The sequence below is a fragment of the Microchirus variegatus genome, assembly GCF_963457635.1.
Source record: "Microchirus variegatus genome assembly, chromosome: 2".
Taxonomy (NCBI): Eukaryota; Metazoa; Chordata; class Actinopteri; order Pleuronectiformes; family Soleidae; genus Microchirus; species Microchirus variegatus.
This window is the reverse complement of record NC_139803.1, coordinates 8463497-8533431: the sequence shown is the minus strand read 5'-3', so window position 1 is coordinate 8533431 and position 69935 is coordinate 8463497. Positions and strand designations below refer to the sequence as shown.

Genomic DNA, 69935 nt, shown 5'->3' with positions numbered 1-69935 from the left:
GGCGGAGCATCTCGTGAAGTTACATTTTGAAAATACTTCTCACATCAGCAGGACTTTGAAGAGACTGAAAGAAACCGAGTTTGGAAGAATCACACAGACAAAGAGGAAATCATCTCTTTTGTGGACTGAGGAGGAAATGGCTCCTAGTGGTCGATCTACATCTGTTGCTATTTAATAATAATACATTAGATGATGATAAATGATAAAGATTATGACTTTATTCTCAAAAGATTAAAAAAAATTTCCTCTTCAGTTGGGCCCTAACACTCCGTACCACTGGTCTGCTTCCCCTGATGAAATTCATGGTGGCAGGAGAGACCCGCCACATGTTCATCTGTCACTTTTGCTTCCTCACACTGACAGAAGTTGTCCATTTCCACTGTGGGGGCGTAGAGAGAGCTTCACACAGTTCCCTCGCAAGGCAACATCCATTCATCTTAGTTTACACTGCATCTCAATTTTTGTCAGCAATAGCAGATCGAAGGAAGCTCTGGAAAAGTCGAGCATGGTAAATAATGTTGATACAAACACTACATTATTAGGATGATAAAACATTAGAATTATTATTCAGCTGCAAAAATGCTTTGAAACACGCACTGCATACTGCTGATGGTATAGGCTGAAGAGGTAGAAAGGAAAATCCCTTTAGAGAATATTTTACAGTTCAAAGGACTTTGGGAAATTTGTTTCCATCAAGAGATTTGTCACAGACTGGAGGACCTGTGGAAACCACACTTTAATCCCAAGAGCTGGGGAGTAATGCCTGGAAAATACTGAGGGAGGGGAGGGCAAAAGAAGGACAGAGAAAGAGGGTGACACACACTGCAGGAGAGCTGACTATGGCAGTAAACGAGAGCACAGCTATCTGCCCCTCCACGGTTTTTTCCCACATGGGCTTTACGTTTGGCAGAGGGAGAATGGGTGCTAAGCAACACCTCATCTGCATGGTTTCGCCAACTCAGCAGGGTCAAGATCCCTTTAGGCTCAGAGAACTTCAGCGTGTCACTGTGCCGCGGTGGCCTGAGAGACGGAGAGCGAGAGCTGCACAGATATGGTCCCACTATCTTCCCTGCTTTAGTTAAGTCGCCCAGCCTGCAGGATTTACTCTGCTTAAAATGTGAAGTGGTTGCTATTGTGGAGCGATCAAAATGACTAGAAGCAGATTTTTTGTTCTGCAGCTTTTGTAGTTTGAGGCTGAAAAATGAGGAAATCCGAATGGTGTGTAAAACACACGTTCATTTTGAGATATATATATTTCCAAGTATCCAAAACGAGCTTTAATAGTGTACTCTGTGACGGCTCTGACTGAACGTTTACTTTATACATTTAATCACAGCTCATCTGTGTACACTTACACACTGTTTGTCTCTCTCGATGGATGCTTTCTTTGAACAAATGAACAGAGTTTTCTTCTTTTTTTTCCATTTGCCACAGAGCCGTCAGATCCTCCACCCCCTCTCCTCCTTTCACTACACCCACAAGTTGATCCCATCCAACTGTTTTTCTGAGTCAGCTGAATGAAACACCACCTACTGTATGATATTCACGAGGTCTACTGCATGGCTTCATCTACCATTCCTCTATCAAAGCACTGGTGTTTTTTTTATTCATAATAAAGAGGAAAAGGGAAAAATTAGGATCAATTGCTGTGAGACCCTACATCATTTTTCATGATTAGTCATACATCATGAACGCAATTAATGTTTTTTAATCTATTCATTACTTCATCTAATAATTATTGAGCGAACTATGCTTCTGATTAAATACATGTCTGTGGTTTATTGTGAATGCAGTGAACCAGGCTTTCATTACAGACAGGACATTTATTTTGAAACCCCACAAAAAAATAAATGGTAAAGGATCACTACTACTATCCTTTTCTGACATTAATCGTGTTAAAAGTTGAAATCTTGATCATTTGCAGTGTAAATGCTATGTGCAAAACACAGCGTTTTTTGCACATGTGCCTTTTTTGTTTCTCGTGTCTGTGTGGGTTGAATAAGCTCGGTCTTGGCCCTTGTGTGTCTTTCATCAAACCAGCAGGTGCTTGGTAGTGTTTTGAGGAAAGAACTGGCAACCTTGAATGAGAGGCACCACGCTGCTCCTCCAGGAAAAGGCTCCTCTTGTACGTTTCCTTCTGGTTGCAGCAGTTGTTTCGCACTGGCTGACATATCTAGGTTGTTGAAAAGCACTACCAGAGGACATTGTGCTGAGGCTATGTGCCAATAACCTGGAACAGCCAATCAATTGCATAAGACGTTTTAAGGTCTTAAATTAGTGTGTCGTCTAGTTGAGGGAAGGAAAAAAAAAAACACGTCTATATCAACAAGCTTCATGTGTCCCTGTGCTCTGTGGTTCTCACGGCATCATCGCATCGCTGGTGCTCATTAGAGGGACATTTTAATTTCTCTTAGGACAGTGCAGCACAAATACACGTCTCAATGAAGGGACACCTTGTGGCAAATGTAAAGGTTGGTTGAATCTGACTGTCTCTGCCCTGGTTAGGTTTTCCATAGAATTAAAGATATTCTTGTATGCGATGTTGTGGCCTTGGGGACCAGCTGTCATTGCCCGGAGGCAAATGCTCAGCATGGGGCTTTTCCTGGTGCTCTGTATCAGCACGTTTGCCAGGTGTGCACACATGCACCTGCATGCTCCAGGTATCTTTGAGTGCAACGTTCCATTTCTGCCGATTTCCCAAACGCAGACTTGAAGTGCTACTAAATTCTACTGCGGAAAGAAAGGAAGACTCAACTAAACCTGTCAGACGCAGCATCACTCAAGCGGGAGCAGCGGCTTAATGTACTGGTCGCTATTATTATTATTACACTTGGCTAATAAGTGATATTTCAACACCAGAGCCAAAGGTCAGAGCCTCAATGCGTAATCATTAACTCTGTAAATGTCACATCACAATCCTTCTGCCACGGGCATTACAGTCATTTAACACAATTGCATTCTTGTTCGCAAACAAAGTCACTTACGATAAATTATATAAGTGTATATACAAATCTTTTCTTTAATGTAACCACTTATATGCCACTGCCAACAAAAAATTGTTCCCAAATGGGACCGACTTGACTGTTGCCTAGCAACACAAACAATGAGTACATCCTGAATGCACGCTATACACAGGTCCACTATTTTTGACTCATGCAACTACATGCATTTCCTGATTATTTGTGCTAGCAGAGGGGAAAAAGTGTGCATTGAGAGTTGCTTTGGTTGTTTGTATGAAGACTGTAATTATTCATAATTATAGACACCTGTGAAGCGGAGCGATGCTACAGTTCTCCTGGCAGCCTCTCGTCCAATCAGATTGCTTCTTCACAACTAATACATGCCAATAACCCTCTCCTTTAGTAGTTGTACATAAGTAACCTGAATATACCCCAACCTTTTGATCTAAAGCATGCACTGAAAGGATGCAGTGTTAAGAAAATTGATCGTTGAATGAATTAGCATTTGCTTTTTTGGGTCTTTAGTGGGCTGCACTATAGCCATAAAAGTGTGCTAAGTTATGGAACGCTTTAAAACCATGCTCGTAATTTGGGGAGCAAAATGCACTGCAGTTCTAATAAAGTTTATATAAAAGTTGGAATGTAGGGTTGTAATTTTTGTTTTGTGGACTGCAGTTTGGGTGAATATTAAAAAGAAGAAAGAAAGAAGATCTACGCATACACCTCCATTTTTCAATAGAATTATTCTCAGACAAAATAAATCATTGGTAAATCTCAAATGCAGGACTGTGGGAAATAATAAAGATATGGAAATGTGTGATCATTGTTCTCCAGATCCACGTAGTAGAGCCTAATTCATCCATGTCATAGTTCTGGTGAAACGTTTTCAATAAATCTACAGTTGTTAGTGATTCAACGACATTTCTCAAATTAAAAAGAACATATAAACACGAGGAACAACTGCTGCTTTTCGTTGGCTGCTTCTAAAATAGCTCTGGATCCATATTTCCCTGTTCCAAATGTTTCTTGGCACTCAGGATCCCTGCCTTTGTCTCGATGCTTTCACCAGTTCCCTCTGCAGCTCACACACACACAGAGAAGAGACACCTGCAGAGTTAATGTTAGTGAGTGGGATGACAGCTCTGCTGCTGTACTTCCACTAAGAAGGCGAGCTGTGACTTTCAACTCCCCGGTTCACTCTGGTGTCCTGCATGGAGTCTTCCACTTATCCTGGCTCCAGGAGTCACTTGTCTGTCCCTCAATGCCCCGGCTCTGCTCCAGCTGCCAGAGCCCTTGTCTGTTAAATAGCCTTGGCTCAAGGGAGAGAGCAGTGAAACTAGTTTAGCAGAGAAAGCTGCGTCAGCTCGTGCAGAAAAGTAGATGAGGATATGACTGAGGAGCAAAAAAATGACACAAACCATGAAGGAACTAATTCTTCCGCCTGCTGAAATGGGCAGAAATGCTGTGATTTTATTGCTCCGTCGCCAAAAAGAATATCACACTTTTTAGCGTTCACAGGAAATGTGACCCGTGGTTCATCAGCCTGCTGGAATTTAGTCTGTGTTTTGAGGCACGGCGGAAATTATTTTCCTCTGGAAACTAGTACTAAATCAAAATATTGATGGCACCATTTGAGATGTGATGATTGCAGTGTAACAACTACTGCTTCCTCAACGCAGCTGACTGTTGCTGTGGCTCAGAGGCTGTTTTTCGACTGAAATCGCTTTGATACATACAGTAATCTGGGGGCACTGGGACTCGATGATTCCCACAAGAACTTGTCAGATTATATGTCCAAAGATCAATATCGCAGATGGAAATGTTTAATCACGATGAGCTGACTGGCAGAATCCTATCATAAGCCCTAAGCCCTTTTGAGCAAGTCTTTGAAGGCTCAGTGTTTTTGAGACTCATGAGTCACTGCATTAATAGAGGTTTTAGAGTGGACCTGCTCATTAGTGCAGTACAGTAAGAGCTGAGCAAAGATCACGTCATCAATCATAACGTCAATATTCTTTCTTTAACTGACACAATTCTCCATCCTGTGATTCAGAGGGACTGTATTCATATTCATTCAACTATTGTCAGCTAATATTTGGAATATGGTACTTTATTTACTGCATGTTAAAATAGTGTTTTAACAATTTAAAAGGAAGAAAATGCATGTTAAATTTGAAATGCGAGCAGTATAAAACATATTTAGAATAACATTTGTTTGAGTCCTTGTCTAAATGTCCAAAAACAGGCCAAAAAATGGAAACTACAGCCGTTTATCCAACTCTTTCCCCTCTGGTGACAAAGACGCTGATTCTCTGCGAGTGAAATCACAGCGATAACCACACGTTGGCTTTGACGTGCAAGTTCTCAACTTTCAGAACCCATTGAAATTTTTCTGATAGCACAAACCGTTTGCGTAATTACGGTAACGCAAATAGTGTCGTCTGGGATACGCTCGGTGTTAAAGGGTTAAAGTTACAAAAAAAAGGGAGTGAATTTACAGCAATGGTTGATTTCAGCTATAGGTGTAGACATGAAATGCTCGACTTTAACTTAGACAGACAGACAGGGAGAGAGAGAAAGTCCCTCCCATCTCTCTCTCCTTGAGAAGCTTTTATGCAAACCACGTATGCAGCCACACACACACACACACACACACACACACACTGAGCTTGTTGCCTTCAGACTGTCTAATCACACAGTGACTCACATACTTGATGGGTTCTTATTAGTGTCAATGATGAGTTTAAAATAAGTAGAGAGTCTGCCATCAGCAAGGTCTTTTTCGTGACATCTATGATCACCTTCCCCAGATACCTTATTAGACCTGAAGAAAAACTCATTCTGTATTCTGCTTTCGTCTCCTCAACTTTGACGATAGTACGATTTGTTTTCGCCCAAAAAAAGAGACTTTTACAAATAGTGGACCCATTTTGAAGCAAAAACAAATAGTATAAGTATGAAAAATGGCTCAAAGAAACGTGTTTACTCATCTTCCTTGCTGACTTTATGACGCTCTGAATATCTGCCTGCTGTTCTTGCAGATTTTTCCATCGCGGCCTGGCATTATTCACCGTGGCTGTAATGAGAGATGGAGGCGGAAGTAGTGTGGTGGTTTATTCCAACCATCTGTGAGCAGCCTGAAAAATTCACTTTAATCGTCTTTGTTCCTGCACATCACAGAAAGAGAATGAGTATGAGTTGATCTATGAATAGGAAGTGGTCGTGATTCTCGTCTGACTGAAATCAAGTCAGAAATGACGGGAAAAACTGAATGAATATTGGTGCTCTGCTTGTCCGTTTTTTTTAAAAATATGGTATGTTTGCCATTTTAGCTCAGAGGTCATATTCTCTTAATACCACAATTACAAATCTGTGGAATTTGTGGAAGCATAGGTCAAACAGGTCTAACTGGTCAATAATCTGTTCTTTAAAAAGCAGCATATAGTGAGAAAGTGTTGTAGCGCCTGCATGTATTTATGATGAAGCTACAGCAGTGGCCTACTTCTGGATGACTACTCGTGTCCCGTGAGCATGTTACACCACCTAACTCTCTCTGTATCTCCTGCAGTATTAGATATGTCTGATTGGACGTACAGGACACAGGATTGGCTAAAGGTTGGATGTGAGGGGAACTGTAGCCACATTATCGAGGGATAGGGAATATATTGGACACATTTGGTTGAAGATGGAACTGGTGAGCAAAAGGAAAAGAAGAAGAAGACCATGGAGAAGGTTCATGGATGTTGTGAAGAACAACATGGGGACAGTTGGTGGAACAGAAGAGGACACAAGGGATAGTGCAAGATGGACGCAGATGATCTGTGGCAATTCCTAAAGGGAGAAGCTGAAAGAGGAAGACGATATATATCACATTATATAAAGAACATATACTCTCTGTTGGTTCCGAATAAGGCTGTTAGTTTGAAATAATTAAAAGCTCTGAAAAGCTTACAAATACAAACAGGGATGTTTTTTTCTCATCCTAAAGACTTAAATTAGTTTTTTACATGTCCATAAAAAGAGAATGGATATAAAAGTGGCTTTATTTTTTAAAGTTATAATACAAGCAGGACATTGCTTGGGGGTATCTCAGGCGTCTTTGAGCAAGACCAAACCAGAGAATGTGTCATCTTCTAATGGTGTTGTCATCAAGACCATAAAAGAATAGATGAAAGAGTGTTCCAGGTGTTCTGCCACCTCCTCTTTTCTCTGCAGCCAAAGTCTGCATACATGTAAATTTGCAATAGCAGTGACATCATCATCATCTCCAAAAAAAAACGCTGAAAATGCTGTTTCGCTTGAGGCAAAGTCCTTTATGTGGACACATAAAAGAAAATTAAAAATTAAAACAGCATACAAGCAGAAGGCTGGAAACAAAAATGACACTGCCTTTAGTAGGAAACAGACTTTTCTGAGATCTAGACTTTTGGGGATTTGGCCGTGCAGCTGGTGTGTGTGTGTGTGTGTTTGTTTTTTTATTAGACTGCAGTTTACGTCACATAATCGTCAGTATCAAGCTTTTGTCTTGTGAATTAAGTGACTGTTTTATACTTTCTGTGTTCTTGTGTGGATGTAAAACACTGTCAAGAGTTTTTCATGTGGAAAATCACGTAATTTTCACCGTGAATACATTGGCAATTACATAACTTGTGTAAATAAGCGCCTGTGTGAGGTGCTGAGAGAAGAACTCTGGGGCCATGTCGCAATGCAAACAGAGGGAGGCGCTGTTGGTCATTTTAAATGCAGGACACAAATCTCATATGTTACAACTCAATGGCCATTACAATCACTTATCTGTTTCATGCAAAACAAGTGTTTCAAACAATGCAACATAGTTAAATAAACACGGGAATCACACACATACAGTTACAAACCTAGAATCTAGGTCCTGTATGTGTGCACTACAAATAAATGCTAATTAATTCAGGCTCTGTGAGTGTGAGTGTTAAGCTTATTATAATAATCACTGCAACTATAAGGCAACGCTGTGCTGTGACAGCAAACAACTTCTTTTTTATTATTATACTGAACCTTCCACAGCACCACAAACAGACATGTGGTGGGAAGAGATAAGAAGGTATTATGTAACATGATGCAACCAAATCTCGATGTCATATCCTTTTTAAAATATTTTATTTTAGAAAACAAGATGTTTTAATAATTAATAATAAAATAGGAAAGAAGTGATCAGATTTATTTTTTCCCCTCACTATTCTCCAGTGGATATAATCTGGAATCACCCTGTGTGTGTGTGTGTGTGTGTGTGTGTGTGTGTGTGTGTGTGTGTGTGTGTGTGTGTGTGTGTGTGTGTGTGTGTGTGTGTGTGTGTAAGCGGAGGGGGTGGGGGCAGCCGTTAAGGCACCACCCAGCTCTGGGGTGAGATGCTCGTTTCAGCACCGCGGACAGCTCCCGGTGAAAGCAGCCAGCAGCAGCGGGTCGCTCCTCTCCTCTTTTCTCCTCTGCGCCTCAGAAGAAGATGGTTTTAGGGGTAACAACACCATCCGAGGACAGAGGACTTCAGGGTTTAATCCAATCCCGACATTTGTAGTCCCAGATTACAGACAAACCCGCGTACAATCTCTGTGCGAAGTTTCTCGCCCAGCCACTGAGAGACAGACAGAAGGAAACGCTTCCTCCTCCTCCTCCTGCTGATCTGCACAGCCCGGAGAGTCTGCTGGCGTCCACGGGAAGTTGTGGAGAAGACGCATCAACATCATTCTGTCTGGACTCTGCCATTGAATAAGTTGTTTTTACTTGTTTTCTGCGTTTACTTCCACTGCGTAAATTCCTCTTTTTGTGCGTGTTTCCAAAAGGATTTGTTGGATGATACTCCCAGAAGCAAAAGGAAGACAAGTTCCATTTCTCCTGCAAAAGGCTCTACCATTTTGTTTCTCTCTTCTTTTTTTCCCTCTCCTCCTGTAGCGATGGGAATACAGCCACGGATGCGAGGCTTTGATGTGTCCGGATTCATCTCACCTCTCATACAGCTCTGATTCTGATTCCTCCACCAAGTCTCTCATCTCAGTCTGTTTCATTTAACATTCACAGCGGGACGCCCCGGGGCTGCCATCTCCCCCCACCACCCCCAAACCCCCCTTTTCGACAACTGCTTAATAGTGGAAGGTGATAATGGCCATGAATCGATGAACATTGCCTATTCAGAGCATCGTGGACGAGGCTTAGGCAACTTTTCCCCCCTAATAATCCATAATCCATCGTTTTTGAAACTTGCTGTAAGTAGCCTATCAGCAGCGGTTCATGACGGAAAGCATGGCGCTGAGTGGAAACTGTAGGACTAACCCAACCAAAGAGCAGGCATTAGTGCAGAACAGTTTCCCAGATGTGGTTGAATTAAACGTGGGGGGTCAGGTTTACTACACGCGTCACTCAACTCTGGTGAACAACCCGAATTCATTCCTGGGGAAACTCTTCTCCTCCAAAAAGGAGGCGTCAAATGATTTGGCCAGAGACCCCAAAGGACGATACTTCATCGACAGGGACGGATTTCTATTCCGGTATGTTTTGGACTTTCTGCGGGACAAACAGGTCGTCCTGCCGGATCATTTCCCAGAGAAAGGGAGGCTCAGGAAAGAGGCGGAGTACTTCCAGCTCCCCGACTTGGTGAAGCTGCTGACCCCGGAGGACATCAAGCAGAGTCCGGACGACTACTTTCACAGCGACTACGAGGATGGCTCCCAGGGCAGCGACCACCGCCAATGCCCGCCACCCTCCCTGGTCCCGGCGGACAGAAAGAGCGGCTTCATCACGGTGGGGTACCGGGGGTCGTGCACCATGGGCCGGGAGAGCCAGACTGACGCCAAGTTCAGGAGAGTACCGCGGATACTTATATGCGGGCGCGTGGCTCTGGCAAAGGAAGTTTTTGGGGAGACATTGAACGAGAGCCGGGACCCGGACCGTACCCCGGACCGGTACACCTCCCGATTTTACTTGAAGTTCAAACACCTGGAGAGGGCTTTTGACATGCTGTCGGAGTGTGGTTTCCAAATGGTGGCCTGTAACTCATCAGTCACTGCGTCCTTTATAAACCAGCACACTGAGGACAAGGTCTGGTCCAGCTACACAGAATACGTCTTCTACCGTAAGTGGCACCACCTTATAGTTTGACTTTTACGCACACGTGTACAGCTCCCATGCAGCCGCTTGAAAACGCACTTGGGTGCCACACTGGCGCCGGCTTTGCAGGAAAGATGTGGCGCCGGGGACGGAAGGGCGTTTCTGGCACAGGGGAAGCATTAACACTGAACGCCGCCATGTGGTGACGATTAGTCACATTTCCAAGTGTTCCTACTGTACAGTTGAAGTGTTTTTCCATATTTAATATTCATATGAGGATGCAGCATAGCTGGGTAGATCAAAGGCAGAGGTTTTAAAGATGGTTTTCATCACGTTATATGATGATAAACCCTCAAACACTTGACCAGCTAAGGGCTGTGAACTATATATTTATTAATTTTTTTATATTTTACTTATTTTGTGGCCCAAAGCATGAATTCCCAATTATAACAATGTGTAATTATGGTCAAAAGTTGTTATTTCTGCTCGACTTTCATACTTTTTTACACGATCATTTTGTAGATACGCTTACTAATCATGGTTATTGAAATAAACAAATATGTACATAAGTATGAGGTGTGCTAGTGTAACATTATTTTTGTTTTTGTGCCCCCTTTTTCTCACTGAAGCTCCTGACCCCTGAAATGTCTATGCGCGGCAGTGCCGAGCCACAGTTATCTTCATGTAGCAATGATTTGTCAGTGCTTGCCATTTCTCATTATGTTGACGTTCTGTCCTCCCTGCTTTCATCGACCCCCCGTCCTTCATCATACACTTATACGTCCACCTTTGTTGCTCAATAGCTGGCAAGAATGTGGGCAGCGAGATATGTGGCACGGTGAGGAAGAGATCATTGTAACGTTTATGTTGGCTGTTGTAAAATTTTTATGACGCAACAAAGTAATCCATATTGTTGGAGGTGCTCGGTGTAAGAGAGCTGCCACACATCAAAAAGAGAGGGGATCGTGTGAATGCCTGAGGCTTTATATCACATGTCACTTACTGGATGTTATAATAACACAGAGATTTCAATTAAGACGAGGGGGAAAAGAGAAACAGCATGGGGAATAAAGCCACTGTCTTTAAAGTATAGAAGTCTGATATGGAGTCTGGTGTCTAAAATATGGTTATTTGTTATTAAAACTACAATTTCAACATTAGTTACTGATGTTCAGGGGTTTTTAGCGACATCCTGGGCTCTTGTTTTCAGCTGCTAGTTTCTGAATTTCTTCCCCATCCTCGTCTGCAAGTGGCGTGAGCTCATGGAGCAGACATGCCTGGTACTTTTGTCAGTCGTAATGAAACAGGAGACACTGTTTCATATTCATAGGGAACTGGATTCCGAGTTGAAGAAGACAGATTCTGAACCAAGTTGTCTTGGCATTTCATTAGATAGGATAGAATAGTTCCTTATTGTCCACCGAGGTGGAAAATTGTCTTTGGCTCACCAAATTACAGATGACAAAACAACACTGATTACACTAAAAACAAGGCCTTACCACCACAACAAAAACACATTAAAAAAGTGAATGTTTGCCAAGTAAGGACATTGATGTGGCCAAATGCACAAATTCATAAAATCCCAAATGTAAGCCTGGTATGCGACTCAAATAAAGCTCAAATTGTATTTACAATCCCCATCCCAGATGTGTATATGTATACTTCCTGATCAGATCCAGGACTGCAGGTTAGAAATCACAGAGCCAAGCCTTAGGGAAATTCACTGCAGGTCCCCGTCTGTGCTCCCCGATCACATAAGTTAAACGATCTCTGGTCACAGAGCAAACAGGAACACACACAAGAAGGATTGCGCCGGGTCCCAGGCTAAATGTGCTACACAATAATGGTCTGCAGACTCAGCTACAACTACTGGATGGCCCTTGGCTCTCATAAACCCCCAGCAGTAGCACAATAGGACAAAGTGGTGATGGTGGTGACGCACATGCACTGTGTCTGCAGACCTCCTTAGTGACCGACAACAATTGCTCCCATGCTCTGTTGACAAAATGCTCAGATTGTCAAAGGTGAGCACAAACAGTGACAGATGTGCGTCGGGCCTCAACACACACACACACACACGGTTACACAAGAAGCCACACGGTGCAAAACTAAAACACCATGTATACAGACACAGTCACTGAAGTTAAGCGTGCACATGAGGACACCCATGTGTTCCAAACATCAGGAGTTTGTTGTGAGGTGCAGCCATCTGCTGGATTAGACGCAGCCACTGACGACAGGCTCGCTGCACGTGGGGACGAGATGAGCTCCAGCAGTGCTGCTGACACTCTTTCTTTCTATGCCTGGCAAATTTTTCCATATGCCACTCGTCTCATTTCCTCTTCTCTTTTTGTGTCCTCTCATTACTCTTAATTCAACCTCAACCTGACTTTTCACATTTTGTCTCAGTGGTTCCCCACCTTCTGTTTGCTCTGTGCAGTGCAGAGTGTAAAGCAGCAGCTCGGTGCACCACCGATTTCTCTTTATATTCCTTGGTGCAGCATCACGCCTTCTGCCTCGCTCCTCATTCACATCTCTATCTCTGTGCCTGTCCATCTCCATGATTGCTTACTTACCTTCATATTCGACAGTGTCACGGTGCATTTTGAGATTTGCTACTTTCCATTCATGCCGTTCCTCGCAAAACATCAGCAGTGTGTTTGTCGGCCCGCTGTCTGCCTAAGGTCTTGGGCATGAATGGCATGCAGTGTGGAGCTCAGTAAGTGGTCAGTTAGATGTGGAAAGCACCACATGAGCACAATACATTAACAATTTACGTCTTAAGGAAATGAGCGAGGCCTTATCTCAACTTTAGTGGTGAACCACAGTTAGGTTTCTGTGGCTCAGATGTAGATGTGAGCTGTTGACCGCACATTTAACCACTGATTTCTTGAAAAGGCCAGATTATCAATGACTGGAAAAGAGCATCACAGATTTACCACAGCACAGGTCTTTCAGTGTCTATCTTCACATAATTATGCCTCAATTAATGGTTACAAAGTGTCCCAGTCATTCACTCTTTTTTCCTAATACGAGTGTAGCAACTTTGCCAGCATCCACTTAAACATTTCACATTCGTTTCATCAGAATCCCTGAACCTGGTTGATGCCCCGCAGTCTTCAACTTTGCTTGTTCTGTTTCCCTCCTCTGAGTTTAGCTGCTGCAATTTGTTGTTTTTCTGTTTGTGGTTACATTCTAGATGTCCTGCAGGGAAAATGCACTCACCAATTTGTTGCATGGGCGGAGTGACTGATAATTAATCATCTTCACTGGAAGTTGTTTTAGCGGTTTTCACCACAGGGCCTGACATGACACATCCACCATCAAGCAAAAAAGAAAAACAAGTTCTGAACTCAAATTAGTTTTGTTCTGGCTCTGAGTGTTTTTGCGATACATTCTTTTTTTTAAATTCAGCTGCAAGGCAAGGTGGAAAAAAGGGTGTTTTTGTCTTCTGGCATAAATCCTGACCTTGTCAGAACTACGATCGCTGTCCAAATAAATGGAAGTCGATGCAGTGTCCTAAGAAGAATAGCCACACATATACGTGTGTTTATAAGTGACCCATGTTGCATGACCCAGGGCATGTTTACACGCCCAATGAGCCCCCAGGCGAACACATGTGCGATCCAACAAATCACACACACCCAGACACAAGTCCACTCACAACATCGCGCTCCTCCTGTGAGCTTCTCTCAGCCTAGCCCGGTGAAGAGATTAGCAGCGGTGGTCCCATGCTGTAGGCCTGTGGGAAGTGATTAGCCGTGGAGCAGACACGCCGTGACAGCTCTGAGCAGAGTCTCGATAGGGACAGCTGCTGCCCTGGCCTTGGCTCCACGGGGGCGGCCGCCGCCACACACCTAAACTCTACATTATTCAGAGAGAGAGAGAGACGACTAAAACAGAAGAAAGATGTGGAGCTGGTGGACAACATTTTACAAATTTATGAAGAAGAAATACTACAATTTTCTTTCCAGTACCTCTGTTACTACTACTGTCAGTCTCTCCCTACTCTTTACAATATGGAAAAATACTAATAAAATAATAATGTTGCATAGATGGAAGTAGGCTTAACATTAATAAGTTCATAAATAAATAAACAGACAAAGTCAATCTTTGCAACAATGGAAAAGACGCGAAATGAAGTGAAATGAGTAAGTAATGGAAGTAGTGAGTGAGAAGTGAGCGATAGCCAAAGTCTAAACCTCAGATGCAGTTGAGGCTAAACTTAAACTGAACTCAATTTTCTCTTTTCAAATCACTTTTTACACCTTTTCAGGATAATAGAAAGAAAGCTGCAATGCGTGTATGAATAAGTAATATAAGTAGTTTCAAGGAAATCAGTGTAGATTGGCCGTATCAAGAAACAATGCACTTATTTGCATTTATATTGCAGGCATTTGATTGATTTTTGGGTAAAAATTCACACCGGGAGCTACAGGGGAGGTTATATCAAAGCAAAAGGAGAAAAGACAGAATAAAGAAATAAATGAGGGGCAAGTGGGTCATATGAAAAAGAAGATAGCCTTTCTTGTTTGTCTAGCCTCCCCTTGATCTTCACCCCTCGAAGCTCAGTGTAGCTACGTAACAGATATTCCCATAATCCCCAGTCTCTGGAGAATATGGGGAACTACAGAGCTCTGGCAGAGAGAGACACCAGAGCATCAACAAGCCCCTGAAAGCCCTTGGCATCTCCCTCTCCTCACTGTCTATCAGCACATTTTCTCCCCCTCTGTGACTCTTGACACTCCATTCTCTCTGTGGTAGTGGGCACAGTTGATATAATTCTGATGCTTTCCCCCTGTTGTTTTGGAATAAGTGCTCTGTGGTGCGACGAGGTGTGGAGCGCAGCCATAATGACAAAAACTGCAGCTGGAGAGCCTCTTCACTCGCTCAATCCACCGGCTGGCTGCTGCAATGCATCAACGCGTTAATATCCTGGCTATGTGCGAGTCCAGATTGGCTGGAAACACAGAATAAAGAATGCACAGAATCACCGTTATATCAGGTACTTGCATCACCTAATCATGGCGACGGCTGGTCCACGGTGTGGATATGTGTCACGCTTCTGATTAATGCCTGCTGCCATTTGTTACTCAGAGGATCTGAGTAGTTGAAAAATGACAAAGGACTTTAAGTACTTTATTTACGTTTGTAGCCCAGCAACAGTAGACCAAGCAACGTGTTTCCTATTTGTGGCATTGTAGCTCCTCCACATACTGTATACATAATAGTCTCCAGATCCAGAAAGTGAAGCCAATACGAAAGTAATGCGAGAAGAAGTGAAAATGTGAGAACTTAAAGTGAGAATTTTCACATTCCACTTGATTTATCGATCCAAAAAAAAAAAAGGCACAGACTTGTTGAAGCTGTGTTCACTGAGAGAGGATGTGGTCCACAGTCAGGTGCCAGTCTTCTAGCTTCATCCCTTGTTCCACTCTCTAATCAAAATATGGTCTCAAACCAATCATGGTTGGTAACCACTTGGTCCATCTTTGCACCCCAGCTGAGATGGGAGAGTTTGTAAAAATCTACTTCAAGAAAACAAAAGAAAAGTGTTTTTTAGGGAGTGAATTTGTGAGTAATTATCTCCTCATTTAGCCCAGGCTCTTGTTTAGTTCCAACTGCCTCGACCTCCTCATTCTTCTCCTTCTCCAGTTCAGAGTTGAAACAGCCGCTCATTATTCAGACTCACAGGGACTTAAAAACTCCATCATGAAACTCCACAGTGCGATCGTTCCGTATTCCTCTGTGCCTCATTAGCATCACGCGTTGTCACTCACGCAGCGGTGGGTCCAACAATTTGAGTGAGCATATTGGTCACCATGGTGTAATTTCATTCCACAGTGTTTTATTGCTTCCCAGGGCAGAATGTCAGTGGCGCTTCATTTGTAAGTTGAAATGAATTGTCTTCATGTCCATTAAGAAGGCGAGATGCTCTAAAGTGGCAACTCCGCGGGAAATTAAAGGAGAAATAGAAAATTACGAAAACCACCTGTGGTATTCTGGGATAAAAGCCTAATTAGTTTAAATATCCAATTTCTCAAAGAGGTTATCATTTTCTCGAGTTCTCTTTCATGATTGTCACAGGGCAGGTCATGCAAAGTCAGGGATATGAGACAGGATTTGATTTGATACAAAATTAATATTATTATATTAACTTCAGTGTTGTACTTGAGCTGCTGCACTTCCAATCTGATATGACCTCGAGTCGAGTCACCATAACCTGAGTCTGAGTTTATATATTTAGTCTTCAACACTGCAGGTGGCCTGTAATGTTTGAGTATTAACATAGTGATGTTATTATGTCAGAATACCAAATAACATCATGGTCAAATGAATATAAGATAATATCATGAAAGTCAAACTCAAGAAACACAAAGATGAAAGATGCTACATCAATTTGTGGGGAATTTAAAACAGATATGAGAAATAATTAATCTGCAGCTGTTGCATTGACATTGCATGAATCTTAACTGAAACATGAAATTGGATAATTATTAAACCTTAGAGCAAATTTGGCTGCTTTTTTTTTTTTACATTACTAGATTAAAACGTATATACGGAGGCTATAAGAATGTGCAATATAAAGTGAATTATATCCTTATTTTCAGCACAACCTATAGATAATCTAATTTTCACCAACTGTATAAAGTCACCTGAGCAAAAAGTACTAAAAATTTCATTTGGCTCGTTTTTAATGAAGAAAAATATTCTATACTCGTCTATTTCTACAATTGTCACTTAAATAATATTGTTAAGTGATAATTAGATTTTTTTACGCAATAATATTGCGTTAAAAAATCCTGTGAAGCACATCCCCCCAGGATGTCCATATAAGGAGTTGTGTATTGTTCCAATGGCAATTTACCAGATCTAAGCCACCTGAGCACTAAGGGTTAATATTCTCAAGTAACAATTATTGATAGTCGTTGAGATAACATTATAGCACATTTCTATGTTGGTGAAAAACATCGTCATACTGTGTGGTGAAATAGTTTCAGTCTCTAACATGGCATCAGAAAGCACTTGAATCAGTGCCACAGCAGAATGTGATTCCAAACTTCATCCCTGCGTCTCATTAGTAATCCATCTGTGTCAGTGTTCTGCCGTTTTGCGAGACCATACTGTCATCACCATTTTATCCCTAAGTGGCTGCAGGGCCCCCAAGTCCATTAACACAAACACAAACACACACAGAGCACAGCATAAGCATACATAATAAACATAAACGCCCTGACCCAGTTACGCTCACTTGGAGGTTAACCTATACAAACAGCTCACGGATGAAAAATGACTAATTTGAAAGAAGATTACAGATTAGGCATAAACACACTTGCTCTGTGTGCAGATCATATCCACATTATCTCCCACTGTGCCGTTGAATCCTCTTAATGTAAATCAAGAAGAGGAGGAGGGGGCCCAGAAAGATGTAACCACTTTACCTTGATGGATGAGTTGGATTTTGTTTTAATTCCTTCTGGATTTAGGGCAAATGAGTTTGTGTTCTACATTGGCCGTAAATACACGTAAATATAAGATGCAGAAAAACCTAGTTTGGATTAAATTAATACATTTTAAGAGTGAATTCCTACAGCAGAGAGGAGGAGGGCAAACATGGAAGGACAAGCGCCTTCATGGTATCTTCCACTGTGGCTGATAATTGGAAAAACATACCAATGGCTTCATGGCTGCACAGGAACAAGCCCTAAGCACTAGATCGATAGAGGCTGTCACACCAGGCAGAACCCAAGGTGTAGAATGTGTGAAGATGCCCCTGAGACACAGCATGGTAAAAGATGCAACATGGGACACCACAACCAAGTGGCTGGAATAATGCACAGGAACATCTGCACTATGTATGCAGATGAATGCATCAAGTATGGACTGGAGGTCCCAGGTTCAAGGTGGTTGAGAACGACAGGTCGCTAAGATCCTGTGGGACTTCCAGATCCAGAAAGACAAACTGGCGGCGGCGGTGGCTATATAATCAAGAGGACATAGTGGTTGTCGATAAGCAGCAGAGACATAGGACAGCAGGAGTGATAGATGTGGCAAATACCAAGTGACAGCAACATCAAGAAGAAGGAACGAGAGAAGCCTGAGAAATACCAAGGGCTGAAAGAGGAGCTGGTGATAGGAACACTAAGAGCTGTGACCCCCAAAGTGGGAGAGTGGCTCCAACAGATTCTAGGGAGAACATCTACGATCCAGAACCCTCAAGCTCCCAGGCCACTGACAGAGGACACAAGCTTTAAGGAAACACAAGAAAACTTATCCATGCTTAATCTGAAACGCTTCCATCTCTTCCTTTTGGTTAATATAATGACATAATGTCCACAGAAGGACTGGAATATTTAATCAATGAAGATGTGAGGTTCTGAAGGTTATTATACTTTATTCCCACTAAATACAGTTTATGTTTGTCACACGTTAATAGTAAAAAATATAAAATACATTGTCTTTGACAAGTAAAGAGGAAAAACATCAGCAGTGGATCAATTGCTTTTGCGGTTGATGACTGAAGTAATTTCTGTCTCATAGTAAAGATGATTTATAGAAAACTAAGGCGCCCCGTTATTATCCCCACCATGCCTCGCTTTCCCCGACTACAGTTCACGGCGTAATGAATTATTGAGTGTTGTTCACAGAGGAACGTAGACTTTGTTGCAGCCTCACGGGGGTTCTGACTGTTTACAGAAGCAATGGTTCTGCTACCTGGGGTCTTATGTGCACATACCAACCTAGTAATTGTCCCATAACCACACAGTGCTGCATGTGATGTGTGCAGATAATCATTTCGCTCGCTGTGAATCTGTGTGATTATGGTCCGCAGACAGGAAGTACAGTATGTCGGTAAATTGGTTTTTGCAGGACATTGGGGTGTCCAAACTTCAGTCAGACAAAACAGTCACCACAGCCAGTAGAGATACACAGTTCACTACAGGATTGAACTGTCCAAATTTAACTTTAACCAAACTTTAGAGGGATTGTAAACAATGTGGGGCTGAAACAATGACTCGATTATGATCTGATTACGAAATCAATCGTGTTTATAAGGAATTAAAGCATTTTTATCAGGTTTTTCAGCATCTGAAATGAGAATATTCTCTGCTTTCTTTGCTCCATACGACAAATTGTTTTAGGACATTTGAGGACATCATCCTTTCGAGGATTAAGAAACACTGATCACAACATTTTCTCAATCACTTGATTAATCGAGAAACTAACCGACAAATAATCGTTGCAGCCCTAAAACAACGTGTGTGCGTCTTTAAGTCAACACAAACCACGAGTCTAACCTGCAGACGTTCATTTGTGTATACGTGCTTCATACAGATTTAAAAATGGAGGTCTGGTCTCGGCACAGGAGGCCTCATTTACCCATGAGCGCACACACGTGTGTTGTTGGGATCAACATCCATCACTTCAGACAATCGTTTTGCCAATTACATTATAGTTACAGGCTGGCATTCAGGTACACCACCCCTTTATTCATTAAGGTTCACACTTAAGCACAAAAGCAACGTGAGCGTGTTAAAGATGTGGTGCCTCCTCACATAATGATGTGTTCTCCTTGAAGAGCAGGTCTCGTTTATCTTGATTAGGACGGTGTGTGTGTGTGTGTGTGTCGTGTTGCATGTTTTTGAGCATGTGTGTGTGTGTGTGAGAGAGGTGGAACAGAGGTCAACAGCGCTTTTCAGATTTTCATGCAACACCCAATAACAAACGTCACTTTGCTTTCAATCCAGGGACACCAGCTCCTCTGGAGGAGCTCTCTCTTTCACAGCCAGTTCACATTCCCCAAATGAACACATCATTAGTTGTGCTTTGTTTTTTTTTGTGCCAGACTTGAGCAGGCAAACAAACCAAATATAAGCTTAAACTAAGTCAAAAGAAAAATATGCATTTTAAAAAATCCTCCTCCATCAATGAGCCAAAACTTGAAGACTCAGAATAAATAAGCAGGGAAAGAGAAAGAGTTTTCTTTGCCTCATCTGTTAAATGGGAGTCTGTGGCACACGGCCAGGGAGATGGTGAATAGTTTTCAAGCATTTCATTATCAACCTTTACATTTTTGTTCACACATTGTGCTTGAATGATTAATTAATTTAATTTTGCAATCTTATTTTAAAGTCAAATGATTCTGGGGAAAATACAGCTGATTGTTGATCAAGATACAGGAAGTTTGCAATCTTTCTTTAGTTTTGCTTCAGTTTTTTTGTTATATTTTTTGTTTGTTTTGAGGGGAATATACATTTTTATGGTGGGAGGAAGAAAGAGGAGCTGGAAGTCACAATACTCTCTGTCTGAACACTGAATCTCTATAGCTTAAACCCTTGTGATGGTGTCAGCTTACTTCTATGTCTGTTGGTGGTTCCGAGCCATTTCTTCAGCAGTGGAAACAACGAGGTGAACACATCCACACTGTCGAAAACAAACAGGCTTATAATAGATGTTTAGGTTTGGGTTCACTGGCAGCACTACAAGTATGTTTTTAATTGAGTAGCCATGAATAGGACATATTTTGTCAGTGTTTTCTTTTTCCTGAGGTCTCAACTTCCACTTCTGTATCTGCTGCTGCTGCTTTGAGCGTTCTTTGCCAACTCCAAGATATTTTCTCTCTCTCCTCAGGAGCATTTAAAGCATCACAGTGTTGTGTGCCGAGAGCTCTGCCTTCTGTCTTTTTCGTAAAACAATCTCTGGCCGCAGTTTTGCTGATTTTAAATATCTCACCTTGCACAGAGCGGTGCGGCTGCCGGCTCTGGAGCAGCTGGGAGATATTTTTTGACTCCTGCGGTTTTTTGATGCCCCGAATACTCGATGCCTCTGTCTCAATATATAGCGCTGTCTCTCTGTGATGAACCATTGCTAATCCACCTCTTCCTGCTCTACTTCCCTTTGTGTCTTTACCTCTTTCTATACCTGCCTATTTTCTTGCTGAAAGAGCAGGGTTTTTACTGCAATTTGGCAATTTCTTGAGAGCCTGGTAACCATTGCTTTCAATGTTCTGTTTTTACCTACTTGTGTCTCTTTATTTGGTCAGATTTTCTATTTTTCCTCCAAGTGTCTGAGGAGCAAACTCAAACGCAGCCAAAACAACAGTCCTAGTTCCTTTCAATTCTGTTCCATTTTGCTTTCTGCTTCTGTTCTCTCTGATCTATTGGCTCCATTTTTTTTGCTCTTGTCTCTCTACCAGAAATGATTACTTCTTTCAAAGAAGAAGAAGAAGTGAAATGGAAATCAGAGATATGTTCACTCGTCCTGCATTCACATTCAAACTTGCGTGACAAAAATATTGAACCTAAATAACTGAACGTCTCAATCATCTACATGAGGACATAATAAACCATCGAAAGGTCGTCGTGTGAAAGATTAATGGGACGAGGAGTCATTTGTTAGGCTGGGTTTCTTGTTATGTGAATGTATGACACTCAATTAGGCAATACATCAGTGTTCGTGTGAGAAAAGAGAACAAGTGGGAAAAACAATACAGTTCCATTTCTCTGGTTCGTCTGGCAACGCGTTTACAAAACAAGGCATCATCGTGTCCTGGAAAATGATTATATTATCTTTGTTAGAGGGAAATCTGAACAGATATTCTAGTCGCCACAGTCACAGTCTCCATCATGTAAAAGGATTTGAAATCTGGGTATCTGTTTGAATTTGGGGATTGGGGTAATTCAAACTCAAACCTTAAAGGGATAGCGTCGTCTCAGATAATATTTGTTAATGTACCTGTACCTCCTCCAGAGTCTCAGCTACACACAGAGACTTTGATAGGTATGAAGATAAACTCGTCGTCTGCGTTTGACCTATAATCTTAGTCATGGAGGTGGTAATTGTAACTATATGCATTTCTATTGTCTCAAGAAATGTATCACTCAGGTTTCGGTAGAAGGAAGGGAATTCCAAAATTTGCAATTACCAGTACTGTTACATCGCTATAAGTGGCGGCCCAAGTTTCATGATACAAGGATATCATCCCAACCCTACCATCCATCCATCCGTCTCTGCAGTGCTGCTGAAGCAAACCACACAACAAAGCCCGGTTGACCTTCACTTAACCCTTATCCTCCAACTCTTCCCGAGCGACCCTGACTTTTTTTTTCTCCAGAATATATAATCCCTCCACCATGATCTGGGTCTAACTCTAGGCTTTCCTGTCAGGTGGACGTGTGCGTGTGGAGCCACATGTCTCCATTCTACACCGGAGCATCCTGATCACACTGAATCATGCTAAGTGGCCTCTTTTCATGCAGAGAAGCAGCTGTTTTTTAATCTGCACTCTTTAGAGCAGTTGTGCATGCAGATGCCCCAGGTGGAGGAATTTATTTAGGGTGCAGCGGTGGATAAAATATGCTGATAGCAGCACTGCAGCATTATAGAGATGTGTAGCATAAGCTGCTTTTTGCACTACCCCAAAAAAATTTGTAGCCACTGAAAAATATGTTTTTATTGTATATTTTATTGTATATGTGTTGCAGTGCACTGTTTATTTTCAAATACATAAGTAATGAACATATTTGGATCTTCACCACATTTTTTTGGTCACTACCCGGAGCCCATGATGACTGATGAGGGCTGGGAGGTGAATTTCTTTCTCGTCTGATTGCCTCAGCCTTTGGTGGACTCCATCACAAACTGAGAATATACTTTATTTTCTGGCGGGACTAAAGATAAATGTCAACAATGATGGATAAGGGCAACAGTGCTGGAATAATGTTGTTTGTAATATCCTGTCATTTCATATTTATTTTCTTTTTCTCTCCCAGTGACCGAGGGAGTTTTGTTGGTTTTCTTTGTCCCTGTTATTGCTTGGTTAGGATTTTCTTTTGGCGACTTCATTCTGCGTCTTACTGCAGATAGATAGAAATGCCTCCCACTGTAAACTTTAGACTGGAGAGGAAATTGTCACCCCTTGTGTGTCTACATTTGTCTGCACAGCACACACTAAAAACCGATCTGGGATTGTGTCAGTCGAGTCTCATGTGTTTGTTTCCCGTCCTAAGGTCCTAACCCTAAAAAAAAGCCATTTAAAGTTGTGAGGAAGCTATGGTTTCTAAGTTTTTCGGAGACACGCGCACACACACACACACTAATGCTTGTGGTAAGACAGGAATCCATTATCAGTCAACACAGCGTGAGTTATGAGGTGTGTGAGTGGATGGGCTGCTAATATGAATGGATGCCTCTCATAAACTGAGTGCAACTGCCAGACAAGTGAAGTGATGACTTTGTGCATTCATGTTGACCGGAGGATGTCTCATGATCAAATGGGTTACACTGTGATGAATGCAATTTCACTATGACTTCATTTTGGGGGAGAGAAGGAGCGAGAAGCCTTTGATCGAAAGATTGGAAGTCTGTTTTTGAATTTGAAACTGACAGCAAGATTAGATTTTGCCTTCCACATTCATTATAATTACATACATTTAATATTAAATTACACATTAGCGAGGGTTTTAATATTTGAAATAAATTCAAAAATACTGACCTTCTTGCAGTGTTCAGCTCACCGTGCCCTTAAGGTTCAGCAAAATCAAGACATGCACTCTCGCCTTTGGTCGAAAGTGCAAATGTGCAAGTCAAAGTTCAATCAAATTGAAATTGCTATAATTTGCCTCACCGAGCAGTATTTTCAATGGACTTGCCATTTTCCCCCATAATAACCCTTCATGTGTGCAGCTCTTCATGGCAGCTGAGAACTTCATTTTCACGTCATTACCCATTCGTTGTTTTTAATGCATTTATTAAAAGAGTTAAGTTTAAGCCATTATTCACTACGAGATAAATCAATATTACTCATGACTGCAGTCAACAGTCGTGTGCATTTTGTGACTCCAGTTATACGTTATAAGTAATTTCTCAAAGAGTCAGAGAGAGAATTATTCTTTCACCTCCACCCCGCTAAGAGTTTTTATTTTATTTTTTCGTCCTGATGACATTAACATCACTTCAAGCCAAACCTACACTCTATAACCTTTGTCTCGCCTGGAAAAAAAATTTCCGCCACGCAGCAGCGTATGCGCCATAAATTACAAGGTCGTATGTTAAGACAGAGAGGACCTGACCTGCTATGATCAAGTGATATTTCCTCTCCACGCGCTGACTCTCGCTGCTGCTTCACAAGCCCATGGATCACCAGATAAGGCTCTGACAGCAAAGCTATTGGTGGAGTCTCTGCGACTCTACACAAACACACACACGTTTATAGTTACACCTGGATTTTTGAACACTTTTAAAACAATTAAATTGCAGATAATGTACACATAAGAGGGTTAAAAAAAAGGTCATACATTAATCACGGTTTGTGGATCGATCACTGGCTCCTCCTCCTCTCTACGCCACGGAATGTCCTTGAGAAAACTTCCTTCCTCTGCATATTAGACCCCGCCCCTTCACTGTCAACTTTTAAAACTCTTAAAACACATTTTTACTCTTTGGCATTCAAGTATGAGACGCTGTTTTTTTAAATCTTTTTCATAGTTGTATTGAATTATTTATTGTTTATTGTGTGTGTTGTTTTGTTATACTTTGTACAGTATTTTATGGTTTTATTGTACGTTTTATTGTTTGTTCTATCAGGCATTATGTTTTTATATTTTATCTCTGATGTTTCAGCTGTTGTCTTTAAAGTGCTTTATAAATAAAGTTGTATTGGATTAACCGACAAGCAAACAAAATAACAAATATGTCGATAATATAATTTCTCGTCATATATGGACGTGTTGAACAAATTTTTCAGATAAAAGAGCCATTTTTATTTCATATTATTTTTGTTTTTTTAATCTCTTTTGTCATTCTATCAGCAAAAATTTTTTTTATCATTATCTGAGGGTTATTTACAGGAAAGAGATTTATCGATGTATTAGCCTCAAAAGATGGTTTTAAACATGCCCCGCTGTCTTGTTGTCAGTGGTTACAGCACATGATCAGTGATCCAGTGGGACACTGAAGATGAAAAGCGAGAGGATGATGTGTTGTTTTCACCAGTGTTCATTATCAAAACCGTCTAAAGGCAACTCTTTGGTCTAGAAAGTCTCAGGGAGACATGACCTTGGGGTTTGCCTGAAAAATAATTTTCCAACAGCCACCGTGAGAGCGGCTGCCTTTGAAGTCGCAATTGTTCAGACTGAAGCAAACTGGGGTGTGTTTTGTACGTTACGATACCGGCGCTGATGGCTCGAGGAAATGTCTAGTCCCAAATGGAATTCTCTATTGAATTCAATTTATGTGTGTCACCGCATGCTCAAGGGACTTCTAGCTTCATATTATACACTGAAAAAGATTTATAGAATGGAGGTTTCTTCTTGATTTTTCATCGTCCAATAAATGGAAGGCAGAGAAAGCAAACTGTTCTTTAATAGAAAGAGAATTTGGAAGCTAGTTCTCAATGTTTCATATTCTTTAATCCCCTAAATGCTAATTGTCACAAATTTTGATCGCTGAACTCATTGTTTACGGTTTCAGATGCCCGCCGATTCAATGTGTTTTTCACATTTGACTATTTGTATGTGTATATGGGCTTGTGATGCTTAATGACGCAGTTGTAGGAACTGTGAGCTCACAGTAGGTGTTCCTTACTCCTCAGTCAGTGTCAGCCACTTCCTGCCCCTGTCACCCTCAAAACAGTCCTCAATCTTAAAGCTTCTAGAATCTAGATACTAATAACAGAATAAATTGATCACGTCTAATGTCATAAAGACGCTGCAAAAACAGTTGTCTTTCCAAATGTGCTGCAGTGACACATGCTCATATTTTTCAAAGTGAACATCTGCTGCAAGAGGTTAACAGGGTTTACTTTGATCAAGTGTCAGGATAGTAAATAATCACCTTTTCTTTAACTGAAACTACATTTACTTCCCAAACAATCATGTTTAACCAAATGCCGTGTCAAATTAAATGAAGTCAAACACTGAAATAATCATAAATGTTTGCAAAAAGTAATGATAGCACACAAGCAATCATTACAGTGTCAGGTTCGCTCTGCCCGCTTTTGCTCTCATTAATTCAGGAAACAACTTTGACCTGTGGTTTTCTAAGACAGATATTGGAACGAGTGGAAATTGGATCGAAATTTCCCGTGGCAACAGTGCCATACTTCATCAAAAACATACAGCTACAATCAGTAAGCTGTTAACGTATATGAAAATCCATTATGCACTCCTACTGGCTCCATGTATTTCTCTTTTACTTAACGCACTCATTCATCTGCAGCTGTTTAAGCAGGTTGTTGAACTCATTGCATCTCTCACAGAGTTGTTAAAAAGACCATCGTGCAACTAATGTGCTGTGTACGTCGCTTCGGTTAAGCAGAGATTACACATTCACCAAAAAAGCAGAGGTGAGGACACATTGCAGTTTCCCTTAACGACACAGAGCGACTAAGAGGTGACTTCTGCTGTGGAATTCAACGTGAACTTCATTTGCATGAAGCACAAAATTATATAAGCTGCTGTCACCCATGGGCAAACTCATCTGCATGTAAATGCATAATTGGATAAGCACTGACTTACTACCCGACATCACGGAGTGACTTATTGCGCGGACGGTCATGCCGGACACGTGTTTGCTTGCAGCACGAGTTTAAAGTTAATGACTGCAGACATTTAGAGCAATTACCTGACTCTGTTGTCCAGAGTATAGTCTACCTTTGGTGAAAAGCAGCAAGACTGGGCTGTGTCTTCAGCCAGAGTCTAACATCAAAATATCTGTGTGATTAAAGGCGAGGGGGGAAAAAGATACACCAGATCCAGCTCTGTTGGAGGTGGTTTTGAAATGTAAATTTCGGATTGTTTAATGTCTTAGTCAGTGGTAATGCTATTTATACACACGCTCAAAGAATATACGCCACACCTGTGTTTCCTCTCCTCTCCTTTCCGTTCCTTGATGTTGATCACAGAGAGAGCAGCAGAAGTATCTGTTGTCAAATATGGAGTCAGTAGTGAGCACTAAAGAGGAATAGCACCATTGCCACCTCATCACATACCCGGTTTATTGTTAGCGTTTGTCCCTGGGAAAATGGCGACAGAAGCTCCTTCAGTGAACGATGTGGCCTTCATCTGCACATCACTTATCAAACATCTCACCATGGACTGCTTTTGCTTGCCAAATCCTCTGTGCAATATTCAAAACTGATCACTGTATAATCTACTCCATCACAAACTTGACGATTACATTGCTTACAGACGACCGGTAGCAAAATCGTCCAGCTGCTTGGTCATTTAATGTGCAGCCACAGCAGGAGGAGCGTAGTGAGGCAACACAGTTATGCAGCGAAAAGTGATCATAGAGTGAGATCCACAATCCATAATGAGATACTTCATTACCTATTTCTGCTGCAATCGCAGTGGCGCGCCCACAAAAATTACTGTTTCAATCGATGAATTCCCACTGTTAAAAGCTGTGACTTTTAATTAAAATTCCATAATATCATAAATTTGCAGTATTGTGTCCATACTAACAAAAAAAATGCTGAGAGTTTAGAAACATCACAAGGGAAAGGAGAGAGGCTGGTGAGGCTGAAAACAGGCACAGAGAGAGTACATTTGGTAAGCTTGTGCTTATTTTGAGTCTCTACTAGCGGAGTACCAGGTACTTTTTTTAGTACCTGCTCCGACGAGGTTCCAAGCGAGCTGAGGCGATACTATGCGTGATGACGCCAGACTGCCGGCTACTGATTGGTCAGAGTGCCGTCACGGGAAGCGACGTCCAACACAAGAATCAAGCCGAACAATGCCGAACTGTCGATCAGTTAAAAAGACTTAATAATCCTAAAAATGTGGCTCAATCTCCAGCAATTATAAGGGAAATGTCCAAAATCTCAATATTTAACGGAAGAGTCCGTTTTTTTTAGCCAATGTTAGCAGGGTTAACATAACTTTACAGCAGAAATCAGTTTATGACCAAAAAACACATGCCCCCTTCAGAGCTCCATCACTCCTGCATATATCAAATACTGCAGGTATACGATTCATATCATCATATACACTTGTGTAACATAATGTGGAAATACATCAAGGCTCTATTATAGCTTATTATTGCATCGACACACTCGCGCACGCACAAGCTCTTCACATAATACTCAACAAAGAAGCTCTCAAGATGAGTTTTAGCGTATATTAGAATACATAAAAGACGGCAGTCATTGTAAAAACTATGTAGCTGATGCACAATTGTTTCTCTGGCAATACCACGATTACTACGGAGACTTGGGATTGTACACAATGGAGTACTCAGAGTGGAAGCAATTTTACAGTGGCATGCTATTAATTAATTAGACTGCTCTCAATGAGAAGAGGAGGAATAGGCACACACACACACACACACGCACAGGCAGCATTTTCAAAGTAAAATGTCAATGAGAGCCTTGGTGACAAGAAGGTCCTGTGACAGTGAAGAGTGCAGCCTTCGTGTAGCCAGCAAATTAATCTTAATTTTTTACTCCTCTGATACACTTTGAACAGCGACACACTACATCATCACCTCAGAGAGCTCGACAGATTCTTTACTGAGCGACAATTAGAGGGTGTAGCAGTGTATGAGTCTTGTTTGAGGGGGAGAACCTCGAGTGTGACTGAGTGTCTAACCTTTAGGCTACACAAAATACAAATGATATCCTACATAGCAGCTGTGCTGGGTGCTGTGTCCCTGAGCTCATACTCAGCAGTTGGCATCCATGATGCTATATTACTGCCTCTTTTCTCCCTCTCCTATGCACTCCGTAGCTAATTTGTCAACTTACATTAAATTTTTCTTTGTTGTTGTTGTTGCTGTAACTAGTTATTATCGCAAACATAGAATTATGAAGCTTCAAAGACTTGGACTCAAACAGCATTTTGCCAATGTCCAAACGTCTAATGAACTCCACCGGATCCAATAACAGAGGCACTCTGGCGCTGAGGATTCAGTGATTCTGGAGGTTTTGATATGATTTATTATAGTGTGTGTGTAGCAGCATACTAATTTTTACAACAGGGGGAACAGATTCTCTCAGCAATTTGTTGTACTTTTTCCCTCTCTCTTCAGATTGATCATCAAAACATCCCATAACACGTGTTATCCTATAAGCTTACTTAAAGAAAATGAATCCATTTTAGCCATATTAACTCGACCAGGGCTGTGGAACTCATTGTAAGTCAGGATCCACATGCAGAGAAGTTTGATCTCAAGTGGGACCTAAAGTATTAACCACAAGAACTCCAATGTTTTCCCTTTGTTTTACATTTAATGAATCTTCTCACAAACCGTATTATGCAAAATCTGAAAATGTGATGCTTAAGTTTACCATTTACACATCTTACACAACGTACAAGATCTCCCCCAAGATCTAGAAATTATTTTACTCCACATCTATGTAGCATTCTTGAAACTAAAGTGGGACAAATAAGGAATGTCTGTATGTATAATTACATATTTGTATTGGATTATCTTCATATCTTCGTATTATTTACCCCCACTACATTGTGAATAATGGCTCTTAAAGGGGCCGCAGCATTCTTACAACACAAATTCATCTTGTGGGCCGGATTGGACTTTCTGATGGGCCGGTTCTGGCCAGTGGGCCGTACGTTTGACACCCCTGAACTATAGACTATACCTTCATTTTGTAAAATCAACAAAGATGCTTATGCTCTGAAGTCTGCTGGGAAGTGGGGTTAGGTCATCGATGACATCACATCACCGTCATTTACCAGACGACTGAATGCATCACATACTATTTGAAATCAAGTTAGTGTTTGAAATTGAGGGCTTTCTCCCTGTCTCTCTCTCTGGTACTGAAATATTCAACCAGTCTCTCTCCATGGTGCTGAAACATTCAAACGCTGTCTTTTTTCGTAGCATCTTAACTGTAGACTTTCTATGTGAGTAAACAGACAGATTTAGTGGTACATTTAAACACTTAACGTGTTGTGGTAACTTAACATGACTCACACAAGAATACTGTGGAATTCATGGCACTTAGATTATAGAATAAAATTCTTTTTAGCTCTCAGGATCTGTGCTTCTCACCCTCCCACACACCATTAGGCAAGTTTGTCTCTTCTCCTGTTTAGGGCTATTGGACAGAGCTTAAGTCATTTCCTCTGAGTCTCACATACATCAGAGTCCAGTTACACACATGTATATTGTAAAAAAAAATGAACAAGGGAGACCAGGTTGGAGGGGTGATGGGTATGGGGTTCTGAATGCACATGCAAAACTCATCACAGTTGGACGTATTTCCATTTCCACATTCACTCACATGCTGAGGAACAGCATGCCGCCTCCTCATTTCACACATCCTCTCCTACACACACACACACACACACACACACACACACACACACACACACACACACACACACACACACACACACACACACACACACACACACACACACACACAGTCGGATCAAATAATGTCACAAAGCCACTTCAGTGGTGACGTGGAAAGAAAAGAGAAACATCTCAATTGGTCTTCACTGATTAGGACTAATGACTTTATTCTGCTAATACGATTTAACACAGCCATTAACTTACATTTTTCCTTCTTCCATTGTCTGTTATTTTATTGATCTTCGCTTTTATCCTCTTCACTGATACAATCATCATTGAATTTGTGTGTTTTTGCCTTTATACGTCCCTACGGTCACATCGTCCCCCCCCCCCCCCCCCCCCCTCCAGCTCTCTACTGCCCCGTTATACCTCTATCGTTCCTTGCCCCGTCCTTCTCTCCACATCTTTCTCCTCATTATCCTCCTCCATTGCTCATGATGTTCAAGTTCAGCCCACTGCACTGCGATTCGAAAAGTCTCCCTGACAGTGAATTGTGTTGAAAATAATTCCTAATGCTGAGTGGCCTGTCCTGGGCTGAGGTTCAGACAGATAGGACATGATGGGAAGGGCTGTCAGCCGAGTAACTGTACAGTCAGGGAAACAGAGCGAGTGCAGGACACACAAGAAGAACTCTACGCCACAGTTACTGGGACAGTACATAAAATATAGAGAGCGTCATGCACTAAATTCAGCTTACTTTGCTTTGTGGGCTTTATCAAGTCCATATATATCCAGTGAAAAATTAGCTGGAAAGTAAAATTTTTGCTGAATAAAAGCACCAGAAAATGCAGAATACATTCGTGTCTCTCACAAAAATAAAGTCTACATGACACTCTTATGTAATTTGATGATAATGTGTTAATAAGATGAATAAATTGGATTTTTTTTGTATACATTTGAAATAAAAAAAGAGCACTCCACCACATGGCATCTTATCTCTTTCAGCAGAGACCCATTACAAATACACTAAACTCATTTATATAATCCCCATAATCTTCCCAGCAGCATTCTCATCTCACAATACACATAGAAATAGAAAATACAGAGGCTGAAGACCGGACACGCACAGTTTCTGGGGGGTGTTCTTATAGCCACCGTGTCTGGCCGACATAGATCCAACTGCACTCGCCCGGGTCTTGGACGCTGAGTGTGTCTGGTCATAGCCAAGAATGCTTCAGGGCCAATTCCTGCACATTCAATAGTAATCTGATTAGAGCTCTAAATTGCTTTTCCGCTCAACCTTTTAGCACTTTAACAGTTTCTCTCTCCCTTACCACCATATCTCACTTCCTTTCACCCTCTCCCTCTCTCTGTGTATCTGTATCTGCCTCTCCTGCTTTCTATCTGGATAATTAGTGTTAACCTTTACCTCTCTCTTTTGCCCCCTTATCGCACTCTCTCTCTCTCAGTACAATTATATTGTCTTTATAACGCTGCACATGTGCCGTCCATCTCCAAAGCTTTCAACGTCTCACCACCGTCCCGTCATTTGGTTCACTGCATTTCTCTCCTCCTCCATTTTTGGGACAAAAGTGGAGGATTGTTTCTTCTCACCACTTCCTCCGTTTTCTTCTCTGGGTTAGTCTCCATCCTCATCAGTCAAGAGTTGAGGATGTTATCCATGCCTTTCCACACTCAGCCCATTAGCCCATTAGCCGCAGCAAGATGTGCATTATTGCGGTCTCAGGGGCCAGGCTATCACTTTCACTATAAGCCAGAGAGCAGAGAGAGAATGGCATGTACTCAAGGCAAAGTCCTGGCTTGGCTTGTTAGGTGTGTCTCAAGCTTGAACGATTAGCAATTACACTGTCTGGCTAAACTTCTTGGGATTTGATGGAGTCAGCACTCCCGGCCAATCAGATATCAGAATGAAGTTGTTTTGTCCCTCAGTGACTGAGCATTTGATGGTGGGAGTTACTGTGTCAAGGATTCAATTATGCAGGTTGTTTTCTGTCAGAAAATACGCTATTGTTTCTCGGAAAATTTAGAGCTGGACTTTCTGTGACTCTCTATTGTTTAGGTCACAGTGTATTTGGCAGCACAGTGGTGCACTGGCTTGCAATGGCGCCTCACAGCGGGTTCCAACAAGGCCTTTTCTGTGATTAGTTTGCATGTTCTGTATTTGTTTGCATCGGTTTTTATGACCTCCTCCCACAGTCCAAACATGTACGAGTTGAGATTTGGTTAAATGGAGTTCCCCACAGCAGTTCCCCTTCCAACCCTCAAAGGATAAGCAATATAAATAATGGATGGATAGATATATGGATGAATAAATGAATGGATGCCAATATTAACCCAGGCAAAGAACTTGACTGGCTAGTAGGGTATATATAGCTCTGCCTCAGACATTTGGTTTAACAGAAAAAGAGAGGATTTATGTTGAATGAGATGAAAAGGTTTTTGCTTCATCTACCAATATAGGTGAAGAATTACTGTACAAGAAAGAACACTTAGTGGGAGAAGACATATTCTTTTAGTAATGATAATGTGATTTATTTTGATCGCCTTAAAACAAATGCCCTCGCAAAATCATTTCACCCAGGAATACCTGAGATTTTATTTGATATGGTAAAAGTCTTGATGGTTTCTTGACGTTGTAAAGCACAAATATTTGGACTGTGACTTAGATTTTTAACCTGGCTGCAGTATGAATATGAATAGTGTTTTTTTCCATTGTGAACGAACTACGATGATGTCCTGACCCCTAGATGTGATTATCGCAATCCCTCTTCATCTGAGGTTGCTACGCACTACTTTCCATTCATCCTTTAACCATAAACCATGAATCTTAAATCGTAATCTAACCACAATTCAAATCTTTGCCCTAAACTTAACCAGTTCTGCCTCACCAGTACCAGGTTTTGGTCTCTATGAAGACTTCTGGTCCTGAAAAGGTCCTCAAGAGATGACAAATACAAGTGAACACACACATGCACACACAAAACCTCCTTTCATTCCTGTCCACTCCTCTCCTCCGCCTCCATAACCCAGAGCTCTGCTGCACCTCTGTTGCCCTTCAGCTCTCTGGCCTGTAACCCGGGCAGCAACGTGATGGATTTGTTTTCATCAGACCCTGTGACCTCTCCTCTGACCAAGCACTGGCTACACTGCCCCTCACCCTCTGCACGGACTGTACAAACCTTTAAACTCTCAGTCACCACTGGAATATTTAGTCCTTTTAGTCTTTTTCAGCTGGGATCGGTTCAATGCCGGATGTATTGATCATGGTCAGAAATGTTGCTGACAATAGTCACAATATTTTAGCATCAACAGAAATGTAGCAGCAGCAGCAGCAGCAGCAAGTATTGGAAATGTAGGCAAATCCTTTACAGTAATGAGATCTTTATTTAACCATCTGTCAGTAGATGCATCTCATGAGTTATACATTCATTTCATTCGACTAGTAAGCGGCAAACTTTGAGAACTTAACGCCTAACACCTAACCTTACCATTAATTGAGCGAATGAATTCATGCATTAAGAGAACCAAGTGACATATGCCCTAAAGTGAATTTTGTAGTTTTTTTTTGTGGCAGGAAGCCGTAACGAGAAGTTCCATATAGTGCCAATCCTGAAGACAGTATTTGAAGGATAAAATTGTACAATTGTACAAATTAACGTATGACCTCAGCTCCTGATTCAGCAACTGCACGGCACAGGAGAAACCCCAGCTGACCAAGACTGTGAGGACAGCCATTACACCCCGAGCGCCACCTCCATCACAAGCGACATTCATCACTCTTCCCATGGCCTGTTTTTCCCCTTCATCCGTCAGGGAAAAGGCAAAAGGAGCCTCCGTGCCAAATCAAAGAAGATGCTGAACAGCTTCTTCTTCTTCCTGCCAGTCAGGATTATAAGTGGGCTGTGCCCTGTGCCCTCTCCCCTTGACACGCCTTGACAGCCACCCCCCAACCCTCCCTCTCCAACCCCCCCCGTACATCAGCACAGGATTTCCAAATAGGAGGAATCAAATACAAGTCTAAAAGGCACAATACTGTGAATCGACATCAAAAATGGAAAGACAGGGCAGCTCACGTCTTGCATAACAACCCTGTTTTCCTTCATGTCACACAGTTCTTCTCACATTTCAGCTATAGTTTCTATTGGTAGCATAGCAGCAACACTAGATGTGTGCTTCAGCATGACAAGCCATTAGCGATTGCAATTATCACATGAGCTGCTTCTGTACACCTCATCATTCTCTCCTCCCCGTGTCGGAGTTCTCCAAACAGATATCATACTGTCATACTGGAATTGTCAGACACGCGCACTGATCTGTATCTTTGTCGTTTGGGTTTTGACCGCGCACCGTGCTTGTTTAGACCGCCGATAAGGAGGCTCTGCCATCGGCGTGTGGTCAAAGTGTTCAAAAGTCTTTCTCTGTGGAGAAGTTAGAGGTGACCGTTTTGGCAGCAGATAAGGTGGAAGGGTGGGTTTGTCTGCATGTTAATGGAAGCCGAAGCAGTCGGCAGCCTTTGATCTTTGATCTACGGAGAGCTGCAGCAGACGAAGCGCACGAGGTGAGCTCGCATTTGGCTGCAACGCGAGGAAAAAACCGTCTACAAATCTAACAACGTTGACCCATTTATGTCTGCATATGCACTGGAGGAAATATCCAAGCTTGTTGAAATACCTATTGTAAGCCTTGCACACCCATGTATGGGAAAAGCCAATTTTAGTGTGTGCACATAAACATATATACAGACGGCAGGGTGCCACTACCATTACACACAAAGATGATTACTGTGAACAGTCCCATTAGTCCTACTTATCCCTTTTGTCAGTTTTCATATTCCCTTGAATAGAAATAGTCAGAGACACAAGCTAATTACAAAGGAGCAGTGTTCCAATTATATAAACACTGATGTATAGCAATGCGGCGGCAGCTGCTGGAATCGTGATTTTGTTATGTGTAGCCGTTTCATTTATTCCCTCATTCCAGAGATAACATGAAATTAAAAAAGGTCAAGCACATCCTAAAATAACCACAGTGACTCTGCGTCTCTCATTGGTAATTAATTGGCGCCAGATCAATGTGAGAATAAAAAGAAGGAAGCAATAATGGCAACTCGGAAATACACAGATGAGTGAAAGGGAGCTGAGACGAAAGAAAGACAAACAAGCGTGAAAAAAAAGTGGTAACGCGAGAAAGAAACCGAGGTGCCTCGGGGACTCGCCCCGGCAAGCCTGCAGGTGTGACATCTGAACACTTAACCATTATCACTGTAACCTAGATTCCCCAGGTTCACTGATAGCTTCTTGAGGGCAGCATATTGGGGTCAAGGAGGATGTTGTACTGGCAGAGGAGGCAGCAGCATGTGCACCTGTACCCTGGGTGTGCTCAGCTAAAGATGAGCTCAGAGCCTGCATGGCTCTCGACGGGGCTGTGGAGAGGTAAGCGTGGAGATGACTCAGTGGAGACAGGATCACAGTGGCAGGTTTACTCAGTCTTATCCAGTCGATGGTCACACTCACAATGATTTCCACACACACACACACACACGCACACGCACACAGTATTTACACACTGCCAGTACTTCTTTACTGCAATGGAAACATCATTATAACTAGCAGTCGCTGCCTCACAAGAATCAATTTTCACATTGAAGCCCTCTGAGGGAACAGCTCATTCCATTTCCTGAATGTTCTCATCATCGATCTTGGCCTTGAGTACTTTCTGATCACTTTTGCCTGTAAAGTACACACATGCACACACAGGTGACGCCCTGTCTAACGTAAATGTTTTTGATCTTCAGTTTATCTACTGTATACTGTAAATAAAAATTGACATACGTCGCACTTATTTTCCCTTATAGTCATTATTTATTTCTAAGTTAACGCAAGAGATAAAGCGTCTGAAGTAAGTTTGGATTTAAAGAAGTCGGACTCTGCGTAATGTAATCCTAGTTAATTCAGTAGGGCATTCATTTTCCTAGTTCTCATTTAGTTTTACAGTTTGTGGAACGTTTGTTTTCCAGAATTCAATGCAAACTTGTTATATTGTAGATTTTGTGCATGGGTTTCTTGTTACATGTGTCTATTTAAGAATACTTTATGTCTATCTTAAACTCTGAGACTAAATATTCTGAGTCTTCTACTCAATCTGACGTCTTTTTGCATCCAGCCGAGTTAACGGCTACTTCCGTCCTAATCCCTGGTCTTCCCTTTTGAAACACTCAGCACCTCCATTTTCATATATAATCAGTGCTGTGCTGCACTGGATAATTGCTAGCACCTCTTACACACGGCATTTTCTGTATTTTTGAGCATCACAGTCTATTGTTGTCAAGATTTCCTGTGATGTTCAGTGCCATGCTGTAAATAATGCATTGGGAAGTTGAAGCAGGTATGTGTCAGAGTGTCAGAATGATTGAATAACATAAGATGCAAGGGTAAGAATAACAGCTGGCCACTGCAGCTCAGCCGCCAGAGAAAAACGCTGTGCTTTAATGTACTGCATTGTTAGTTCAAATACCATTTAACTCGGCCGGTCCGTGCTCATTATCCAGTGGCTTAACTACATAGTATTTGAGAGTGTGATGAGAAAATTAGAATGACAAATCCCCCTTTTTTCGCTTTGAACTCGCATGAAAAGCTTAATGTGAACAATTAAGTGCTGGAAAGTACAATTTCCACAATGTAAAAGCCTCCCCCCACCTGTGGAGGAAAATAAGATAAAACAAAAGCGTGAACATTTCTGACGCACGTCAAAGCAGATGATGAACAGCAGCCGCGGTGGAAATGTCACATGTACTGGGCCAAACGTCTGTTTGAAGAATAGCTTTCACCTTTTTTCTTTTTTTGCTGTGCTTTTTAATCAGCGGTTGAGGCGTGGAGAGTATCTACATGCAGATTCATCAAATACATTCCTGTGATTGATTGAACTTGTTTATCACACCCAAAACAATAACGTACTAAAAAATGTGAGGACAGAATTCATTTAGCAGTTCAGATAGAACCTCAAAAAACAGAGATGATAATCTTTTTCTTTTTTTTTTAATAAACTGCCACAACACACCGTTCCTGTGGAAATCTCGTGGGATACGAGATACAGATGCAGACTTTAGACTCACAGACTGAATGCTTGAAAGCTCAGTCCTGACCTTGAAAACAGTAGGTGACTAAAGACAAATCCTAATTTATCCTTCTCCTAGATTTTTATCCTTCGCAATAAAACAACACCGCACACAGAGCGCCATTCGGCTGTTAAAAGCTCACGACTTCCCCGGTGGAAACACGCTCCCATTTCACCTGTAACTCTTGACTTTTACACTTTGAACATCGCGTCAGCAGTTCTGATGATCAGTTTGTTGAAAAACCGCCCCTCAGTTAGATTCTCGGATCCCACAGGTTTAACATTTAATGCCTTTGTAAACAGCTGGAATTTTGCATATTCGCTCCTTTTTTTCTGCTGAATTTGCAGATGGGGCATTTAGATGCTCATATAAATAAATTAAAATGATAAAATGCTGACCTTCTCAGGAGGTTTAGTCATGCATTGTCTTGCACTGTGCTCCCGACAACCTGATCTGGATAAAGACTGAGGAACTTTATGAATTAATGCAACAGAAGTTTGAGAGGCAACTGTTCCACAATCCCACAAGATTTGACTTTGTCTTCATAGAAATCACGTATTCAATCAAGTATTAGTGGAAAATAAGTTCTGCAGAGTGGCTCTAATTACACACAGGACTGCAAAATTACAGATTGAAGCGTAGATGACTGTAATTATGGGAGAACTGCTCCGCTATTATGCCACGAACAGTTTGAGAAGCATCAAAAAAAGTGAAGAAATCATTACGTGCATTTATAAAAAAATGCTATAATAGTCATAAAAGAAAGTGTGTGCGTATTTCTTGTTAAAGGGACAATGTGTAGTATTTATGGGTTTATATAACCCAAAATCCACTTTTTTATACATATTATGTGCTCCTGCATTGTCTAGTCGCTGTATAATAGCTTTTGTTTCATTTTCGTAGTGTTTCAAAAAGTCATGTAAAATAACATGGTCGCGGGCCGCGGTCGCATAGCCACCAGCAGCGAGACGCCATGTTTCTACCGGAGCCTGTAAGGACAAACGCGAGAAAACAAATCAAGTGTCTCTTTACTTGTAGCGGAAGTCCCGCCTCCTCTCCCTCGCCTCACGAACCTCATCTGCTGACAGGGAGAAAGACGACGAGGACGACATTTGACCAGCTGTGGATACCGTATCGCTCAGGGAAGGGAGGGGGTGAGCAGAGGAGCAGTTCTTTGTTGTAAATTTCAGCCTCTCCTCTAGATGACACTATAAACTACTTACTTCCCCTTTAAGTTTAAGACTAAGATTTGAAATAGCTTAGGCCATAGACATAGTTAGACATTAACTGGAAAGGCCCTTAAAAGGACAGCTAAACCTGTGTGTGCACGTGTGGTCACGTGACTCAACAATGCACGTATGTAATGGCTCCAAATCCATCATATATACGCTGAATAGCATATATAGTTCAGTACGTTCACGCTCGAATCACAGACCTGTCGAGTGGGTGACGCACGCACATACACAGCACCTCTAAATGGAAATTACCTTGAGCAATTTCACACTGCCACTGTATCTCCACAAACATAATATCTGTGCTCCGTCTCCAAGCCACTTCCTCTGTAAATGAACAATTTCAATGATGTGTTAAAGTCTGTGTGTGTGTGGCTCGCTCTGCTTCTGCCTCACTTTCTCTCTCTCTCTCTTCTTCTAAAAAAAATTTGCTTTCCCTCGCTGTTTCTCCATTTTCTTTTTGTTCTCTCCCTCCACATCAGACATTATGTTGTGAATGCTCTCAGGCCACTGAGTATAGCTGCTGAAGTAGACCTGACATTATTTGCATTCTTAATGAGTTCTCTTTTATCGGCATGCTGCTGCGGCGGCGAGGGAGAACACACTATACACACACAGTGAAAAGGGCCATGCCAAGGTGTTCTTTAGCACATAATATAAGGAATAATGTTTCCTGAGCTACAGCCTCCAACTTCACTACATACACACACATTCATGTGTATATATATATATATATATATATATATATATACACTGTATATAGTGAAGAATGACTATGTGAGCTTACAGTCATTGTCTCGGGGGAATCTCAGGCCATACAACAGTGTAAAGGATATGCAGCAATGCAACCGTAGATGCCACAGGACATTTCTGTGTGAGTAAACAACCTCCTAAGATTTCACTTGCTCCATTCCAAGCATATTTTTTTTTTTTACAAGATTATTCCAGATGAACGCCGTCTGCTTCATAAAATCCCCGCAGATTTGGTTGTAAACACCCTCCACTTACATCTCAACTTAAATAACAACTATAACTAGAACTGTTTTCTGTAACAACCTAAATACCGTAAATGAAAGGCACACAGCGTAAACACACGAATGGTGTTTTTCAGTTTTCAGTTATGGAGAAGTGGGGGAGAGTATTATTTTATCGTTCAACAACTTTTCCTATATCATTACACACTTTTGCATTCCTTCAACGTCACAGTATATGGTTATGTGGTATTATAGCTATATAATAAGCGATAATAGCTTATTTCCACTGTGTAATGTCATTTGAATGAGACTCAAAATGGCCGAATGCAGTATTTTCATTTGGAGAGAACAATTCCTTCCCATTGTTTCCCTATTTTTTGCAAAGCAAGAGTATCCCAGTGGAAGAGGGAATTGTCCTGCTGCAATTCATCTGTTTCCATCTCTATGCATAATTTAAAACGGAGCTATTTCAGGACAGTGAAGGTTGGCAAGACCATGGGCAGGGCATTAGTCAAGAGAATCTGAGTACAAGACTGACGACGACGGTAATGACTGCAATTATACAGTATATGATAATGCATAATGTGTGTTTGTGACCTCTACAGGAGCTTTTCTGACACTGATCCACCAATCTGACGCGGTGGCGACCATTTATTTGGCTCGTTGTTTGACCTCTTACTTCACTTGTTTCAAAGTTAAAAAAAAAACCAACCCTCTCAAGATGAGCATTTTTCAAACTGTCCCAGTTCTTGTTTTTGACTTTTACACGGTCACAAGTTTTTGAGGAATATTTCTTATAGTGTATACCTGGATTTTGAACTTGTTATGAACCATAATTATAAATAGGACAGCGAAAAACATCCTCACTGAGTGCTAGACATTTACTGTACATGCACAGTGTGTAATTTCTGCCACTAGGGCTTTTTCTTTCTTTTTTTAATCAAAACAATAACGAATGACGACGACGGGGAGCAGCTTCAGCTCATTTCCTGATTAAGTGACTAATCCTTTTCCCAAAGTTGCTCCTTTATATTCCGACCTTTTGTTACATTGCATATGCTACACAACAATCAGCTGTTTTTTGTTTTTTTTTAAAGTGTGACACTGACCAAATGAATCCTCTCCCTTTATCTCGACACATCACTGCAGGGGTGACCTTCAACAGAAGTGCAAACGTCTGTGGATTTAAAGGATGTTGGAAACATTTTGGCTAATCTAAGTACAGCACTCAATAAAGTGGTGTAATTTTATATATTTTAATGCAGAAATGGTACATATGGCCCTTTTCCAATATGGTCCCAGCTCGCCTCGCACGGCGCGGCACGACGCGGCACGGCACGGCACAGGTTGCAGTATCACCGCACAGCTGCATGAAACTGCAGTGACTAGTGTAACTAAATCATTAGAATCAGTTAATTAAAACTATTTGTTCAGTACTAAAAACAGTACCTGGTACCAGGTACTATGCTAGTGGAAAAGCAACTTATCCGTGTCATGCCGAGGCGAGTCGAACATGCCAATCTGAACACCCTCATTCTTCCCTCTCCATCCTTCTTTTCTGTACTAATATAAGTGTAAATATTTTAAATTGTTACATATTTTCATGGCCCTGAATGCATGTTCAGCCACGCTCTCAATTTATTTTTGTACTCCAACACTGTACATATCCTGTATGTCAACTTAGTTCTATCAGAATGCAGAATAAATCATAAAACTTTCATGTTTGGTTCTCTTTCCCCCCTCTTTCACTACTCAGGAGGAAGATGCTGGCTCATCACTGTAGCACGAACCATGGGTGTCACAGTGTTCGAGAAGTGGAGGTGGGGGGGGTTTGGTGGTTCGGGGGTTGGGGGGGGGGGGGGGTTCTCTTACATGTTCATATTTATTTCAAAAGGCATTGCATGCTGGTCGGGTTGGCATGATTTATGGAGTTGCCTCTGAATAAATAATCCATTGCAGTACTGGGGAAATGAGGACAGGTGATGCATAGGCTTAGAGTGATGTGTGTGTGTGTGTGTATGGGATAAGGAGATGCATAAAACAAGGATGGGGAGGAAGTTAAGCGGAGAAGAGGCAGGCTGTTTGTCTGTCAGCCCGTTACTTACACATCGAAGTTAAGCAAACCAAACAATCCATCTCTCTTGTTATTGGATTGCTTTTTATTAGCTTTTGGATTGGCTTTCCCTCACGACCCAATAAATATCAGATCTAAACTAACACTTGTTGTGAAACAGCTTTACACAATGTTGACACAAGCTTTCAGTGTTAATTCACAACTGTTTTATCCAAATAACTTGTAACGTCACGTTGCTGGGAATTGTCTCTCTGCGTAATGTTTTATGGGTCAACAACCTCACACTGTGACACACAAAATGATACAATTTTGCGTCACAGTGCAGTGCTATGAGGCAGTTTGCAAAGTAGCTATACAAATGAAATCCATATGTTGTTTAAAGGCTGCGCTTATTTTTGTTGATGTTTACTGTCGAATGAAAAGGGGACAAAAATTGGAAAGCTGCCACATGCAAGTGAAATAACTACTCTGGAAGTGAGGCCTGAAACTCCACATTGGTCTGCAAATAAACCCAACCTATGTTTTAGGGAGACTAAGAGACAGACTGAAAGAAAGCACTTACTGAGGCAAAGTTAATTTTATGACCAATCACCAGCTTACACTTTTAACTTAGGATTTGATCACAGAGATTGAGCCAAAAGTGTGAAGAAGTGAAGCAAATGTATGCTTTATGAATTCATCATTATGCGATCACACAAGGCTGATTAAGACCACTGCACACGGGAAGTGATTCATTTCATATTGAGACAGACGGAGGCAACGGCAACATTGCGCTGGTAAAGTGAGGCAGCTGCACTCGAGCTGGAGTACAACTGAAACAAGTTTCAAGAGGTGAATTGTACTGCATATTCAAACCCGTATGTCATATATCGACACAGTGGGCCCTCAAAAGAGAGTGAATGGTTGTTTGTCTCCATGTGTCCCTGTGATGGACTGGGGACCGGTCCAGGTTGTACCTGCCTTTTGCCCTATGTCAGCTAAGATTGGCACCAGCGCCCTGCATGACCCTCATGTGGAGGATAAAGCGGTAGAAAATGAGTGAGTGAAGGGAAGCTGCTCTGAGCGTCTAAATATACTGCCCAGTGCTTCGTCTTTCAGACGCGGAAATGTACCCTGTGCATCTCTTAGGCGACGCTGAGGGACACGACAGAATGGCAATAATTGGCGCTCTTGGAATGAGAATGGGTTGTTCAGATGAAAGACGCAGCATATAATTAACATTAAACTGTAATAATGACGCAGTATTAACACATGTGGCCATGGTCAAGGTGGATCAAATTGCTTCTATTCTGATCATTAGCAACTGTACGCAGCGCACGGTCACAGGATGACCTAGTTGCGTGCACCTAAGAAAACGATCAGAAGTGACAAGTCTGTTGTTTAATGTCTCTGCTGCAGCCGTCGAGACAAATTGTCCAACATTTGCTGCCATTTATTCCGAGACCCCAATCAGTGCTCTGGGTGTCTTAAGAGTCCCTCATTACCGTGATGGAAGACTGAATCAATCTGTCTCCAAGATCATTAACCAGTCATTCAGATTCTGGGGCCGCTTCGAGACAGACTGTTGCTAACAGACGCGCGCGTAGCTCGTGTCACCTCCGAAACGTATGTTGCATCATTACGTTTCACCGAGTGCCATGTACAAATTTCATTTCAAACGTGTATTTTCATCAGACTGTGTGGATATCTAAGGACGGCCTTTGAAGACAGCGTTGTGTGGTGTCGCAATTAATATGGAACCCTGTTAACTTGACTTTGGCAACAGCTGTTTTGCGAAGTACGGACAGTGAATGGTGGGGTTTTGAAATTGAATTTTTTATTCAGACAACACTTAAACATTCAGTTATTCATGCTTTTTTCTCTCTGTCTGCTATAACAGCTTACAATTCTCGCTGCTATTCCAGTTTCCAACATACGAGTTGTTATTAAAAGTGGGGCCTGTAATGCATCACTCAAAACCAATGATATGTCGACAGAAAGCACCGGATCGCGTCAAGGTTAAACCACCCATGCTGAGCGACCCTCGGGTACTGCAGGGGGAGGGAAGTCATGGAAACAAAAATGTCATCTAATGGTTCTTTTGTCTTTGCGTCAGAAGAACCCAGACAGTGTCCTCTTTGATAATCATCCTAGACTTTCTTAAGAGGAGCGCGGAGTGGAGGAGAGTGCGTTTGAGAGTCCACTGTAGCTGTCTGTTCTGCTTTGTCTGACCCACTGTGCCCTCGTGTTCACATGGACACACACTCTCACAAATGATTGCTGTAACAGTTGATGGGGTAGTGTGCAGTTCAGCCAAACTATTAGGTGGCAGAGAAAAATGAAACATGAAAGAGCAGGTAAACTGGGAAAACCACGAGGCCTTGCCGGCTACTTATTTTTTTTTTTTTTTTTGTCCAGGCGAGACAAGTTACAGTGAGAGCTTGCAGGTTAATCACTTGGCAGAAAGAAGCTGGTGCACAGGCACAGACACAACGGCAGAGGTGTTTTATGGCAGAAGTGCAGGTTTAGGTCAGGATGAATTCATTTTTCCTCATCTCTATAAAAAAACTCTCTGTACAAAACCTTCAGATTTGTACATCTTTGACACCAAGCAGCGGAACCGACACATGTGACACAGCGCGACTACGTGTGTGTCTAGATAAATATTGTGACATTCATTTTGCCAGTAACCGTTTGATCGGGTGAAACGATAGAGAGGAGTAGAATAATAGTTGCACTGGTGTGGAAGAGTCAGGAAAACAAAGAAGTGACAAATGAGTTGAACCTCTATCGTCCAGATTTGACCTAGTTTTTCTCCCCCAGATCTAACATAGAGAAAGAACTGAACTATCTCAAGAGTTAGGAGTTCTATATCTGTCTTTTACTGTGTTGTTACTTGTCCAGACTATATCTGGGACACTTCCAGCTTTGAGGTTTTGAGACACAGGTACAGGCAGTTGTTCAGGGAGCGCCTGATTACCAACGTTTGTGGTAAAACAACCCGATTGTGAAGTCCAGGTCTATTTTTAGATGTTTTAGATGTTTTCTGCCGTAGTTCTGCTGCATGAGGCAAAGTCTCGTTTTTATGCTCGAATGTGTCACACTGTGTGCAGACACAAAAACAAAAAAAAGGTACCACACTGAGAATCACAGAGAGAGAGCGATGTGAAGCCGACTCGGGTTTAATCGGCATTGTGTAAATATTTAGAAGTTACAAACTGCAGCTTTAAAATCCAGTGATATGATGAGACGAGAAAAGAGAAATGAGCGAGCAGAGGTAAATACCGGGATGAGAAGAGCGAGAGGGACGCTGAGAAAATGTGTGTGCGCGTGCTTGTGTTTGTGTGGTGGCAAGATTTGGCAGGCAATATCAGACTGTCCATCAATGTCACAGCGCCCGTGTCCATTTCATCCATCAGCCCCGGAAGGCCTGGCTGCACGTAAATGGCGGCAGCGGCAGCGGCGACGCTCGCCTGTTTACCTATTCTGCATGTTGACGCTGTCAAATCCAGGTGTCTAATACCGGCTTTAGATTAGGACTTTCGGCAATCATACCACGGAAACTTTTCACCGATAAAGGATTGAAAATATTGAAACGGGAAACTACGGCGTATGAATATATATAGAGTCAGAGTTATTTGACAAAACAAGGCCTAAAGTAAAAACTTTTACATTACAAAGGCAGCTTAAAACTTAGCACATACACTAAGACCAATATGGGTTTCACATCTAACCCCGAAAGAACAACAACTTGTATTCTGTGAAGGTTCTCAGTCGTCATCTTCTGGAGTTTACTGTCTGGACTTGATTTTTGAAAACTGAAGAAGATGAGAGGTTAAGCGAGTCACTAACCCACAGGTCATGTTGCTGCAAAGGCAAGAGCGCCAACCACTACGAGAGGTTAAACATCTTCAACTCAAGTCCAGTGACCGACAGCAAACTCCTGAAGAACAACAACTGATAATGTTCCTAAAATGTGTATCTATACTTAAATAGATGAAACATTTATACATATACAACAAGTGCAACAGCTCGAGTCTGCTCTGATCCAGCTGCTGTGATTAACCCCCAAATACAGGAGCACTGACTCGATATGTAAATATCTTCTGCTCTGCCAGAGAGGTTGTGACAGACCGTGACGCCGTTCCGGCACAAGTCTCGCCGAGACTACCCGAAGGGTCGTTCGAGGCCATTTTGCATGCTGTATTTTAATTGGCCTTAAGAACAGTAAGAACTTTCCAGGAAATGTTTTTTTTTCACACATTACGAGGCTGAAACTCAGAAAATGTTCCAATTAAAATTTGATGTGCAAACATGAGTTTCGGCAGCCAGTTCCAAAATAAAGTGGCTTCTATTCACAACATGCAGGGACATATAACTCGTGGTTCATCTGGGATAGCGGTGCGAGGGAAATATTTTTACTGGGGAACATTGTTTTAATCAAGAGCTCTCCATCTGTTTATCTTGCTGGTTTTCAATCCATGCATATTTTTTAACCCCAGGCTCTCTGTTTTCATAGTGTATGGTGAACAGTCTCTAATGAAGGGATTGTGTTGTGTTGTTTATAGCAGGAGAATGACAAAATACTATAATGGGGAGTAGAGGGGAAAAAATGTGTTTCCACAACCCTGTCTCACCAAAAAAATGATGTATACTCACATTATGCTTTGTAAGGACATCATTTGTTTTTACATATCACAACTGCGTCTATTGCTTCCATCCCAGTGAGCTTTGTAGACATATATTGTGCTTTAATGCAGCAACACACTGTTTTAATGTGCAAATTGTGTTTTTTATTAAATAGATACACATTATATTCCTGCAGTCATTATGAGAAAATGGTCTTTATCACCCTCATTTCCTCATAATGCGAAAAACACCCAACAAGTGGTGAAAGCACAATTAGGTGAATATGCACCATCTGTAAAGGAAACACAAATGAGGAAGCAGTTATTAGTTATTGGGGACATATTTTGTAGGAGAGAAGGTTAGGAAAAGTTTGGGAAGGTGATTCGTGGTGGAACTTCTGGAGCAGAAGCTGAAGCAGTAAGCTAGTTCCAGTGGTGTTGGTCACAGTGGCTTCAGGATCAAGCAATTCCTGCAGGGCATGAGCATCCTGCAGTTTGTAAATCACACGAGGCTGAAACTAAAACCTAGGCTTTGTGATATAGGACACTAAGGCTGTGACTTGGCCCGATGTCTGCTTTTAAATAAATACAGATTGTGTCCCTGCTCCTTTAATACAACACAACGGACCTTACTGCTGTGTATATACTGATACACCTCAGATCTTTTTAAGTTATTCATGGAAAATTGAATTCTTCACATTCATTATAATTTGGGAAAGACGCCGTGTTGTTCTAATGTGATGTGTACACACAGTACAGCAGAGTTAAAGAAGAAGAAGAAGGCAGTGAACGACCATATCATTCCTTTACCAAGAAATAAAAAAACATCCATCATTTCTTATTTGTTTACTTATATATATATGAAGTTGTGCTTCTGCGCCAGGAATCACTGATCGTCACCATTTCCTGGCTCCGCTTAGGAGAAGAATCTGAATGGGCCGCTCCCTGCAAGCCTTCAAATAAGATTTCTCAACCCTACATAATTCAACCCTCCTGTGAGAATTTATTAATTTTTGCTCCATATGCGTGCACAATATTCAATGAGCTCAAACATGACAAAGGTCCAGAAATTGCAGTCTATTCATGCGTCTTGGAATGAATGACTGAATTAATGAATGTGTGGTTATTAAAATGCTCTTTTAAAGTGCAAGTGTTTGTCCACAGAGATGTTGTTTTGTTTTGAGGGCGTTTTAATTGGCTGCTAAATGAATGTCTGACAATGACAATTACGATGATGCTGATTATGAGTATCATCATCATCATCATCACCATCTTTTACTTAATGCATACTTGTAAAAAGGAGCAGCAGCAGAGGGCAAAGATGGTGCTGGGCTCTGAAGCCTTAGACACTTTTATCTTTCCTTCTCTCCGCTTTCTCTCTCTGTGTCTCTGAAAAATCCTAATTTTGCAAAAACAGCCACGTGCTATCTGACCTCCATCTCGCCCTCTTCTCCCAATCTCCTCCCCGTTCCTCCATGATGAGGATCCACGATGTCCTCTCCATTCACATCTCTCATCAAAGTCCATTAAAGGGTACGCAGGGCCACACGGTGACTGATTAAGATGCACGTTTCCACTTATTAGTTCTGTGTTGACGAAGAAGTGAGAGGCATTTTGCAAAGCTTGCTTACTTTACACCGAAGTTGAAGGGAAGAACAACGCGGCAGTAATAATGACAAATTAAATTAAGTTTTACTTCGTCGTAGTGTTGAATGGCTGTTGCCTTGGATACTGTGATTCATACTAAGAGGGTGAGAGAGTGTAAAATGAGCAACTGAGAAACAAGGCAGAGAGAAATAGAGACGAAAACAGCAGGACGCATCATTTTTGCATTGCCGCTTCTTTTTGATTCTGCCTTGCTGTTGTGCAGGTAATGGCTGAGACTACCTACCAATTAAGGGATTGTTGGTGTGGGTATATCTCGCATGAACAGCTGGCGTAGCTGAAAGGGTTAAGACGGGCCAGTGCGAGTCTTCAGACGACAATCCAACATGGAAAAAAGGCAACATATGGCTAACAGACCGTAAAAGGGAGAAAAGAGCAACAACAGGGATGATTCAGAGAGATTTTCATTCCCCCTGTGTTGTCTCGCAAAGTCACAAGTATTGCTAAAGGGGCGCCGACATCTGGCACACAAAAAAATCCATCACGCACATATGCAAACTCAGCTGCCAGCACCTGCCTCCTGCCACAAACATGAGGCTTCACAGGCACCAGCCCTCAATAAAGATGAGAACAATAATCCACAATTGCCTTTATAATGATGACATGCAGACTCATGGCACTGACACTTGTATTTCTAGCATGGAAACTTTATAGATTACCAGCAAAATAACTTGACCATTACACCAACAATATGGAGTTGGCGCCCCTTTTGCTGCTACAGTATAAGAGCTTCCACACATTTACATGGCTGAAGGTCAATTGACTGAAGGCGTACAGGACTGTGAAACGTTTGGGAACCACTGTCTGAAGAGGTCAGAGGTCAGAGGTCAGGCACTGATGTTGGACGAGAAAGCCTGGCTCACAATCTCTGTGGCTCGGTAAGGTTGAGGTCAGGGTTCTTCCACACAGTCTTGTTGGAATAGAAAAGGGTTCTTTTTCAAAAAGTTGCCACACAGTTGGAAGCAGAGCACTGTCCAAAATAGAAGGGTTGTTAGAAGGGTTAGGATTGTCCTTCATTGGAGATTCTCCTCGATCAAAGCCGGATTGAAACCTTCACTGTGTTATAAGTTCATGTAATTTAAGTTTGTCCAAACATTTTCTTTTCTTCAGTTGCAGTTTGTGGTGCTCATCATCTCATCAGGTCCCAGAAACGACTCAACAGGATAAAGTAGTTTAAACAATATCACTTGCTGTGTTGATTTGTTTTGTTTTAAATATCCACGCAGACTTTTCGACTTAACTCTATTATACTTCAGCTTTTTTCCACTTTTCACCGACAAGCATACACAATGGCACGTAGAGCTGATGAATGTAAAAGCAGTCAATGTGACAGGAAACCGTATATGTAACTTGTTTTACTTAGTCACAGATATTTAACTAAATGATTATTGATTATAGTCTCCGTAAAGCTTGACAGATCAATTAATTACGACTCCTTTTTAAGTCGTCAACCGCTCTCAAAGAAAAGTGGTACATTTGGGGTAAGGGGCGGTTATGCTGTCACTGCGGTTTTAATAATTTGTATTCCTTGTGAGTGAGTGAATGGGTGCCTGCCCATTAAAAAAGCATAAATCACACACAGTGATGAGCGCATGAAGACAAAACTGAGAGATACCATATGGAGCTTTGTCACTGAGCTAAATGTAGGGTGTCGGGAATACAGCCTGTCCCCAGTATAGGAACACAAGACACACAAGAACACATTTGTATATCTTATTGAGGACACATCATAGACATAATACATTGCCTAAACGCTTACCCTAACCTTAACCATCACAACTAACCCTAAAAGCAGGTCTTTAACCCTAAAAAGTTGTGGGGACTCTGACTAAAATGTCCCCACAAGGTCAAAAAGTAATTTTTTGGACCTCACAAAGATATAAACTCAAGCACACAAACACACTGAGACACACACACTCGCACCCACCAGCTGCGTGAAAAGACGAGTGACTTAATGACACTTAGCGTGAGATCAACTGTGGAGATGCTCTAAAAGTCACAATTATCCAAAGCTGTTGTAGCTAATGACCCAATACATACACACAGAGACACACACACATGTATGCACACACGAGTACAAAAACACATAACATTTTACACCTTAAAAGTGCACACTCTCATTGTTTTCATTTGTTTTTCGTCTCTACCATTTGCACGATGGTGTGCACCACTATTTTCGACACTACACTTTACAGCCAATTACTTTGAGCCTCGCTCTCTCCCCCTGCTATGTGTCTGCATGTATTAAGTTTTGGCAAGAGAGGAGCAGCATATGTGTGTCGTCATGCATGTGTGTGTGTTTGGTAACTGTGCCCCACTTCCTCCCTCCATCTACCCATCATGCATAGTCCCTAATGAGGCCCATGGGAAGCTGTCCAGAGCTTGTGGTTCTCCAAAACCACTCATGTTCCAACTCCTGTTTCAAAGCTGTTGCCTTCAAGGCTTCGCAGCCTTTGAACTGTGTCGGTCGGTAACCGGCAGTCTGACTTTGTCAAGGCGCTCGCTGATATTAAGACAATCAGATTTGGCCTATATATCCTGATGGTGTCTCATATAATGTTGTGTTTGTTCTCACAGACTGCGGGCAAACAGGCACACACACAGACACAGTCTGGTTTCCATGATTTCTATTCATTTCATTGAGACTTGCCTAACCCTAACTTTGACCTCATCCTAACCGTACAACACGTCTTCACCCTAAAATGGAATAATTTACATTATGCAGTGACAGATTTAGGTCCCTACAACACAACTCGAGAAACACACACAAACACACATAATCAGCCACTAGCAAAATATGGTTTCAAGATTTATTCAAGCTGTTGCTTTTTCATTTTCCCCTAATTTCTATCCTCGCTATCTGTAATCTTTTTTTGTGAGCGTCACGAGAGGAGAGGCAGCTGTGACTGCAGAGAGAGAGCGAGAGAGAGAGCCACCCCACACAGAGAAAAATTATGTCTCCAGTTTTAGTAAAAAACGCTCGCAAATGGATAAGACGATGGTTGAGTGTCAGGGAAGTGGAACACGGCAAATTTTAAATGAAGAAATGACGGTAAATGAGGCTGCAAGTCGCGGTAGCTCGGAAACACGTAGAGATTCACAGTGGGTTATGTTAAAGAATGTCACTTCCCCTCAGGCAGAGTCTTATTGCGTTTGGTTCACCAGCCGGGCTTTCTCTTGCACATCCTGTCCTGTTCTGTTTTTTGAGCGCTCCCTGCTGGGAATACTCCAGGTGAAGTGGGACAACCGTGATAAGTAATTTGCAGATGATGCTCCAAACTGAGGCACTTAACATAAGAGTCGATGCATGGAGTGGGTGCAAAGCTTGAAAAGCAGTACTCAAACTCATATAGTGCTTTGTTTTCACTGAGTTCATGAGGATGAGATGTTAAACTCTAATAAGTAAGCACTCACACAGCCATCTGCGCGAGGATAGTCACTTCTCTGAAAGATGGTCTCGGGGATAAAAACCTGCCTTAATGTTGGCCTCAGACCAAATCTCTGCAGAGCTCATCACATCTGTTGTCTTCTTTCAGAATTTTCCCCTCAAAGGAAACCTATTGTGGATTATATGGCAACCTACCTAAAAGCAATGCAGGTCAAATAAAAAAGCGTGAGCCTGATGGAAATCAGCGATATAGGGGCCAAGTACAGACAGTCCTGCCAGGATGCGAGAGGATTTACAGCCATGATAAGGCTGTATCGATCAGACACCTTTCAGTCTGCATAGCTTCCAGAGACAACAGCTTTTCTTAATCTTTTGATTCTTCTACTTTACAATCAATTCCTTCATCCGCATTGATCCCGTTTTAATCCAGAATCACTCGTGTTTGTTTGTTTCAAACTCGTTTGTGATTCAGTGAAAGTGAATTGTTTATTTTCTATTACATTTCACATGTTAGCCCAGATTATTCCTGACAATAAAGTCCTCACAGTTACCTTGTCCATGTACACACGAGGCATTCAGGCACCACATAATTCTCTGCTCACTTGAAAAGCAGCAAACTCGCCAGAAATCAGGGCAGCTCCTACGAACTGTTACATTCAAGTGGTCACATGAGGCTGTGGTCCATGAACTGCATTCAACAAAAGGTGGCACAGCAATAACAAAAAAAACCTGTCTTCTTTATGTATGAATGTGATGCAGCAGAGAAAGTGATTTTGTTTTACAAATTAAAAACAAGTATTATCAGTAAGCCTGAGTAACCTCTTTTCAGACCTGCACTGAACTGTGCAGAGACTGTTACGAGTGAATGCAAATGCCTCCTGGGATTCTTTTGCCAGAACCCTGCGTATAATTTCTGGATAATATCTGTGTGAAAAAGCAGCAGGAGAAACTATAGATAAGTGAGTGAACGGGTGAGTGCTTCCTGCACGCTGAGGGCAGGCAACCACACCCTCACCCTGGATGCTCTGCAGATTCTCCTGCTGATGTGAACGCAACATTTCACCTAGACAACGTCCCGCTGCATGAGTCATGTGTGCATGGCAAATCTCTGGAGAATGTCCAGACCTAAATCTGTGCCCAAACAGCTGATGATACAATGCATTATCATTAGCTCAGTAAGTAAACATACAAATGCTTTTGCCACAAAAGGAAAAACAAAACAGCATGAAGTAATAAGGCAATAAGCGTCAGCCCCTTATTGTTATAAGCCGCTCAGCCATGCAGACACTCGTGCACAAAGCGTTTAGAATTTAAGCGACAACGGAAGAGATGTGTGACTTCATTTACTGAACATTGTAGTGTCATTACTTCTCAGTAACAGCCAGCCTAGTGGGATTTCCACTGCACAGAAATCTCTCGAGAGTGACAAAAAAAAAAAACAACAGCATTTGGTGGCAGTGGAAACACCTTAAGATGAGAAATGTCAAGCACGACATGCCAAATGATTCTCCTGCACAACCACCGAATCCTGCTGGCTAAAGCATCCATGAGGGTCTGCAGGCTAAAGGCAGGGTGTTATCTGCTAATAAGTAGGTGTAACTGATCCACGGGCCACTGAGCACAGAAGGAGGCATGAATGTTTTATAAGATGAGGTGGGCTAGGACTATACATAGCTCAAGTCATCCATCACATGCAAACTATATTGGATATTGGTTCAAGGGTCTAAGTATAGGTCATATTGGTGTGCGCCTCCCTAATATGTCACATATAGGACCGCATCCTGCGACAGCTGCTTCCTATAGCAGGAGAAATACTACACTTGGTCATAGAAACACACCGTTTAGGTCATACATCGGGTTACAATAAGTATTATTTTATCAGGTTTCAAACTGGAAATGCAGTTTCAAACCTCCTCCTGATGTGTTTTGATGTATCATCTGAAATAAAGTGACTGCGATAGAGATAGACACATAACTATAAAGTGAGACGGCGTAAAGAAAGAGAAAAAAAGAGACTGACAGAAAAATCTGTAAATGTTCTCTGTTGTCAGAGAGGGGTAAGTCAGAGGAGAGATTGTGGAAACAGACTGGAGATTGATCGAACGTGGATGAAACAAGTGTGGAAGGACACAGAACACAAATGTTGAGGGAACAGGAAAAGACAAGAAACGATCATGAGACATGAGAATTATAAATGGAGCCATCGCAGAGTCCGGATTACTCCAGTCATCTGCAGTAATCTGTAAACTGCTACATCTCCAATGTTGCCTATAGTTCCGTTCGGTAATGATAGAGAGCAAACTCTGTTTAGACAGTTGGAGAGCGAGAGATAGTGGCTGCTGCACGATCTGCCCGGACAGAGATAATGCTCCCCCCGCAATTGTTTTTTTGCAGATTACAGCTTGTATGTTTGCGGCGACATCATCAGATCAGATAATTCACCAGCAAACACTGTGCCAGAGTATTTATGTTTGCGAGGAAGCAACACGCTGCACTCTTTTATTGCCGCACATAGCAATATACACAACTGTAGTTTGTACACGGCCTCACATGCTGTACAGACGTCAGCTGTGTAATGTAAATCGCTAACTAAATGATAGCCTATACACCTTTAATATTGTGTAAATTATAACTTGGCCTTGGTTTTGTTATGTTTTTGTGTTTAAAAATGACCTATTGTTGAAACTTAAGCCAATAAACTGTAGCATTAGTTTAGCTTAATTACACATTGATACGCCCAGTCCTAAAGGCATGGACATATTTAAAGGAGTGCTTGACAGCTCTGTGGTTTGATGGATGACTGCAAATTGACCTGGAGATAATAAGTGAAAAAAAAAATGCTGACAATCGATATATTTGGCTGGTTCATGCATGTCAGATTTTACACTATGACCTTTATATATTCAATATTATTCTTACGGAAAGCTACAAATCGATTTCTAGACATGCTGTGGTTTCTGTTTGGAATTTACACGTTGACCATAAACAGAGGTGGTTGTATTCACTGAACATTAATTTGTATTTGTTTGGTTCTTTTAGTAGTATTAGTATTATTAATTTATCGTGATATAGGGGTGTCTATTAAAAGAAGAGGAAAGTAGAGAATTGAAACTTTAAAATTTGGTAGAAGGCTTCAGTTACTGTGGTCCTGTGTCCATGGAGATCTGCTTTACATTTCCACATGCAGGTATGAGCCTGCACTTCCACTCATACTCGACAAGGCTCTGCGTCAGTCTAGCACTGCACACACGTGCTCACGTTCCATTTTAGTGGCAACAATTTCTCGCTCTATGTATTCTTTGAGTGCTGACTTGTAAATGTGTGGGTACTGGCAGACATCCTCATCTAACCTCCAGCAAGAACTTCCAAGAAAGCTTCTTCTTTGTTGTCTCTTTTGGCTCAAAAAATGAGAGAGTGAGCGTGCCATCAACTAGACTAGAAAATGTACTCTAGGGAGCATTGCAATCAAACTGGAGTTCATCAGCATAGGGTCTGCGCATACCCTAGTGGACCTCTGCACACACATAGATGTGGGAAATATGACCCTAAGTAAGGCACTATAATCAATGGAACAGGTCTTGAAGAGTTACATTTCAACAAGCCTGTAGCTATTCAGTTTCCCCATCTTGTAATGCTTCGGAGGACAGAACAAGACATTAATGAGTTCTTAGTTAAAACCCTGTAAACCCCTTCTTACCATTTCCCTTCCTCCTGCTTTGTGAATTCCTGTTCTCCCTAACTCCCCCTCCAACAGTTTCTTAAACAAAGAAAAAGCCAGAGCCAGTACGATAACATTTGTTCTTGGAAGTTGTGCCAAATTGCCAAAGTGCCTCGTGTAGTCAGCGAGGACAGCCTGCTTGTGCAACATATGGTGATTTATACATGCACTGTAACAGAACAGGCGACGCAGTCATACTGTTCTGGATTATTTTGCAGCTAAAACTCTCTCTCTCTGCATAGTGTCACGCTCTGAAGTGAAATGTAGCACCTGGTCAAGGAGGAGAGAGGCATTTTACCTCAGTAAGAGGAACTAAAAAAGCACGAGTGCGGGAAGGTACTTAGTGAGGCACATGGTCTTTAAATACAGCCGTGAGAGAATGAGGAGTTGGTTGTTTTAAGAAAGTGAACAGTCTAGCACATTATTTTATGCTGCCTTGCCAGGGACTAATTATGCACCATCAAAGAAAGACAGACGGAAGAGAGGGAGATGGAGGAGGATGGAGATGTGCAAATGCTTATCCAATATACCAACATTGCAATAATAGCTCAAAGACGGCACAATCTGCTGAGAAACCTGTATTTTTTTTTTTTTTTTTTGCATTCTTAATGTGTACAAGCTCCATTTGACAGCTGATATTTTTGTCAGCCAGAGCCGGGGACAGTTCAATCAATATATGACAAATTTAGTTTCTTCCCCACAGTTACAACCACAGTGCTGGGATGTAAAAGCGAGGCCCTGCCTGTTCAGGATTCTGACTGAGCCAGCATCTGTCATGCTGAAGTCACTGCTAACTTTAATTGCTGTTATTGTGACCTTTCGATGGAGGATGGCATGTAAAGGAAGAATGTCCTTGTCGGGATAAACACATAATCACATTTAACCTGTGGAGACGCAGGAGTGTTGTGCCTCGTGCAAGAGGAAGAGAGGGAGGGGCTGCTCAGCTGGTAATGAAAATAAGAGTGACTTTGTGGACCCAAAGTGCATTTAAAACACCATCCATTTTATGGCAGTAATATCAGCTCTGGAGCTGAGAATAGACTTGTACGCCCAGCACACCTCACAGAGTCTGGCTAGTGTATTTTTATTCCCTCTTTGGGGAGATTCTCTTTGGTGCTACACATTTGTCTAATGCTCAGAGTAGCAACACATTCTCTCTAGCTTTGCAAAAAAAAGGTGTGAACCTTTGGTCACGCCATCACCGCTTTCCTTGGGGTTGTAGTAATACCATAAGAGGGTTAAAATGCATCAATAATTCAGTGTTTAAACGTAGTTCCGTTGTTGAACAAAACCACTTGGCTTCTGATTGTAGGAAAGAAGAACTGTATTGTACTGTAACTTAATGATTTAAGACCAATGCAGCAAAGACAGGCTTGTGGCTTATATATTATCCATGATTCTCTTTTGGAAAGACAAGCATTTTGGTTTGAGAAGTGAAAGAAAACAAAGCTTACATAATCATGTGTTTGTGTTTTGCACAACCTAATTTAATTTGGAGGTTTTAACTGTCGTAAGAGAGCCATGTTAACAATAAAGTAAACTATGTCTTACAAAGTCTGCAAAAATAAGGTCAGTTCTGCACCAAATGAAATGAAATATTCCTCCATCACTCATTTCTTGCCACAACAATGCTGCCTCACACCGCTCTTGCACGAGGGTTTTCCGCACTGTGCGGACATGTTTCTCTTAGCATGCAGTTTGACCAATACAATCTAAAGTCTCACTGCATTTGATTAATGTAGTACAATAGATATTGATTAAGAGAAATATGCCAAATAAGGTGCAACATTCAAACATGAGGATATACACTATTTTTGCATTTTGAGCAGATAGTTCTGTTTGTTTTAAGCCAAATGTTCAAAATAAAAAAGCTGAATAGAATTCTAGGTGTTTGGGTTGAGGTCTCTGGCCCCGATGTGAGATTCACAACAGTTTACTTTATTTCCAGAAGTGGTTGATGAGCAGATTTGAAGCGTGTCTCCATGAATCTGACACATATCAACAACTCTTCGGGCTGTTGACGAGCCAGAGGGAGGGGAAATGAGGACTGACAGCTCGAGAGAATGAACTGAGAGAGCAACTAATGGGGGAACATCTGAGGGAGAGAGAGAGCGAGGAGGAGACAGGAAGACAGAAAGAGGAGTGGTAGGGAGGGGGATGGATGCAGACAGCACAGTTTAGGTAGGAGAGGGAGAGAGAGAAGAGGTTTATTTGTTTTTGTTGTGCCAACAACATTTATCTCCGGTGAACAGCATCCCGGTGCTGAGAGGCTGTATGACAGAAATCAATCAGAGGGCAATCGTCCATACACTCCCACTGATGCACCAACGCATCGATACAGGCATCAGGAGAGGGACGGTAAGGGAGGTAGAGGAGGTGCTGGGTGGGTGTGTGTGGTTTGGGGTGTAGTGAGAGAGCGATGGTGTGGTGTGTGAAGGCGTCTGTACATACATGCACTGTACATTCAAGAAAATTAAGCCACACATCACACATTGATGTATGTTTGTTTTTTTGCTCATTGTATGTGTGTGTTTTTAGTCCATTTAATTGTGAGTGCAGTCAGGTCAGCCACGACCAGCTGACCATGGCAGAGACAAGTTGTTGATGTCCCTGCAGAGATCAATACAGCAGAGCCAGGAGCACCTGTCACAATTCATAGTCTGGTGTTGTGTATTAGTGGGTTTGTGTGTGTGTGTGTGTGTGTGTGTGTGTGTGTGTGTGTGTGTGTGTGTGTGTAATAGCAGGTGACTGTCATTAGACTTTGGTCAGACCTCCTGCCTCTTCCCTCTGGAAGAGAAACAACGTGAGATCACATGAATCGACTGCAGCACATTGAGCGTAACGCAGCACACACACACACACACCAACACACACACAAAGCACGAGTTTGTGTAGTGAGTGATGCTGGCCAGAGGCACGCCTGACAGTCTAACACCTCTGATGACACGAGCGGGAACCCCACCTGACAACGGCCTCGTTTTTCTCTGCCCTACGGCATGCAGATCATTTCAAGGCCAATGTCACATCCACACTGCAGGACGACCCTAGGCGAGCACACGCCATGCACAACAACACGCACGCGTTCAGCGCATACCTCTCTTCCTCTCTCTCTCTCTCTCCATCTCTCACAGACACACACATACATGCTACAAAACATCATGTATGATGCATGGGGAGTAAAGGAGGCTGTTATGAGGCACAAACCCTGACCTACATCTGCCACAATCACCACAAACTCTGCGTACAGCGCATGTGAAAGTGGTATTTACATGTAAAAGTACGCAGTCTTTGCCTTTAAGCAGAGTGTGACCTTCTCTTCACATGTGAGCACGGGAGGCCACAGGGTCCTGTTGTACAACATGGACCCACACAAACATTACACACACACATGCTGACACTGACTGAGGAGCAATTACACGGAAATGAAACAAGTCCTGAGCAAACCAATTGATTTTTAAAGTGGTCATTACACGATTTAAAAAAAAGTGTTTGCTATGCTGTGTTTAGACTGCTTAATGAGTAGAAATGCCCTTCTGGTTCTGCTCAGTTTAATTGTGAAGGTCAAGTATTGATTAGTCACCGCACAACTTTAAGGCTGATGTTATTTATTCAGTTGTTTATTAACTTATTTGTATTTATATTTCCATCCATCCACATGAGGGTAACGCTGGTGCCAATCCCAGCTAACAAAGGGTGAAAGGCGGGGTCCATCATTGACTTATTCAATTTATATTTAATTAACTTATTCAGTGCAGCACATTTGTCAGAGTCTGCTTCAACACAATAGCTGAATACTCCAAATAGAAGTCGACAAATTAAAACAAAATAATCTTCATTTTCTCTGCTGTCTAAAAAAAAAAGAAAAAGGAGAATCATGTTGGTTAACTTCACTACAATCATTTCATTTTCTCCTTGTGGATCATTGCATCATGGAAGGAATTAAATATAAATGAAATTCCAAGAAAACAAAAATACATCTCTGACATTATTCAGTTTCAGCTCCGGTTTGGATTGAACACAAGCAGCGTTTGAGTGCAGAGAAATGTTCGCAGTATCAGAAGTTACCAAAAAAGGCATTCATTTAGAATGCAGGCACATTCTCACAGTATATAGCTACACCTCCTCCTCCTCACCTCCTGTGATTGATTCTACATCTTTCCAAAAATGCTGACATGTACGTGGGTGTGATTGACAGGAAGAGGAGATGCCGTCTCCCTAAGACATCTCCAGACCGCAATGAACAATAAACCGCTGTGATACTATTTTTTGAATGAGCGGATGATTCCAGAGCAGATTTTGTCTTTTTGTGACAGAGCTTATGACATTGACGAGACAGGAAAATGTCCCTACCGTTGATAAATATGTTTGCGTCATAAAACAGGCACGCGCGTTACCTGTCGTACAACATGACGTTCGACATAATGTGCCAAATTACTGACTGAACTGTACACGGACAAGATATTGCAACTATTAAATCGACCAGGAACGAAGCAGGGGAAATTCATCACAATCCCCGCAGTTTAAATGACCTCACGCGCCCAAGGAACGAGCAAATGTTTAATTACAAACGTCCACCTGAGTGATGAACGCGGGGCGTCCTGTGAGCCGCTCATTAACAAGAAGTGTCATTTCTCCTCAATGTAATTGAAATCAAACAGTTTGTGCACGGCACCTATAGCCTTTCAAACTCCAAAACCTTGACCTTTAATTATGGCACCTTCGGCAAGCGTAAATCAAGAAGCTCCGGGGCGTGCTGCCACTTTGCATCATCCTGCCACGGTTAAGCAAGATTGGATTAGAGGTGTCTGGTATGTCAAGGTTGAGGTGCACGTTTTTGAGCCGTAATTAGAGCGAGAAGAGTAGAAAAAAACCATGGTCTTGTTTATTTCAGAAAATTAAAATGGTGTCGTTTATAGCTTGAAAAGTATAAACACAGCCAATGTATGTGACTGAGATTAAATGTACTCGCTTCACTACTTCACATAAATTCTGATCATGTACAGTGCTACACATTTGCACCTTCACCGCTATCATCAAAGGAAGCTGTTTTTAACGAATAAAACGTAGTCGTGTTACAAAGCGTCAACGCTGCATACTGATACATGCTTTTAGAAAACAAATTACAGTAACACATGAGCGCGTAGACACCACTCAATGACTTATTATTATAAGAATCTCAATGACTACGACGTGGATTTGAAATCCCCCTGTAAATGATGTCCTCTGCTGAATTATTCCACGGCCTCTTTCTCAGCAGGTTTGCAAAAAGGTGTGACAGAAAATCTAATCAGTCAAAATGATAAATCACATGCCTACCTGGTAGTATTTAGTGCTAGCGAAGCTAATAGCCATTCACAATACATCTGTGCATTGAAGTGACATGTCACCGTCGAGACGTATAGGACGAGGAGCTGAATCGAGGGTCTGTGTAATTACCGAGAAACGGCAAAGTTTAATCGCAACGCGATTTATCAAATACATGCATGCGACGGGCAGGTGTGACACACACTCAGGCACACACTCAGACCCACACTTACACACTTTGAGACATTTGTCACGGCAGCGTCTTCGCACATTCAGACAGGCAGATTTAACAATTCACCAAAGTCTCAGGGCCATTTTTCAAAAACACCAACTCTGAGGCAGCGTCTCATCGATCAAAACTCAGAATGACGTAAATTATCTTGTTGGGAAGAGACACCACCACATATATTATATGGTAGGGTTACATTCTCTATTCCTGCCTGCAACTCATGCTGCATCTTTTTAGATGATAGATTCCTACTTGGAGTGTGTACCAGCGAATAATATCCATGGTGCATTTGTCTCAGACCTGTGTGCATATACCCGTGTGTATAACCCGTGCAGAAATATTATTAGTGGTAATCAAAGATATCCTCCTCAGGCGCGGGCAACAAAGAGTGACGTGTTCCATTTCTGTCACTGCCGTTTGATGACTGATGTTTAGTTAACATACAGTCGGCAGCATGAGTATGTGTATGTTTTTATAATCTGTAGAACATTAGTCGTCCCGCTATCTCGGCGTACAGCGGTAATCAGTGTCATTCAAGAGATTCTCCCTTCTATTTATACTCGCATGAGTGTATAGCGGTTGAGATACATCGCAGGCGTTCATGAGAGTTGCAAACAAAGTGGTTGGAGGGAGCGACTTCTGCTCGGCTGCTTCTCTACAAACAAGCCAAACATACAAAGTGAATTAAAAGCAGGGCGACGTTTATTTTAAGCCGTGTTATTTATAGTCTCGTACGGCTCTGTCGCACATAAAAAGGAACGCCGGTGCTATTGAAGTTGATGAATAGAAGATAGAAGAAGACTGCTGTTCTGTGTGTGTTTGTGCGGGGGTAAAATGGGCGGGGCAAGCGTTGCAAGTGTGTGTTTGCCTCGAGGGGTTTTGATCTCTCTTCCACACGAAACAGAGTGGAGTCCATCAGCAACAGATAACCCTTCAATTATTCAGGAGGTTAGCATGAAAAATAAATGGCTGTTTCCTGCAGTGAGAGGTGTGGTGCCGCTTTGGTTTCTCTGAATCTTTCAGCCCCACTATGTGAGGTTAGGGTGGACAAGTGGTTCCATTCACCGATGATTATATATACTATATATACACTTTTGTATTGGTCTAGCATGAATGGTTTAGTGCTTTGTCCAATCATAAAAGCATTTGTGGGCTTACAGGTCTTTTTTGAGTGACGGCAACAAAGTTAATAAGTCGTCTGCTGAGCAGGACAGCAGGTATCCGTGTCATACTGTAAAGGCACACGGAACTAATCATGCACATTGTGTGGTTGCAAACGTTTTCAGCTCGAGGGTATAGGTTTTTGAACAATAGAGTCTTGTCACCCCGGGCAACCAGCTTATTTCCATGATTAGACTGGAAGAAAGCCAGTTGTCCCCCGATGTCATGTCTCTTTGTTCTACGCGAGAGTCACTTGGCATTAGTTGACTTTTTGTCTGTCGTCGTCAGTGTCGTTACTTTTTCATTCTCCTGGCAGTCTAATTTGTGCCTTTCTTTGTGCGTCTGTCTTTATTATCCCTTCATGATGACTGGCCACAAGGGAAAAAAAAAAAAAGGATGTAATGTCAGTTTCTTCTGTTTTCCCTCTCTTTCCAGGTGGCTCCTCACGTTGGTCCTCCCCTCCGTGCGACTGCTGCTGCAAGAACCACAAGGGTGACGGCGAAGGCGAGAGTGGCACCTCCTTTAACGATCTTTCCACCTCCAGCTCTGAAAGCCACTCAGAGGCCAGCTCCCCACAGGGGACAGTCATCCGTGGGCCGGTCAGCCGTCAGCAGCACCCCCACGCTAATGTCCAAACCCTTGACAGGCCACTGAAAAAGGGCCCCGTCTCCATGCTCCAGCAGTCCGAGCAGCGGCGGAAGAGCGACTTGCTGCGCACGCTCACGGCGAGCTCCCGCGACACCAGCTGCAAGAAAAGGCCAGTGAAGGAGAAGCCGACGGTGGAGGAGGAACTGGAAAAGTGCATTCAAGACTACCGCAAGATCAAGATCCCCGAGAGGTTCCCAGAGAGGAAGTACATGTGGCAGGCTGACCTGCTGAGAAAGTATCGCCTCTGAGGCAGGAAACAGCGGAGAGCGGAGCAGGAAACACGAGGCCAAGGATCAGTTTACATGTCTTTTGATTATGATTTTTGCAACAAATCAGTCGACACAATTTAACTCATTTGAGTCCAGATTCTGGGGAGGAAAAACAAAGGAAGAAGAAAGCATATTCGTATCTATGTGTGTGTATGTAGTTCAGCCCTCTGTATGTACTTTATGTAAGTGCTTTGAACAGTTTATCCTTAAGGACCAATCAAAATGGGAGAAGAAGTTGTCCTTAATGAATTGAAACAACCAAACGAAGATTTAGCAAATGCATATACTAAGATTCACAGAGGGACTAAGCACGCCGTCATACGTCGTCATCGTTTCCCGTTTGAAAAAAGCATCAGAGGAGCTGCAGTTTTACTCCTCAAAGACAAAAAAAACACACTGATCAAGTATGTGAGTGTTTCTGTGTGTGAATGTACTTGCACCCAGGTGGCCTAGAGGTCACAGTTTTTTCTGTTTAGGACCTATTAATAATGCATGCCGTCCCGACACAGCTCTAAATACACTCGGAGCTCCTCGCTGCCAGTGGAGTGTAAACAGGTGGGTCAATTACTGCACTTTTTTTTTTTTTTTTTTGGCAACATCTGCGGATCTCCGATGCAGAAGGAGTTACGATTTCATCAGCACTTCAATTCATTTTCTTCGTATAATTCCATTGATGTTGCACATGCACAACATGCACCGCCCCTCGCCTCCCCTCCCGAGTGAATCAAATTTCAGTGCACCGCATCGATTTTTGCTGCGTCAGCGAGATGTAGGGCAATATCCAGGTTAGCGCGTGAGGGAAGTTAGAGTCGAGGATTTGATTTGATGGCCACACCGTTGGGAAATACAAAGGCTCAATAAAGAAAAGTCCTTATTCGACATAAATATACACACCATTTTTTTTTTTCCCCCATTTATATCACTAATATTTACTGGCCCTCATTACTGCGCACGATCGGTTGAGGTGATTTAAACCACGCCTAATGTGACAACTGCAGTAAATACAGACAAAAGAGGACACAAGGATTCTTTCTACGACTGATTGACAGGAGGTCATCGATATTTATTGATGACAGGGTTAGTTGATGGAGCCGATTGCTGGTGGCTCTTGTTTACAGTTATTAATGAAGCCTCTGGGTGACTGAAAAGGACAAGCTGAAAATCAACCATCATCCATGTATTCATTTACAGTCAAAGGGATATAAATGCAACATGTGGCAAACAAAGTTTGATTTATTTAAGACTCATTTACGGAAAAAAATGTGTGCTGTCAAATTAATATAACTTCAGATTCTATTTAATCGTGCAAATGTCATGTACATGAGTAATAATGATGATATGCTCGGAATTGTTTACTTTACAGGTAGAGAAACTGATATCGCAATCTCCGTTTTAGGAGATTTAAATTGATTGAACTTGTGTGATCATCAAAACAAAAAAGGCACAACTGCATAAGAGTTTAAAATGTTCAAATGTCTTTTTGTAATTTAGATCAAATGCATGTCTGTGCTGCAAGTGCTGCAGAGGGAAGAAATCAAACCCATGTCACATCAGCTGTGTGAGAGATTTGATTTGTAATATTTTTTGTGAAGTTTAAATGCTTACGTGTTTGTTAATCATAGCTCCAGGTGCAAATCAAGGTATTAATGAAAGACACGATGGACGGCTATGACATGAAATGTGGCGTGAATTATAAAGTTTTAAACATAATTGATTGAGAAAACGTTTATGAAGGTGGGCTTTATGAACAATCAGCTTTTGCAAAGCACAAAATAATTACAACTTCACTTAATCTAAAAACACTCCAGAGTAATTAAATATAAATATACATTATATACACTCCATTTATTTATCCTGATATGTTAATAAAAAAAAAGATGATTTACAAAATGTTTTATTACACTTATTTTTCTATTCAAAGGTCTTTTGAATTAATATATACTGAGATGTTTCCCCCCTCAACTATTCCCCCCTGTAAGAGAAGCACTTCACACTCACATAGAATTGTCTGTTACAGTTATTATAATAATATATATACCGTTATATATATATGGTTGCAATAGGTGCTAGATACAAACACAACCATTGTCCTCATGTCGATACCATGAATATGACTTATTTTTCTACATGGCTGGAATAGTACATTTTCATTTTGAAGCCATTGATCTCATCCGTTTACGTTGATAGCACACATCACATGTAAGTAACCACCATAAATCACACATAACCAGAATTATGTATTATACTCCTGCTCTGTATATAACACGCAAACCCATGAGGCATGACAGCTACTCTGTTCTCGGTGATGTAGTAGACTCGCGCTAATGTAATACAGGCATTCTTGTTTTATCATTTGGAGAGACGAGGGAGAAATTATACACGCCTATAGCACATACACACATAAATATATATATTTAACAAACGATAAATCAGTCTTTGTTATAAGTGGATTGTCAGCTCATTTGTCGACCGGCGCAGCAGAGAAAGTCATTCAGCGGCTCAATCACAATCAATTGATCTCACGAGAAAAATTATTGGAATAAAAGAAGGCAAAAAAAGAAGAAGCATGTTCACAGCTCAAAAGTGTTTAGCTGTGACCCTGGAGCTTTTGTTATTGTGCAGCACATTCAGAAAGTGTGAGGACAGTGATTTTTCTCTCTCTCTCTCTCTGTCGCTGTTTTGGCACTGCACTCCAGAACATTGGATTTAAAAAAAAAAAAATTCAAAAAACAAAAGGGTGAAAGTGTTGACTGTAAACTTCTAAACTTGAACCATATGGTGTAAAACTTTTTCACAGTTGGGATCGTGTGGCGAGACAATGATTCTAAGCCTACAGGCTAAGAGGCCGCTATGAAGTATTTTCTATAATACTTTAGTGTTGGTGCCTGATGGAATTTATCATTTGTCTTTTGTCGTATTCACACCAGCTCCTTCTAATTCCAATCCTAGTCCGTTTCTTCTGAAAGTCCGGTTCATGCAACCGAACTCTGATCCGCACCAAAGAAGCAAACTCTGGTCCGTCTAAAATATAGGTACCGGTTACCGACTACAACGCAGGGGATCGTGGGTAAACACAACCAAAACATACACGCGTCTGAGTCTATTGTTGCAGCGTATTTTATGTGTCGTACATTCACATAAAACCATAGGATTTGATGCAGCTCCGTGTTTTCCTCTGATGTGGAGGGAAACAGAAGTTATCCTGCATTAACCAACAGATGAGCGAGTTTTCTTGTTCATCGTGTCGTCTCCTTCAGTAATTCCTCGTTTCACTAAATTGCAAAAGTTGGACAGCAAACTCAGACCTGCTGAATGTTGCAACCACCAAATCGAACCGAGTCTAGCGGAGACTTTTAGGTGTGAATACGACCTTAGATCCAACTGGAGATGATGGAGAGACAGTGGGTGAAGGAGAGTGAAGACAGCTGCTGCAAAGGCCTTACAGGGTAAGAGACGTGGCAAAGATGGGTTAGCAACACCGAGCACCCAATTATTCATATTTAAAGGTTCAGATTTCATACACGAGTCATCTAAAAAGGATGTAAATACCCTCCGGTGAAAGCAAAGCTGAGAATCAGGACTTACTGTATATGTGCGAGTTAAGCAAATACAGCGTACGTCGCTCCTTGACATAAATGCATGTTATGATTCAGTGCTGTACCAATAAAGTTAAATTCAACTCAAGAAAGGGAAAAACAAATCGTCTTTAATCAAATTCAAGAATCTAGTAAAAGTGATTTGAATTTCCTGAACCAAAAATGTTGATTTCCACACAATGTTTACCTTTAATTGAGGTTCACACCAATCAGTAACAAACAACAAAGGCTTACTTTATTATTATTAGATTTTTGTTGCTATGGTGTGAGCTCAGTGACCTTTTTTTTTTGACCGTTTTCATGTGTTCTTATCATTGCATAGTCAATCATTGCATAGTTATTTGAATATCTTTTATAAAAATAGATGTTATGTTATATTTATCTTGCACACTTCACACTCATTTCAGCTTAAGTGAGGAAACAGTGGATATTGTAATGATCCCGTTCGCTCCACTTTGCCTGCCATCATGACAAAAACACATTTGGTTTGTTTACTTTCAGTGATATCATAAGCGAGCTGGATCTGTCGCTAGTAATGAACTCTAGACATTAGACGCGAGTAGAAGTGAAATGGATACCACACCCGGAGGCCTTTTAGAGTAAAACTACAGCTGTTTTTTGCACAATGTACAAAGTTAATAATAATAAAAAAAATCACACAGCAAAGTATTCGAAAAAAAAAAAGGAGATAAATGCGTTAATAATGCACAACACAGCCACAATATAATAAGAATAATAATAATGTGAGGATTGTGAGAGAGTTTCGTTGTATTGTAGATCAAGATTTTCAGATTTCTACCCTAGAGCATGTTAGACGATTATTCCGTTCTGTGAGACACGAAATGAACAAATGTAAATGTTTTGATAAAGAATGAGTGTCTTTTTTTGTGTTAGACAGAGAAGAGAAAACAGCGATGTTCAGTTTGTCCGTTTCTGTTTTTTTTTTTTTTTTGAGAGTGCCAGGCTGCAGTGTGATTTTTTTGTTCTTTTTCTGAAGTTATAGTTCTATATTGCAAGTAAACCCTGTGGTCACGTGTGCCAGCCCTATTGTTTCCCCCCTCCTGCCTTTAAAAGAGCCTGCAAAGAGAAATGCATTATTCTGATACCACCACGGTAAAAACAACGGGGCGTCTGTTTTCATGTATGTTGTTCTGATTTAAAAAAAAAAAAAGAAAAAGAAAGAAAGAAAATATGGTTAAACATTGTGAGCATGTTGGTATACAGAACAGATTCCACTTAAGTCTGTTTGTGTGAAAATGATTATGTCAAAAACTGATATTTAACAGGATAAAAAAAAGAAAAAGATAAGCACAAATGTGTTGATAGTGTCTGCTGTTCCTCTACAGTTCTATAACATTATCAAATAAAAAAAGTCAGATCTGCAGCTCGACCAAACTCCTGCAACACAGAGCAAGTCTCACTATGTTTTTAGGAATCGTAGAATGTGTCTGCCACTCTGTCGTAAACCCTGTCTTTCAACATTCGTCCGGCCTTTAAACGAAACACACATTTACTTCAGTTTGTGATCAACTTTAATGTGAATTAAAGAGAAGTCTTCTCCTGTGAGAATTGCTCTGCGTTCCAGGCGTGAGGTCCTGTGACTACGGCTGCCTTTAGAGACAATATCATTCATCTGAGAGTGTTTAGATACAAAGTACAGTATAGTCATTTTCAAAATGTATGAGTGCAACTAATAAACAAGATATTCTGTACAGTGACCCGTATTGTTTTTATTCTCAATATGTGAGGATGTGGATTTTAATCAACTTAGTGTTCACAGGTGCATCCAAAGTAAATTACCAAGGTGTGTGTTTATAGGTCACATATTTAGGCTTTAATTTCTAGTAGTGACAAAGTAGCGACAATCGTGTGTGATCGAAGTCACAAAATTAAACCATTTTTCTTTTCCTTTTGTACATAACAACGAGTGAACTTTGAACTATGACGCATTTCCAAATTGCACAAATTCAGTCGGACATTTTGAGTACTTTTTTCATCAGATTGTCTCGAGGTTGAGCTGAAAAAAAAAGGCTAAAGCTTATAGACCTTGAACTGGACCTATGAAACAGAGCAAGTTCAGTGAAGAGCCTTCTTATTCAAAGGTCAGACAAAACTACAACTGGAAACTGACTCAACTGTAAGACAGGAAAACAAACAGGAGGCCGGCATGGCAGGTATTACTAAAGGACAGCACATACAGGGGGGGAAAAAAGAGGAAATCAAGCAGAAAAGAGTACCCTCTACACTGTAAGTGCTGTATGAGGCAGCTATAGGGAGGGCGATTCAATCGGGTAATCTGCAGGAAGCCAGACACTTGAGTGCCTCATGCTGCGCAGGCGAGTGAGTCAATGTTGGAAATGACAGGTTATAGTTGACTTTAAAAGTTGAAACTACAGAAAGTGGCCTAACGTTTGAGTCCATTCTGTCTGTGCATGTTCTCTCTGTGTGACCCTTGTTCCAACTGGGGCTTGAACCCACTAACCACTACACCAACCATGTGGCCTGTCCAAAAAATGCAGAGGTTAATTGGACAATTGAAATATGCCCTAAGGTGTGAGTGAATGGTAGTTTGTCTTTATGCGATGGACTGGCGACCGGGATTGTCACCAGCGACCCCATGACCCTGAGGTGGAGGATAAAGCAGAAGAAGATGAATAAACGAATGAATGAACAATGCAGTTAATTTCATACTTTATGTATAAAGGGATTTTATGAAACCCTATGACTTGTGCACTTTCCCTGCCAAACAAAAAATAATTAGCTAATTATTTCAAAATGCACTGCCCTACTCTTCATAAAACAACCTCCTTCTATTTAAGCATTTCCTATCATCGTACTGATGATGAGTCCATTAGAGTTTATTTCTCAGTGTGGCCTCTGGGACTGGGCCAGGGACTAATCAGACATAGGAGATGCAGTAGAGTGGGAATCATGTGGACTTAAGAGGATATTATACTAATAATAATAATAAAAAAAACAATCTTCTTTCTACACCCCTATCCCTGACACAACTACAAAACAAATGAAATCTTCATTTAGTAATGGCATATGGAGAGAAATCTGCTCTTTCCCTCTCAAACTCGCTGGTCCCCTGACAATGTGCTTAATTATACTCATTTCAAAGTCACAATCAGGAGGAGACAGTCTGCTTGTGAGGGAAGAATGCATGTTTCATGTCTCTCTGTGCGGCTGCCAGTTCTCCGTGGAAAGGAATAGCAGGGAAAGTATATGCATGATGGGCTTAAAATAGCATCAGTGAGATCAGCGAGCTTCTCAAGATCAGGCAGTGGGGGCTGCACAGTGCTTTTAGAGCCGGGCTTGAGCCTGCAGAGTCGAGACTGACTGACTGAACGAGGGGTGTAAAGGCAAGATGACAAAGATTAGTGAAAGAGGGAAAAGGCAAGATTACCTTAAGAAAATGAAGCAGAAGCTATAGAGAATGGAGGGGGTGAAGTTAACCAATATAAAAAAGATAGATTGCAAGTAAGATGCTAGATGAGGGAGTTGTGATTAAAGGGAGAACGGGGGAGAGGAAAGTTAAGTCACAGAAATAAGGGATAAGAAAAGGCAATTTATTGCTGCAGAAAGAGCATTCAAGAAAAATGCTGGTGGGAAGGCAGGTGGAGGCGCAGAAGAGGAAAT

At 41.7% G+C, this 69935-nt stretch overlaps 1 protein-coding gene across 1 annotated transcript; it reads left to right on the top strand.

Annotated features, from left to right (window-relative positions):
- Window positions 1-9218: 9218 nt before the first annotated feature.
- Window positions 9219-62676, top strand: kctd16b (potassium channel tetramerization domain containing 16b; the record flags this gene model as incomplete). The annotated part of the gene is made up of 2 exons (XM_083910679.1): window positions 9219-10059; window positions 62216-62676. The coding sequence occupies 2 exons, from the start codon at window positions 9219-9221 to the stop codon at window positions 62674-62676; spliced, it is 1302 nt and encodes a 433-aa protein (XP_083766805.1).
- Window positions 62677-69935: the final 7259 nt, after the last annotated feature.